Raw genomic sequence first — 69,135 nt, forward strand, 5'->3', positions numbered from 1 at the left:
TTGATTCTAAGACAGAAAGATGAGAGAGAGAGAGAGAGAGAGAGAGAGAGAGAATGAGAATTTTTGGAGCAGGAAGGGTTGTGTTGGGAGCTGGTGGAACAAACCTGTAAGTCAGACAAATAGAAATGGGCAGGAAGAAAATATCCCAGTTTACACTTAGAGCTGAAAGGGACCTATCTTAGAGGTCGCCTAATCCAAACTTCTCACATTACAGACAAGGGAAGTGAAGTCCAGAGTAACTTGCTGCAAGGTAGTCAGTGGCAGTCAGCCTTCAAAATCTCTGAAGATTTTGAAAAAAAAAAATTCAAAAAGGCCTCTGACTCCAGGTTCAGCCTCTTTCCACTGCACCAAAGAGGAATCATCTTTGCGTCACAGCTGACCCAGGAGGGGTAAAGAATGCCAAGCCTTGGCTCTAAAGCATTATATCTTCCTCCAGAACCAGGACTTCTACCAGGGAGCCAAACTCTAGTACAATTCTAGCAGCTAGGTAGATTCTAATGATTCTTTCTCTCTTTCTCTCTTTCTCTCTTTCTCTCTCTCGCTCTCTCTCTGTCTCTGTCTCTGTCTCTCTCTCTCTCTCTCTCTCTCTCTCTCTCTCTCTCTCTCCCTCTAACTCTCCCTCTCCTTTTCTCTCTCTCTTTCTCTCTCTCTCTCTCCCCCCCTCCCTCCTTCCTTCCTCCCCCACCCCAATACCACATTCATTACCACCAATACCACCCAAAAAGGCTAGGACCAAAAGACCAGGTCACCTGGTAATGAATGCCTAAAGCAAGGGCTTCTAACAGTCCCATCAGTGGGCATTGACATGTGCAAGCAGTCTGATGAAGCCTTATGGACCCTTTCTCTGAATCATGTTTTTAAGTCCAGAAAATATATAGACTTGCAAAAGGAAATTCATTATACTGAAATAGTTCTCGATCCTGTTTCTGTTCCCTTCCCAGGCCCCAGGTTAAGAACCCATGGTCCTAAAAGGCTCAAGGCCCTGGTGGATTTGCACCACTTCCAGGAGGAAACCCTGAAAAGCAGGCTACTCTCCCCTCGGGCCACAGGCACTGGTTCCCATCCTCTGGAGTCCCTCCAGCTAGGCCCTGAGCCGGCCAGAGAGAGAGAGAGGGAAGCAGTGTTTAGATGAGCTGATCTAACACCAGCTCCTTTGCTGGTCCCTCTCCCTAGGCTGGGGGACAGGGAGGGGGAGGAGGGTGATTCCATCTCGATGCTGCAAACAAGTTAATGGAGATTTTAATGAAAACGCCAAGATAATGAAAATGCTGAGGCTTAGACCAGCTGCAGACACCCTGCCAGCACTGTCTGTGCCACAGAAGACCGAGCTCCTCCTCCTCCTCTGTCTCCCTTTCCAGGCTTTGGGGAGGTGAGGGTGGAAGGTTCATGGATGACTAGTCAAGGGAGTCTCCTATGCTTACAAGGGGTCAGAGACCCTCTGGGTCACGAAAGCCAACTACTTTGCCCGCAGAGGTCATTGCATCCCTCTAGCATGATTTGTTCAGATGGTCCATGACCATTTCATCTTCTAGACCTCCCCGCAGGAATCTACTATGCCCAGCACCACTCCAACGCCCAGTGTGGGGTCCTTGAATCCTGAAGGCTAAGCCTTTCCAAGGATAAAAACAGTTTGATCTAATGGGAAAATCCTGGGGCTTAGCAGCCAGGAAATCATAGGATTATAGAGCTAGAAGGAACTTGGAAAGCCAATGAGTCCAAGCCTCTCATTTTGCATCTGAGGAAACTGAGTCACAGAAGCATTAAGTGATTTGCCAAGAGTCTCACTCAATATCTGAGGTGAGATTTGAACTCAGGTCTTACTAACTACAAGTCCATTCCCCAATCCACAATGCCAGCTACCTCTTGGTTCTAATTACAACTTGCTCTATGAGGCGGGACAGCTCATTTAACTCCCCTGGACCTGTTTCTTCACCCAATTGTGTGGGAACGTCTGCCCCACATTATAGAATTACTGTAAAAAAAATGAACTTTTCACTCATCATGAAAATGTTTTGAAGAGATTAAATTGTTATAGAGTGCAATAGAAAGTATGTCCTGAGAAGCTCACTGACCCTAAGAAGGCCATTTATCCTGCTTACCTCAGTTTCCTTAACTGTAAACCAGTGACAATAAAAGCCTAGCTGATAACTGCAAACATTAAAGCATTATATAAATTCCTGCTGTTATTCCCACCCCTCTCCGTGCAGCTTGACTTGTGGGTCTCCTCAGACTCACAAAGGAGGCTGCCCTCGTTCTTCAGGGGGCAGAGAGAGAACAGATTCCCATCCTCTGAATAATCTGTCAGAGTCTTGATGTCGTACTTCAGATCCCTTTGGCCTTCTTTTCTCCTTCTTTTCCTCATAGTCCTCAATTTTAGCTCCAATAGGCCTCTGCCAGGCCTCCCTCAATGCTCCCATCTGTCCGGAAACCTGATTCAGAAGACATATTTGGGCTAACACCCCATCGCTAGAAGAGCTCTTAGCCCATTCATAAAGGAGGAATCTGTAGCTTCTATTCCAAGTGAGAAAGTTCCTCTCTAATGAGCACGGGTGCGAGTCTCAGGAAGGCTTAACTGAGCCGGAGTCCCTTGCTGTGAAATGCAAGCCAGGTAAAATACTCCCATAACCACCATCACCCTCAGCCTCATCTCATTCGACTCCTTTTTGTCTACTAAATTCAAACTCTTCTTGTCCTGGATTCAAAATCTTCCACAATGTCCCTTTTCTGGCTATATCTCACGTGGCTTTTCTCTGTGAACTAAACAGTCAACAAATCGTGAAGGACTTCCTAGGCACCGACCCCAGGCAAACCGGACTCCTCCATGTTCCTTTAAAGCCGCCAGGCTCTCCCACCTTTGCTTAGGCTTTCCCTGTGTCCGGAAAGCCTTCCTTCCCCACCTTTGGTGCCCACAGGTAAGGCTAAACCCACATGCCATCTCCTCCATTGTCTTCAGAGATTCTCCCCTGGAACAAAATTCCTCCACTCTCCATGACTTTATCTTACAGTTACCTAATGCACTTATGTAACATTCTGTATTCTCATTATGTTTGTGTTTGTCTCCCCCAACTGCCTCCGCATGCTGGGCTATCATCCTGGCTTTCCCCTAAAATCTCCCAACCAGCCCTGGGAGAACTGAGCTCGGGCAGGTGAGCTTTCCTTTCCACAACTTTGTCTCCAGCTAGACCTCGGCACCACTTGGCCGCCATATGCATGGGGCCACTCACCTTCCTGCTGCCCTGTATATCCGACTGTCTTCCCTTAACTTGAGGGCAAGGACCGCCATGCTTGTTTGTATCTGTACCCCCAGCCCTTGCCCTGTGCCTGGCGTATAATAAATGCTTAATAAATGTTCTATTTACTTATGGTGAGTAGGGCTTTAATAAATGTTTGTGGAATGCATAAATGAATGAATTAATGAAGGTACTGATGTCTAATGAAGGCCAAAAGATGGGCTCACTGAAAATCAGTGGTTCCTCTGTTCACTCTAGAAATATATTTAGAACCTCAATTAATCCACTTGCTAATTGTACTCTTCCCAGCCACTCTAGATCAGAACACCTCAGATCAGTCGCCTGGACTCCTCCCTAGCAGGAGCTGCAAGGAAATGACAGATGGAGGCAGTTATTTGCTAACAAAGTCCAGTGCTATCTGGAATGCCCCAGGCTCCCTGACAATTGAAACTCCAATTAGTGCAGAAAAGGCTAAAGTTGAAACAATTTGGCTCCCTGAAGGATGCCTGGGCTCAGACTAATGAGAATGGAAACACTCACTGAGAGGGAAATCCCTGCCCAAGGCCCACTCCACCTGAGGGAGGAGGGTCAATTGTCAGGGGTCCCCAAAGGAGAGGATGTGGCCCTGGAACAGTATGGAAGCCTGGGGTCCCTCTGAGGTGGGGGGTGCTTAGGAGCCACAAGGCCTCTTCTGAGCTGCTATGATTTTAAAGAGGCTAAGAGGAGACTAAGAGAACTTTCTGGTTTATTATAGATGATGGAGTTGGCAGAGGAGAGGCCCTCTTTGCCCACTGTGATCTTGGGGAGGTCATTTTCCTCTACGGTTCTCAGTTTCCATATCTATAGAGTGGGGTTGGACTAGATGATCCCCAAGGTCCCTTCCATCTGCTCTAAACCCAGGTCCTGAGGTTCAATAGAAAACTAAAGGCACAGGCCACCTGCAGCTGCCCTGGGAAGTCATTGGAGGAACTCCATGGCCCCTGCAGGGATGCCACAGCCCGAGGAGCCAATGGGTCAGCAGAGAAGGGGGTATCAGAGTTGGAAGAGTGACAGCCACCCTGCAGGGTCCCCAAGGGAGGCTACTCTAGTTACTAGGCTGGGGGAGCAGACTGTTTGCTGAACAGATTTGTGAGAGGAAGGGAGGAGATAATTGCCCTAATGAATGTGCAGGAGACAATGGCGGCTCCAGAGGGAGGATTATAAAATCATTATGGTTTAATATGATGATTGATCATCTCTGTCGGGCTAGCATCATCCTGGAATAGCGATAAACAGTAGGGATGAAGGGTGGACAGGCCAGATGCCAGGCAAGGCCCCAGCTCTCTCCAGAAGGAATCAAAGCTCATTTACCTGTGCTTTTGCATTTCATCTGCATGCCACACATGTAGATTTCACAACAGGGGAACCCCTAAACCCGAAGTTTTCCAGTGACCCTCCCCTAGTTCTTGACCCTTCTCCCTTCTCTCTTCTTTCTCCCTTTTTCTCTAAGATCACCAGCAATTCTCACCCAGCACCCCACAACTGACCCTCCCTCTTGCCCATTGCTTTCTCTCCTTCCAGTCAGTCCCCTTGGGGTCACTGTAGACTGGCCCAGCCTAGAAATAATGGTTGTTTGGCCTCCACAGGGTGGCTGCTGGTCTCCATCATGCCATGAGTGGGAGATGGATCCAATGATCCCATCAGTGGGCATTGGCAGGCACTCGGCTCAGGTAGAAGGCACGGGAAACCTCTCGGTAGGCGTTCCGGAGCAGAACGTAGGGGAAGCAGGACTCCAGCATGTCCAGGGTAAGGAAAGAGGACTCTTCCACCACCTGAAAGACAACCAGGGAAGAGAAGGGAGGCTGAAGATCGGGAAGCAGAGGCTGAACCACCGCCCAAACAGGGAGCTATCCAGGGGATTCTCACAGGGCGTGAAATTAGTCCTCACTGTTCTGTACAACCTCTCCTCTGGCCAAGCTCCATTTTACTAATGTTCATAAAGGGTGGTTCCCAGAATCCCCACAATGTGGCCTGATTAGCACCTCCTTCCTTCTGGATAGCTCTGACCATGTAACCATTTTAAACCCTTCACAATCTGTCTTCCACCTATCTTTGCACTCGTTTGATCACTCATCATTCTCTCTGTTTTCTAGGTAAACAGGCCTACTTAGTATTCCTTGTTTACCACCCTTTATCCCTTACATCCCTAGCTCTGCGATTGTGCACAAGATTCTCCCCCATTCCCATGAAGAGAGGAGATAGAGAGCCAGCCTCAAAGCCAGGAAGATCTGAGTTCAAGTCCTGCTTCTGACAGACCCTGGGTAAGTCACTTAACGTCTAATGGTTGTAGGCAGTTCTCTAAGAGTGCAGAGAAAGTACCAACCTGCATTAGCAAAGGACGTTTCCTCACCTGGGCATTCTCTACCATGAACTCATTGATCCAGTCTCTATCCTCCTCTTACGGATACATCTCCATGAACTCTTTCTTCCTCACCCTAGTAGAGTATAAGCTTCTTGAGGGCAGGAACTATTTGTCTTTGTGTCCCAGTATCTAACAGAGTGCCCAGCACATTAGCAGAAGCTTAAATATTTGTTTGATAAAATTAATTGAAGGGTCACTTGAAGACAGAGAGAGAGGAACTAGGTTCCTGATTCTAGGTTTGGTGCTACCTAGATAATGTAGTTTCTCTCCATTCTTTCTAAGGTATTCCTTACCATCCTCTATCTAGGCTAGATGAGGAGGCCAGAAGATGAGAAAGAACCAAACAACCTAAACAATACTGCAAGTCCTCAGTCTATGGGTCCCCAAAACCTCTGACCACCAGTGGAAGCTGGACTGGTAGTAGATAAGAGTCTTACAAGAAGTACAATGCTTTGCAAAAATGAGAAAGCAGTATCTGGTGAGGGCTGGGAGAGATCAGAAAAAGTAGGGGAGGAAATGAGACAGAAACCAAGAGAAGAGAAATGGGAATTGAGAGAGAGACAGAGAGAAAGAGAGAGAGAGAGAGAGAGAGAGAGAGACAGAGAGAGAGAGAGAGAGAGAGACAGAGAGAGAGAGAGAGAGAGACAGACAGACAGACAGACAGACAGACAGACAGAGACAGAGACAGAGACAGAGACACAGAGAGAGAGAGAGACAGAGAGAGAGACAGAGAGACAGAGAGAGAGACAGAGAAACAGAGACAGAGACAGAAAGACAGAGAATGAGAGAGAAACAGAGAAAGAGGGAGAGAAAGAGGATTGGGGAATGAGATAAAGAGAGAGACAAAGGGAAATCAAAAACAAGGAAAGGAAAATTAAACGGAGATAGAAAGAGACAGTAAATGAAGAACCAATCCTTGACACACATCCTACCAGCCCCATCTCCTCCCTCTTTCAATATGGAGTTTGGGGAGCCATGAAGATCCTGCATAAAAGAAAGGGGCATGATTAATTAGTCTAATTAAAATCTGGCATGCTGAGATAGGCCCCACAACTAAGTTGAGTAGAACCATAGATCAAGAAGCCCAAGGAGGTTTGAATGGATGCAAGTGAAGTAAGCCTGGTAGGAAGGAATGGAATTGGCAGTGGTGATCCAGAGATGTCTCCTCTCTCAAAAACTCAGGGGCTCGTATGTAACCTTTGTGTGTGTGTCATGAACTCCTTTGGCAATCTGGTGAAGCCCAAATATACCTTCTCACAATACTTTTTAATATATAAATAAAGGAAATGCTAAATTTCGATGAGAGGCTGGTAAAATGAAAAGTGTAATTTTTTCCCAACCAATTTGTAGCCACTCTGAAATCTATCCAAGGATCCTTGGGAGTCTGTGGGCCCTAGGTTTAGGATCTCTGCTCTCTTCATTCAGTCTCTGGGTTGTATAAAGTGATCACATCCCTATTAGCCTCCTCATTACTAACAGAGGGAGGGAGAAAGGGAATAAGCATTTAAATAGCATCTACTATGTACTAGACCCTGTGCTAGGTGCTATTATCATCCCCATTTTACAGTTAAGGAAAATTAAACAAATAAAAATTAAGTAACTTGCCACCCAAGCTGACCCTATACCCAGCTAGTGAATGTCTGAAGCTGGATTTGAACTCAGGTCTTCTTGACTCCAGGATGAGGCACTGTACCACCTAGCTGAACCCAGGCCACTATGAACCTTAGTAGGAATTTTGAAAGAAGAGATCCCTCTCTTTCCATTAGTCAGGAGCCGTCTTGTTCTCTAGTACCAGCACCATCACATGGTCCTACAACTCTGTTGGACCCATATGTGTTGGGGGGAGAGGAGGGGGGAGAGAGCCATGGTGGGAGAACAGGGTCTTCTCAGCTATCTAAAAAACATTAAGGGGGGCGTGCAGCTGGGTGGCTTAGTGGATTGAGAGTCAGACCCAGAGACGGGAGGTCCTGGGTTCAAATCTGGCCTCAAACATTTCCCAGCTGTGTGACCCTGGGCAAGTCACTTGACCCCCATTGCCCACCCTTACCACTCTTCCACCTAGGAGCCAATACACAGAAGTTAAGGGTTTAAAAAAATTAAAATAAAAAAAATAAAAAATATTAATAGGGAGAGAAATTCCATGATGGCCATTTGTGTGTGTGTGTGTTTAAAGTTCTTTCCAATCTGAAAATTCACTGATTCCTACAAGAACACCCTGCTACCACCACAGATAGGGGCAAGTAGTAGAAAAATGGGCTGAATTTCTACCTCAATAGAGTTATTAAAGACAAAGATAGAGGTCAGGTCAGCATCTTCCTAGAAACCTCCAATCTATCTGGGATAGAAGGAGGGGACTGACCTTCCTGGAGGCACCAAGAATCTCCCAAGGGTCCTGGCCAGCCTCACGCTTTGACTTCTCTTATTATTTCTGTTCGTTACCATAGAAGAACTCATTTCCACAAGGGTTTACTATTAACAAAATTCTTGACCCATGAGTGGGCTCCCAATCCTGGCCACTTGTTAACTGTGTGACCAAGCTCCTTAGTTACTCTTGCCCTCAGTTTCTCATCTTAAAATGAAGGAGTCAGACCAAATGACTTTTCAGCTCAAAACCTATGATCCATTGAACAATACTTTGATGTAGGCAACAAAACGTATTGTTGTTCCCAACAAATGCAGGCACTCTGGAGAAGTGCAGACACAGAGGGTGGGAGCAAGGAGAGAGAGCCAGTCCTCTGCCCCATCTTTCCAGCCCATTGCCCTCCATCTGAGATCTATTCCTGGAGCAAGACGGGCAGCAGAGGTCAGGGGAACTGCCCAGATTCAACATCTGAGACTGAGGGCCTCAGGGAAAGGGAAATTGTCCAAGGTTTAAGACAAGCTGAGTTGCTTCCTCTGTCCAAGAACTGGGCCTCCTGCTTCTCTGATCATTTACAACTTTAGAGTTGAAATATTTGCATTTAAATCGATTTGCTTCAGCCCAGCCCACCAGCACCAGCACTTTTTCAATATCCAATTCTCTTGTTCTTTTTCCAAACTCCTTTGCCCAGACAAGTCAGACTTTCCTCACTTCTCCATTTGGGAAAGACACAGTGGTTGTGAAAGAGGAAGGACCTTCTGCTTTCCCTGGGTCCGAACAGAAGTGGTGACCAAATTCCTAAGAGGATGAGCAATCCTGTGGGGTCTCTTGACCCCATCCCAACTCCAAATACAACCAAATGCTCTCCTTTTATCTCCAGCACTCTACCTTCCAACCCACTATCAATCAATCAACAAACATTCCTGCATGAACGAGGGCTTCTTGGGGGCCCTTGGTCAAACCCTGCCCAGGAGAAATAGTGTCTGGATCCCTGACTGGAGCCCAGTGAACAGGGGCATTAAGACTTTACAGCTGGTCTTCCCAGACTCTCAACTTCTGGTGAACTCAGGTTACAGAGAGCTCCCAGGAATCAGACTAGTGGAATATATTCAACTGGAAGAGGGACCATGGGAAGAACAAGACTTAAATGAGAGGCTGCCCAAAACCCAGAGACTCCCCTATTCTCCAGCTGCCTTGTTAGGGTCTGGAAATGAGTGAGGGAGCAATGAGAAGTGTAACTTGGTAACTATCTGGCCCCTGGCCAGATCCTTATAACTATGCTTCATCTGCATTCCTAGCACTGTTATTGAGAGGAAGGACACAAGGAAATGGTTAGAAGAAAATAGTTCTAATGCTTAAAAACTTTTACAGGAAGGGAAATAAAGTAGAGAGCCTGAGGATGTTTCCTCTACCAGCAGTTTTGTTGTTCGCTCATTTTTCAGTCATCTCTGACTCTTTGTGACCCCTTTTGTTGGGGTTTTCTTGGCAAAGACCCTGCAGTAGTTTCCCATTTCATTCTCCAGCTTATTTTATAGATGAAGAAACTGAGGCAAACAGAGTAAATGACTTGCCCGGGGTCAAATAGCTAGGAAGCACGAAAGGCTGGATTTTGAATTCAGGTTTTCTTAACTCCAAGCCCCATTCTATCCACTTTGTCACCTACTTGCCCCATTCTACCTGTAGAGCACAGAGTAAAAAATCAAGCAGGAGTACTGTTGTGATCCAGGGTTGGGGTGGGAGATCACTGAAATGATGGAGAGGATCTCCTATCCCTCCCAGCAGGAAAATTTCCCCAAACTTCTCTAGCCGATTATTGCCTAAACATTGGACTTTACATTCCTAGAAGGCAGGAATGGGTCTGTGGAGTTTCCTTTGTACTATATATTAGCCTAGCCAAACAACAGACAGACAAACAAATCCTCTGGGGTTAGTAAATTTGGGACAAGGACCCAAAGTCCTTCAGCTAGGAACCATGTTATTTATTATCTGTGTGATTTGGGCCAAGTCATCTAACTAACCTCTCCAAAACCTGTTTTCTATTTCTACAACATGGGGATTGGCAACTAGGTGGCACACTGGATAGAGTGCCAGGCTTGAAGTCAGTGAGACTCATCTTCCTGCATTCACATCGAGTTTCAGATACTTACTAGCTGGGTGACCTTGGACAAGTCACCTACTCCTGTTTGCCTTAGCTTCCTCATCTATAAAATGATCTGGAGAAGGACACGGCAAACCACTCCAATATCTTTGCCAAGAAAACCCCAAATAGAGTCACAAAGAGTCAAAAATGGCTGAGAAATTACTGAATAACAAAATAAATGAGTTGACTAAGGTGATAACTAGAAAATTATGAATGATACTCCTACCCATCTGCCCCATGTCAACCAAATACTCACCAAGCGCATGAGCAAAGAAATCGATTCACGGTTTTTGGACTTCAGTTTATCCACCTCCTGCCCCAGCTGGAGGAGACAGACAGAGGCCACCTGGGAAGGACAGAGAGTTGAGGATGAGGTGAGAGGTATTCAGAGGCAGTGGCAAGAACACAGAAACTCAGAGCTTCGAATCCTGGTGTGTCCTTGGCCAATCAACACAATCTCTCAGTTATGGTTTTCTCACCCAAAGTGAGGGTCTGTCTTCTATTACCTACCTCATGGTAAGTATTTAATTGGATCAAATGCATAAAAGCACTTTATAACGTACTATTGACGGGAGGAGAGAACAGGTCCAGGAATCTAGGAGGATTTTAGGAATTTCCTAAAGGCTCATGATGGAGAGATAGATTAGATGCCTCCCAGCCTGGAGAGACACACTCTGTTGAAAGAGTCTGAGTCTTGGGTCTTCCTGGCCAATTTAGCTTCAGCTACCAGTGTAAGTACCCTCTAAGGGGAGCTACGGACTAGGAAAGGAACCCAGGAAGATGATTATGTTTTGGTTAATGGCTAACAGCCCCATATGCACCCTCTTCTACGGCTCCGTCCTCTAGACTGAGCTCAGTCCTCTCTGCTGCCAAGCCAACCCTGAGGAGGGAGAGAGAGAGATGCGCCCAATCCTCCTGGTCTCGTTATTCTCTTCCTCTGCTATCTCTGCTCACATCCAGGCCCCAGAAGATGGAGAGAACTGTGATGGCCTGAATTCCAAGCCAAGGGTTGTGGCGGCCTGGATTTGCCTAACTAAGAGGGTGAAGCAAGACAGGCGGAGAACACCCCAGGGAAAGACATGAATGTAAATAACAATAATAGCTCGCTGCTCACAGCCCTGGGTAGCAACAGATATTATTATCTCCACTTTACAGCTGAGGGAACTAGGATCTGCCAGATTAAAGGGCCTGCCCATGACTTAAAAAATGATGACTGAATTCTTCTGAAGGATGATGAAGACCTTCCTGCCCTACCTGGTGACCTCTCTCAAATCCCTAGGAGTCCGGGGCAATCGTGTCTCTCACCCCCGGCCTCGCTTTACACAGAGAGATGTTTCTGGATGTCATTTCACCTCTCTTGGCCTTAATTTCCTTATCTGCCAAATGGGAAAAATAATACTTGCCTTTGTTCCAGGACTATCATAAGGAAAGTGCCTTCTAAACTTTAAAGCACTACATGATAAACTAATAATAACAACAACATACAAACACTCTACGATTTGCAAAACTTTTTTCCATAGATTACCTCATTTGAGCCTACCAACAATGACCCCGTGAGAGGTGCTATCATTATCCCTGTTTTATAGATGAGAAAACTGAGGCTGGCAGAGATGAAGTTACTTACTCAGGGTCATATAGCCACCAAGTGTCTGAGGCAGACCTGGGGCTCCAGTCATAAACTTTCTGACCACTAACGAGCATTATTGCCCTATGGATGATTTCTGTTTCCCATTTCCTCGACAGAATGCAAGCTCCTTAAAGGCAAGGACTGTGCCATTTTAAATCTATTTATCTCTATGAATCCTGAATGAAGTGGTCTAGTCCCTGATGTTCCTCACCCAACACGCTTCAGCAGGAAATATTCCCTAGCCCTAGAAGACTGGTGTGATCCCAGGGACTTTCCCCACAACGTAACAGACTTTCTGGGCTCTGAAGCTCAGAAAAGCTGACTCAAAGTACTGAGTATCACATCAATGGAAGTATTCAAGCTGAAGATGAATGGCCGCCCCTCAGGAATGCTATAAAAGGGATTCCTGGCTTGGGAAGAATGCAAAACCAGATAACCTCTGAGGTCATTTCCAACACTCAGATTCTGTGGATCCAGGTGGATTGTAAACAGAGCCGCTCTGTGTTATATCAAAGGCAAAGGAGGGATGTGACTTGGCTCCTTCTAAGGAAGAACATTCTGATCATTAAAGCTGTTAAATAATCAAACAAGCTGCTATGCGAGGTAGTGAGCTGCCCAGAGTTGTAGGTATTTGAGTAGACGCTAGATGAGGATCTGTAAGAAATATTAGTGAGGGGAGGGAATTTCCTGCATGAATGATTGGATTCTAGGGTCCCTTCCAAATCTCAATATTCCATGACTCTAAATCAAATCAGTTCCAGGGGCAGCATGAAGTAGTAGGGAAAATATGAGGCTTAGTGTCTGACATTTCCTAGCTGTGTGAGTCTAGGGCAAATCCGTTTCCACTCTTTCAGCATCACTTTCCACATCTGATAAATGGGTTTGATAAGAATACTCCAACTGCTTCCTTTTGTTGTGAAAAAACAAACCACAAAACCAGAGCTATTACTCTTCTTGCACACCCAGATATGCTGTCCCCTGTCATCCCCCAAAAGAGCTGTTGGGGAAAAGCATGCTGGGATTGGAAGCCTGGGAGGTCCAGCTCCCACCCTCTCGCCACTCCTCAGACTTACTCACCACCAGAAACTCCTTGAGGTGAGTCTCAATGTTCTTGTTGTGAATGGTAAAGAGAGCGGCAGACACCTGGATGATGGCTTTGGTCAGACAGTGGATATTGTTGTTGTAGCCTGAGTGGTTGAGGAGGGAGAAAGCAAAGGGCCAGAGGACACAGTCAGACAGCCACCGAGACCCCTTTTCTCTCTTGCCCTGCTGGCCCTCCCCAAGGGTTCATCCCAGTCCTACCAGGGGCTGAGAGGAGCCAGAGTGGACACGGATGAGAGAGATTTGGTCACGTTGGAGGAGAGCTTCCTTCTGGTTTATTTCCAGTTCTCCCCACCCGGACCTCTCCCTTCCTCTCTTACCATCTTTCTCGATGCTGTAGAAAGAAGAGGGGTCTGTAGCTAGGAGAGGGATGGAAACCGCCAGGAAGATCAGGAGCAGGCAGGCCGCTTTGTACTCCTCCTCGGGAGATGAGGTGTCTACAAGAAGCATCGGGGGCGAGAAGAAATCAGTCACTGGTTCTCAAGGCAAGAGCTAAGTTTTGGATCTCGGTTCTGTTCCTCACTGAGGGTGAGTCCAGGATCATCGAATCACTCCCCTCCGACCCCAACCAAGCACAAACCACATTTTTACCCGCTTTCAGGTTGGCAATGGCGGCCACCAAGGTTGGGTCGATGTCACAGCACACGCCTGCGGCAGAGGCCAGCTCAAAGACACTCATAGTCACCTACCGAAGAGGAAACAAGAGGGATGTCCTGGGGGGTGCCCAGAGAGAGGATGGGCTGCGTCCAGAAAAAAAGCCCCTGCAATTCTAGATCTTCTTCCCTTCCCAAAGGAATGAAAGCAAATGCCTTCAAGACCCTTCGCAGCTCTTACACAGCTCTTCTCTCTGGTCAAAATGGGCATCGCTTCACTGCCCAGCCCTCGCTACCCCCCTGGACGGTGCTGTTCCTGCATCTTTGTTCTGCTTTCCACCTGTATTTATCTCGATTTCTGCCAGCCTTGGGTAAAACCGTCCTTAACTGCCCCTTCCCAGGAATCATCTCTCCCACCTCTGAACACCTATAATGTTTATTGGCTTTTGTTCTTATGGAACTTATTATTTACTTTATCTTGCTTTGTCAGGCATTACTTACTTGTTGTTTTTTGTCGGGGTTTTTTTAGGTAAGGCTTCCTTACCAACTTCAGAAAGCTAGGTGAAGCACTGAGCCTGGAGTCAGAAAGACCTGAGTTCAAATCCAGCCACAAACACCAGCTACATGATCCCGGACTAGTCATTTAACCTCAGTCTGCCTCAGTTTCCTCAATTGTAAAATTAGGATAATAATAGCACCTTCCTCCAAATATTTTTGTGAGGGGAAAATGAGATAATATCTGTAAAGAGCAGAGGGCTGGCACATAGGAGGTAATTAATAAATATTTGTTCCTTTTGTTCCTTTTTCTTTCCTCCCTTCTCCAGCTAAATTATATACATCTTTGTTTCTGGAAGAGTAATAAGCTGCAGTGACCACAAAATTCAGAATTTCAGATCTTGAGTAAGGGATAGAGCGGCTACAGGCTTATAATATGCACTTAATACTTATAGAATCATTGGATCTTAGAAATGGAAACAACCTTACAGGTTATGGCAATAGTATGGCAGAGTGGAGTGCTAGGTTTGGAGTCAAAGGATCTGAGTTTGAATCTAGACTCTGCTATTTACTATGCAGTCTTCAACAAATCACTTAACTTCTCTGTGCCTCACTCTTTTCATTAAAAGAATTTCTTTTATCTTCTTCAGATCTTCTAAGATCTTCTGTCATCTTGTCTAATCTCCATTCAATACATTAATCCCTTCCATTTCTATGACAGAGTCATGAAGCCTTGACATGAAGACTTCCAGAGATGGGGAGCTCATTACTTTTGTTTTTGTTTTTGTTTTTATTTTAACCCTTGTACTTCGGTGTATTGTCTCATAGGTGGAAGATTGGTAAGGGTGGGCAATGGGGGTCAAGTGACTTGCCCAGGGTCACACAGCTGGGAAGTGGCTGAGGCCGGGTTTGAACCTAGGACCTCCCGTCTCTAGGCCTGACTCTCACTCCACTGAGCTACCCAGCTGCCCCCCGAGCTCATTACTTTTGGATGCAGCCCAGTCTTCTCTTGAATAGGTCTAACATTGGAAAGTTCTTCCATACATGTAACTCAAATCTTCCTCTTTCTCCAGAGGACATAAGGAGAACTATTGGGAGGAACAGTGAATAAGTTCACTCCAGAGTCCCTCTGTCCCCAGAATCTCTATCAAGGGCTCGAGACACATTTTACAATATTTCCAATATGAACATTTAGGAAAGGCAGCACTTGATTTCCCATCTGTTTTTCTAGAGAAATCATGTTAGGAGTCTTCCCACCTCTCCAAAAGCAATGCCAGTCCCCCAACGGCAGAAGCCAGAGCCTCTAATAGAGGCATCCATCTTTTCTCCAAGCTCCAGCCACTCATTTCCATGGGAAGCCTTGCCCAGCCCTGAGAGCTGCCTGGGAGATGTCAGCTTGACAAGTTCCTGACAGGCCGGTACGGCCCAACCTGGCCATCAGCAGCTGCCAAAAAATCAAGGCTCCCCTGATAGGAAGCTGCCCTTCACTGCAAAGTCAGACAGCAACTGGGATGAGAGGGCCTTGGGGAGGTCTTCTCATCCAGCCCCCACTTCCAGATATCCTATATCTTCTGAGGCAGAAAACAGGTTTCTTTTTTCTTAAATACTTTCAAGAAGAGATTCCTTATCCCAAATGAGATTTTTAGAGGGAAGGTCGGCCATCTAGGCGAGGAGTTTGGTGAAAGGGGGGGCTGGGAGAAACCCCCTGAATGCATATTTTTGGAATTTTTCTCCTCTTGGAAAATTTTTTTTCAATCGATACCAGAGAGATTTTGAACTAATTTTATTTTCTACTGGATAAATATATATACAATATATGTGTGCATGTATATACACATATGTTATTTGCCCGTGTGTATACCCGTATGTATGTATACATGTGTATATACAACTTAATTTTAAATTACAAGATAATACAACACACCAAAAGAAACAGATGATAATTACTGATTATCTCTAGAAGACCCTTACTCTAGGGCACATCTGTAGGCCAAGAACTGGTGGGGTCCATGAGGAGCTCCAATGTCTTCTCACATTAGTACGTTGGTAAATGAGCTCATCAGAATACATATTCTTGAGGAGATGACGTTTAGAACAGGGAGACAGGGAGAAGAAGGGCTAGAGAAACAAGGCAGCAGGGATGCTTAACAGGGCCAATGAGGAAGGAGAAAAGATTCGAGCAAAGTGCCCCAGTGAAAATAATATCTCTAGGTCGGAGATAAACTGATTATCAGCACAAAACCTCAGATGTGTGCCATCCAATGGATGTTGATCTCTGGTCTAGTCCAACACCCTCATTAGAAAGGAGAAAATCAGGGACAGCTATGTGACTCAGTGGAGCCAGGCCTAGAGATAAGGTCCAGGGTTCAAACCTGGATTCAAACAGTAGCCCCAGACACTTCCTAGCTGTGTGACCCTGGGCAAGTTACTTAACATCAATTCTCTAGCCTTTCCCTCTTTTCTACCGTGGAACTGATACTTAGTATTGATTCTAAGAGAGAAGATGGGAAAAAGAAAGAAAGAAAGGAAGAAAGGAAGAAAGGAAGAAAGGAAGAAAGGAAGAAAGGAAGAAAGGAAGAAAGAAAGAAAGAAAGAAAGAAAGAAAGAAAGAAAGAAAGAAAGAAAGAAAGAAAGAAAGAAAGAAAGAAAGAGGAAAGGAGGGAGGAGAAGAAGAAGAGAGAAAGAAAGAAAGAAGGAAAGAAAGAAAAATAGAAAAGGGAGAAAGAACAAAAGAAAGAGAGAAAGAGAGGGAGAAAAAAAAGAAAGTAAAAAGAAAGAGAGAGAGAAAGAGAGAAAAGGAGAAAGGAGGAGAGAAAGAAAGAGAGAGAGAGAGAGAGAGAGAGAGAGAGAGAGAGAGAGAGAGAGAGAGAGAGAAAGGGAGAAAGACTCCCAGTCAGAAAACTCACCCAACATCTAATTTCAATTCTTTCTATTGCCATATAATCCTATTGTTTCTTGCCTTCTTGAAGGGAACCCCAAAAAGCTTATTTATTCCCTTCCATTTAACCACCATACTATAATTCTCAAAATATTGGAGGATTATAATGATGTGAAAGCCAAGAAATCTCAAACTACGTCCTGTTGACTCAACAGAGTCTCTCAAGGAGGGTGGAATGTTCTGCCTCCCCAGTGTCTATGGCCCTTGCTTCCAGAAGACCCACTCCCTATGCTTCCTACCCTGAGCATACTAACCTATCCCAAGCATCTCAAAGTACTTAATAGAGGATACCAGTTGAGACCTGATAACCAACTCAGCACAGAAGTTATAGATGCATAGGGTTTGTCATATATATAGATGTATAGGGGTTGAGGACATAAGTGGTTATCCAATCTATTTCCTATCTATAGCAGTGAAGAGAGACAGATTGGAGGGAAGGCTGGGTGAAGGGGACAGGAAAAGAGTCCCACCATCAAAAGTTTGCTATTTCATTCCAAACTGTTCTTTAGACAGGTTAGCCACCTGATGGTATCTCCCCACTGCTATGCAGAAGAGAAAATCAGAAGCTGATAATAGAAGTTTATTTTAAAGTCTTAGAAACAGACTAGGGAGGAGCCAGGGAATGAGGGAACTTCTAAGGGCTGGTGGGATGCCCAGGAACAGAAAGAGTAATTCTCTCTCATTGACAAAAACTCCTGGACCCTTGATTCAAAAATAATCAGAACTTATTTCTACTACATTCAATGTCTCCTTTGCATTGTGCTCATTTCAGAGGGAAAGGCAAAAGTCAGCTCTGTCCCCAGCTTCCCACCATGTCTCCACAGCCCCTTTTCTCTCCCTAAAATATCATTCTAGAGCCCTCTTTTCCTCTGAACCCAGAGATTTACACCCAACCCCAAAGTCACCTCCATACCTTTATATCTGTATCTGGGGTGACAAAATCCTTCAGACACTCAATAGGGCCCATGAGGAATGGGCAGTGGGAAGAGAAGACCTAGAGTAAGAGAAAGAAAACAATGACTGAGCTCCTACTGTCCTAGCTAGTGACTACAGAAAGGAACGCAGACAGACGATCCCACCAACTTGCTCAAAGGGAGTATCTTTAGCCCCAGGACTATGCCCACAGGCTAAAAAAATGGGTACCAGTTTTCCGTTGGTTAAGAATAAATTATTAAAATAACCATGACAATATTATTCATTTAGTGTCAGAGTCCTCTAGTCAGCCTTCCTCTGATGCAGCCTATGGATTTAATAATTAGCTTCTAAAACCCAGCTACATTCAGAGGTTCGTCCACCAAAGGCTGGCCACCAGAGGGCAAATTTTTGGCTACATCAACTCCTGAAATAGCTCCTGAAGCCTCAAAGAGGTTAGATCTACATGGATTAGAGAGTATCCCCCTTGGGATGAAATCATAGGTTCTTAAAACACTGGAGTGATGTCAAAATACAAGAAAATTGTCTCCACTTCTACCCATCAACCCTCTTGCTAGGGGCCTTTCCTCTGAATTATCTGTGATTTATTGGTTGATCTCCCTTCCCACCTTTACCTCTCGCCTCTGTCCCCTCCTCCCCACACTCACCTCTCGGAGGCCCTCCTGGGCCATGGCCCTAAAGCTGAGGATGACCCCAATTATGGTCATTCGTTTCAGCACATTCTCAGCTCCTAGGAAGGAAGGAAGGAAGGAAGGAAGGAAGGAAGGAAGGAAGGAAGGAAGGAAGAAAGGAAGACAGAGAGAATGAGGACTTGGAAAAGGATTCCCCTGCCAGAAGGGTGGGAATCTAGCCCCTCTGGGAACCCACTCTTCACATTGCTAAAGAAGTAGACAGCTGCCCCATTCATTGCCTGGCAGCACAACCCCACCTGAAGGTTCCCTAATAGATGTCCTGGCCCTGGAGGCAAGCAGGGAGAAAAGCAGGGATGCTGGGACTCTTTAGGGAGGTGGAAGGAACCTACCAGTCAGCTGGGGCAGCAGAGAGGCCATGAGCTCAGGCTTGCTGAAGTTGGATCTAATCTGAACCAGCACATCCATGTTTTCCACCACCAGCTTCTACAGCCCCAGGAGAAAGACACCCATGAACCAAGAACTTGGGGACAGTTGAGGGAGAAGCTCACCTTCCATGTTCTCCTACCCAGCCAAGGGTCCTCCTCCCAGGCATTTGGGCTGCCTCCTTCCAGCCCCCCAAATACCTTCAGCTCCACAATCTGGGAAGTCACGTGCCACATCAGGTTCTCACTGAGAAACTTCATGCCATAGGGACCCAGGAGCTCAGCCAAAGCTCGCATCTCTGGGCAGAGGGAAGTCAAAGTTAGAATACCTCTAGGGAGGCCAAGGCAATGAGGTTCTGGTCCAAAAGCCTACAGGAGAAATTCACCCTAGGCCCAGAGTCACCCCAGACTCAGCAGTCAAGGTATGGGGATAACTCTACGGTTGGGGGTAAAGCAGAATGCAACCACAAGTTTTTCTAGCCTCAACTAAGAGGTAGCTGGGTTTTAAGATAGGATAAAGGGAGCGGTCCTCCTACTTCTTAAGGATCATTGAGTGGTTTCAAAACTTTAGTGTCAAATTAAAACAGAAACAGGCCACTTAAGACCATACATAAGGATCCCTGCTGGCAACACATTCATTTAGAAAACTCCATATTAAAATGATCAGTATTCCATTGTATTATTATTTATTTTGTTCGACATTGGCCGATTTTAATTCCCCTTTTTAATCTGGTCCAGCAGTTGTTGTTGGGCCCTAATTTGATAACTTTGCTTTAAAGTATATATATTACAGAATGAATTCCTAGTTAGCTCCATGAGCAGGGACAGAAGAAAGGAGAAGGACAATATGGATCACGTAATTTGATATTTGGAAATTTGTTATTTAAAAAAATTTTAAATATAAAGTATATATATATTGAGCAACTAGGTGGCTGAATGGTTTGAGAGCAAGGTGTAGAGTCAGGAGGACCTGGGTTCAAATATGACCTCAAATACTTCCTAGTTATGCGAGACCCTGGGCGAGTCACTTATCCCCAATTGCCTAACCTTTACCCTTCTGTCCTAGAGCATTCCTAGGACAGAAAATAAGGATTTAAAACAAATAAAGTATATAAATCAATTCAAAAGCACTTATTTAAGCACCTACTATGTGCCTGCCACTGTGGTAAGCCCTGGAAATACAAAGACAACCCCACCATCTCCTTCTCTCAGGTGCTGACTTTAGAGCCAATAAAAATATAGCCAATTGTCTATATTTTTATTTAAAAGTCAATGTAGGGCAATAAGAAATCATTGTCATTAAATATCACTTTCGGATTTGCAAAGCACTTTACATCTGTTAATATATACAGATATTCATGGATACCGAAGAGTGGATAGGAAACTGGAGAAAGTCCTGGGTGCAAGTTCCCCCTGATAGGCACTGGCTATGTGACCCTGGGCAAGTTCCTTAAACTCTCAAATGTCCCCAGCTAACTTCCTTAAGACTCTTTTTTCAAGGAGTGGCTTTTTTTTTTTCAGTGTGGGGCCAATATCATGGTCCCTAAGGTCTGTGTGGTTCCCTCCTCTTTGTCTTTAAGGAGCTGAGCTTAGATGAAAAGTTTTAAGAACATTCACAATTGCTCTAAGCCCCCCAGTTAGGAAAATGCCCAACATTTAGGCAAAGGTTTGATGCCCTGCCTTAGTTTACACTTAAAGCTATCTCTTGTTGACACCTGGTTTCTTTCTGATTGAGACAAGACCCAGGACGTTGGAAATATCTGGGTAACAAAGCAGAAGAGTCTATTAGAGAGAAAACATGAGGAAGGGAAGTAGAGGAAAGAACAGATTGGAAGGGGGGCAGTCAGGTAGCACAGTGGATAGAGCACCAAGCCTGGAATCAGGAGGACCTCAGTTCAAATCTAGTTTCGGATACTTCCTAACTGTGTGACCCTGAGTAAGTCACTTAACCCCAATTGCCTAGCCCTTGTCCTTCTGACTTAGAGTCATTATTTTAAAAAGTCAAGGTTTAAAACAAAAACAAAAGGCTACAATTTCATCAGCGGATAAACCTCCATGTACCAATATATATTAGCACCTGCTCTTCGACTTATAGATTAACTTTTATTTGGTAAAAATACAGATGGGGAAACTAAAACACAAAGAGTTCCAGTGACTTGTCTCTTCCCTCCCCTCCCTTTTCCCAGCCTAGACCCTAGCACTGATTCTTGAAAATGAGCCCAAACCCTGTAAAGGGAGGGAGAGGGGGGCAAAGAAGGCCAGAATGCAGAGCTCTCAGACCCGGCCTTTGGCCTGTGCTCAGATGTGAGGATTCCTCTAGGACAGGGGCTCTCAAGCCACATCTGGCTGGCCAGTCTGGGCAGAGCCCCAGGATGTGCCCCAGGGGGCCCTTCAGCCCCCAGCCCCATCCTCCAGCACCTTCTGCCTCCATCCTCCTCCTTCCCCAGGCGTTTATGGCTCTTACCACCAAAAAGGTTGCCAACTGTTGCTCTAGGAGGTCAGGGTTAAGGAGAGGAATGCCGGGACGTCCTAAGGTTCCGGAGCGCTGTGCTGGGGAACCGTTGACCCAGGTGGAGGAAGGAGCACATAGCATAAGGCTCCACCATATTTTCCAAAGAAATAAAACAATTCTTTTTAACAAACAAAAATCCAGCCACGATGCGCCCAGAGGCAGCACTTGGACTCCCTTAGTCCAAAGCCAGCCATGGATCCACTAATGCAGCTGCCTTTGGGCTAAATAATCATTAGAAGACTTGTAAGGGCTCTTCCCTCCTTTTCCAGATAAAGACGGGGCAGCCTAGAGGTTAAGTGGTTTGCTTCAAGTCTCTTGGCAAGCCTCCACGTTCCTAGGAGCCTGAGAAAGTGGATCAAGCTCAGGAGTCTTGAAATCCAAAGACCTGGGTTCAAGAACCAGATGCTCCACAAACTCTGGGACCTTAACCCCTGGGGATTTCAGTCCCTTCATCTGGAAAACAGGAACAATAATAGCACTTATCTCTCAGGATTATTGTGAGGATCAAAAGAGATGATTGTAAAAGAACTTAGCACAGGAGCAACTAGGTAGCACAGTGGGTAGGGGAGGCCTGGAAACAGGAGGTTCTGGGTTCAAATCTGACCTCAGACACATCCTAGCTTTGTGATCATGGCAAGTCATTTAAGCCCAATTACCTAGCGCTTACCCTTCTGTTTTAGAGTTAATACTAAGACAGAAGGTGAGGGTTAAAAAAAAATACTATAGCACAGTGTCAGCATATAAAAAATGCTATATAATGGCTATTATTATTATCTACTTCAAAGGGTTGTCTTAATCTTTTTTGTTCACCATTAAATCATGCCAAGGTACTTTTTGTGCCAAATATCCCCAACTCTCTCTTTATTTAGGTTCTAGCTTTCTGGGGCAGCCACTTTGTATATTTCTTCCTCGATTTCCCTTCAATTCTCCTATGACCCAAAAACAAAGCTTCCTTCCATTTCTAAGAACATCCCACTATTCCCTCTTCTTTTCCCTATACAGAAGCAAACACTCCTTGCCGAACCTCCAGGTTCTCCAGTGGTCCCGGATTTCTCTTTCAATCAACACTCCCTCTTTCTTGATGTTTCCTCATCATCATGAGGCTTCTTTGACATTCTCTGGCTCTCTTTTTCTGCCTCTTTTCCTCTTCTGCCTTCTTCAAAGGTATTCCACAGGTTCCATTCTGAGCCATCTTCTCCCTCTCTCATCAATTCATTTGGTGATCTCCATATTCATGACTTCAATGATCACCTCTTTGCAGATGATTCCCAAATCTCTATCTGGCACCTGAACCTGGATGACCTACTAGAACTCCCATCTTTCCTAAAGAACTGGCTTCTGGGGCAGCTGGGTAGCTCAGTGGATTGAGAGCCAGGCCTAGAGACGGGAGGTGCTAAGTTCAAATCTGGCCTCAGATACTTCCCAGCTGTGTGACTCTGGGCAAGTCACTTGACCCCCATTGCCCACCCTTACCACTCTTCCACCTATGAGACAATACACAGAAGTTAAGGGTTTAAAAACAAACAAAAAATAAAGAAAGAACTGGCTTCTAAAGTCTCCAGACTACTCCATTTCTATTAATGGTATTCTATTGGCCAAGTCACCTAGTATTAAGATCTAAGAGGTATCTTTGTTCCTTCCTTCTCCTTCATTCCTCACAACTAGGCACCAAGTCCTGCCATATCCTACCTCAGTAATATGGCTCACATCAAACCATTCCAAAGAACTATTGCCGCCCTTAGAGTTCAGAGCCTTATTGCAATTTTCTGGACTGCTGTAAAAACCTGTAGTCTTCCCCTACTCTAATCCAGCTTGCCAGAGTAACCTTTCTAAAGCATGGCTCTAATTATATCATCCCACTATTTAAACTTTTTCCTTTTTTAAAGCCTTTACCTTCTGTCTTAGAATCAATACTAAGTACCAGTTTTTAATCAGTAAGAACTTGGCAATTGGGGGTTTAACCTGGCTAGGGTCACCTGGTTAGGAAGATTTGAACCCAAGTCCTCCAAGCTCCAGCCCTGGCTCTCTATCCACTGAACCACCCAGCTGACCCTATTCAAAAATTGTCAATGCCTCCTTATCGTCTAATGACTAAAGCCCAGATTCCCCAGTCTTAACATCCAACCTATCTTTCCAGACAGATTTCACATGATTCTCCTTAAAGTATTCTATGCTGAACCCTGAGCATCTCCTCCCCCCAGTGCTTCCCACCCTGGACAGTCCCACTGGACCTTCACCTGTCGGTCAATGAGTCCCTCCTTCCTTGATCGTCCCAGTGGACAGTCCATATGCAGAAATCCCACCGCACTCTTAGCTCACTTTTATGCAGATTTAGTGCAAGTATGTGTGAGTGTCCCCCACTACTTGGTGACCTCCTTGACACCAGGGGTGCTGTCTTCTTTATCTTTGTGGAACTCCACGTAGTCCCTGGGACAATGTCTTACACTTAGCTTAGCAGATGCCTAATATCTGTCTGCGCAGTGAATGCCGACTCTCTAGCCTGGGTTATTCTCGAGGCAGCTTCCTCTCTCTCCATCCTCAGGACGAGAGGCATCGCTCCCTCACCATGGCCACCCTGGGGAGCCTAGGCTAGGAGCAGGGGAAGGCAGTGGGGCAGGAGGGATTGCTTGCTGCCTTACTCCTTGTCAGTGATGCTGGATGCTACCTACAGCTTGTGAGTGAGGCTGGAGACGGGACCCAGGAAGGGGAGTGCTGGAGAAATCGCCCGATAAAGCAAAGGCAGTCAGGAATGAATGTAACTGAAGGACACATCGGCTCTTCTTCAAGATCTCCCAGGAAGGGGGAAAGAGGCCCCCAACATGGCGGCAGGGAAGGGAAAGTCATACGATCATCCCACACCTGCCACTACCTCCAAGAAGGTTGCTTAGGGTTAAAATTTGAAAGAAGGCAAGTAGGATGGTTTGCGTGTCATTTCAGGCTAAGAAACCAGGGAATCGGATGGCTTATCATCTGGCACCTGTTCTTTCAGCTATTGTGATGGCTTCAGAACTTCCAAAAAGGAGAATGGCATCTGACTCTATCTTCCATCCCTCTTGCCCTCTCTCTATCTTCTGCCCTCTCTCCTCTCCTTCTCTCTTGTCTCCCCTCTGCCTCCCTCTCACCTTCTCCCTCTCTCTCCCTCCTCAAACATATCCTGAGCATATATCCATTAAGCCCCTGGATAAGGACCTAAAATCTCCCTGGAGAAGAAGATGCCATGAGCCTCCATCCTCATTCAGTTCCCAGTCCCATGGTTTAACAAAGTTTGCTAGAGAGCCAGCTAGGTGGCTCAGTGGATAGTGAGCAAGAGGTCCTGGGTTTGGATATGGCCTCTTCCTAGACATTTCCTAGCTGTGTGACCCTGGATAAGTCACTTAGCCCCAATCACCTAGCCCTTACTGTTCTTCTGCCTTGGAACCAATACTTGATTCTAAAAGAGAAGATAAAGGTTGTTGTTTTTTAACCAAAGCTTGTTAGAAGAAACATTGGATTAGGAATCAGAAGATGACCCAAGTCCACATCCCAACTCTGCTGTGTGACCATGGAGCCAGTCCCAAACTCCCAGCCTCATTTTCCCATCTATAAGAAGAGGATTAAACACTTAAAAAGAACTACATCATAAGCTTGTTTTGCAGAAAATATCTTGTATTCCTTAAAGCATAACATAAATGTAAGCTATCCTCAATTTTCTTTTAAAGCCCTTACCTCCTGCCTTAGAATCAATTCTAAGATAGAAGAGCAGCAAGAGCCTAGGCATTTGAGGTTATGTGACTTATCCACGATCACACACACAGCTAGGAAGAGTCTGGGGACAGAGTTGAACCCCAGTCCTCCTGACTCCAGGCTTGGCACTCTTCTATTCTTAACTTCTTAAAAACTGAGCTATGACTTCAAATCTCTCTACCTACACAGGTCAGCACCGTCTCTACAACTTATCATCAGAGAGAGTTGTCTTGGACTGTCAGAGGCCAGAGACGGAACCTGAAACCACTGAGGCGAGCACTCTATCCACAAGACAGTTTTGCCTCTCATTCATCAGCTGTAGCTATTAATTGACTCTCAATCACTGTTAACAGGAGAAAGACCATCTTGAGCTCCAAATTCCATCCCTTCTGTTTGACTTTTGGTCCATCCCCTCATGCTCTGGTTTCCATTTAAACAAAGTCATGATTAGTAGTTGGTCTTGCAGAATAAAGCTATTCTGGGACTTGAACCTGCTGCTCCCTTCATTTCTTCTCCATTTGAGTTCTTTTCATCTTATCGTCCTACTTCTCCCCGTGGCCATCCCTGGGCTGCCCACCTTTTGGAGCCCCTCTTCACAGTCTTCTTATCCTTCTGAGATTAGAGCTGCTGAAGAGGGGTCCTTCTAAAATGGATCCCAATAATACACATATAACCCAGATCAAAGTGCCTGCCAGCACCAGGAGCAGGGAAGAAGGGGATAAGTTCGATCATGTAACTTGGGAAAACTTGTGCGGAAATTTGTTATTACATGGAATTGGTAAAGATGAAAATGAAAAAAGAAATAAAATGGATCCCAAGAAAGGGAGAATATGTAGAATGAGGAATAAGAGAGTGTCTAGACTGGGAATGAGGAGGCCGAAAGAGAAAGAAGATCATGCTAGCGGAAAAGGAGCACCAGTATGAAGGCAGAAGCCCTGGGCTAGAATCCCAGCTGTTGCTACATGCTACCCAGGTATCCACGAGCAAGTCTCTTCCTTTCTCTGGACCGCAGGCGCCTCATCTTCCAAAGGCCCCGGGGGGTTGGACCAAACGGCCTCTACATTTTCTTCCAACCCAAGTCTATGTATGATCCAAAGCTGGACCCAACTCCGGGAGTGGGTCCTGTCCTCCACCAGCATTCAAGCTTACCAGAAACATCAGAGAACTCTTCTGCGCTGAAGATCTGCTCTCCCTCCCTGGGCATACTGATGAAGGCCTGCATGGCTGGGGAAAGAACGATGCTGCCATTGCTGGCTTGTCTCAGGAGGCTCTCCAGATACCTGTAAGTACAGCCAAGGAAGTGAAGGGAACACGGGGAGATGGAGGAGGGAGGTCACAGTCCAACTCAATCCACCCTGCCTACACACTCTGCTACTGGGGGAAAAAACTCAGCTGGAGCCCAGGGAGAGGGGGGGGAAGGAGGTCAGAGTTCCTCTAAGCCAGAGTAGACAGTACAACATTCTAATTAACAACTCAAGCTGCTGACTCAAAAAATAATTGTCTCTAATTTGCAAGCCACTTTGTCTCCCTTGCATGATAATTATCTGGTGCCCAAACGCACTGGACTTTCCTAGCTTTCGTTCCCTTCCTCACACTGTAACCCCCTTCTCCACCCAACACCCAGAACTTGCTCCATTGAGTTTTGTTGGTTCTCTTGAGATGAGAGAACAGGATAGAAGGACTCCATTCTTGAACTGAACTGCATCAATTAGAATATGAACAGCAAAACCAAGGAAAGAAGGGAACAAGCATTTCTTAAGGACCTACTATACCCTAGGCACTGTGCTAATGTTTGACAAATATTATCTTATTTGATCCTCCCAGACCTGGGAAATAGGTGCTATTATTGTCCTTGTCTTATAGTTGAAAAAATGGAGGCAGATGGAGGTCAAGTGATTAACCCAGGTTCATGCAGATAGTGTCCAAAGCTAGATTTGAACTCGGGTCTTCCTGACTCCAGGACCTACAGCATACTAATCATTGCACTATCTAGCTACCAAGAAGTACAAAATGCTAATCCATACATACTTATCTAGAGCTAGAAAAAAAAGCTCTAGGACTTCTACAACTTATCTCCAAATCTCCCCCTCCCTATAGGAAGCAACCTGGTAGAATGAAAAGAGCCCTGGATACAGAATCACAAGACATGGGGTTCAAATCCTGACTCTGCCACTTAATGTGTCTGTGACCTGAGGACAATTCCATCTTCTGTAAAATGAAGGATTCGGCAGCATGCTCCTTCATATCCCTTGCAAACGACATTTATCCCCCCTTCTTCTGAGGAAGAAGGGGGGATAAATGTCGTTATGGCCAGGTCAAATAGAAGAAGCCTTGCTGGATTATTCACCCTCCTGGCCTTACCTCCCTACCCCATGCCTGGGACAGGAACCCCCCATTCACCCCAGGCTCTGTCTGCAGACTCCCCACACACAACCAGCCCACTATGGGGGGCTTTTGAATGTTGCCTGTCTCTAGAGGATGCTAGATCAAGAGCGCCACCCAGTGGTCTCGTCTATGCAATTCCATCCAAATCTCTGGGGTAAATGAGCAGAAGTTAAGACCCCCAAAAAGAAGACCCTCATGGATGGTGGATACCCTTCTAGGAGCTCATTGCCAAGCCTGAGAAAGAGAGGACGCATGGTTGGAGAAAAGGCGATGGTAACCACGAAGGAAGAGGAAAGAATAAGAATGGACTAAATGGGATCTGGATTTGAAGTCAGAGGATGTGGATTCAAATCCTTACTCTGTTACTGGCTGTGTGACTTTGAGCAAATCATTCAACCTCTCTGGGTTTCTGAACTCCTCAGTTCCCCCATTTGCAAAAAGAAGGAGTTGAAGTAGGTGACCTCTCAGGTCCTTTCCAGCTCTAAATCTAGGGTCCCAAAGTTAGATAAGAGTAGGGTATGAGAGAGGCAGAGACAGAGACAGAAAGACAGAACAGTGGCTTAAAGAGAAAGAATGGAAAGTCAGAAGAAGATGGAATCTTCTTACCAGTTGGTATAGAGGGTAGTAATGGTTTGCTCCCCAGAGGAGTCCAATGGTTGTGTCTGTTGCAGAAGGGCATTTCGGATAACTCGAGAAGCATCTGTGCCCAGGAACTGGCTCAAGGACTGGATGAAACCAATGTAGGCCTTGACCCCTGCCAGTACTTCAGAGGGCCGTGCGATATCCTGAGTGGCGGCATTGTAGCCAGCCAGCCACACTATAGCTCTGTAGGAAAATGAGCCGAGTAGCAAAAATTCTGAGCTTCTTGTTTCCTACCCGATCCCCGAGGGGCTACTACACTACTTCCCCTTCTTGGGGTACTCCTGTTTTCCTTAGTCTCCAAGGAAGGATTAGTCACACCTACTATAAGGGGTATTGAGATGCTGGGCGGTGGGGGAGAGAGAATAATGGAACCTCCAAATATTCACAGAAGTCATGAGGCATCCATATATGGGACTGGAAAGTCATGGTAACCCCTGGCTAGCACCTACATATAACTCTTGGATAGAAAGGGCTGACCATACACTGAGGAGAGAACTAATACTCTTATGTGATGTATTTTTTTACACAAAGGCAAGGTCCCTTCCCCAACTGCTATTCCAACGGTAGCTTATTAATGCCTAAAATTTTATAACTACAGATTTATTTCTTTAACTTGGGATTTTTTTCCAACATAGATCACTGGAGTCAAGCAAATCCCAAGTCTACTTATCTATCTAGTCCCTGTGTGACCTTAGACTTAACCTCTTCAGGTATCAATTTCCTCATCTCCAAATTAAAGAGGTTGGGCTTAATAATTATCCTGACCCAAATTCTATGAAAATGAAAAAATCCCCCTTCCTGTAAAGCTGCCCTATATTAAACTTTTATTAGTCCTTTATACCCTGGTATGAACAAGCTTATCACAATTCTTCCTGAAAAAAGGTTTTGATAGGGACATAGAGAAGAAAACATCAGGGCTTATTCCCTTGAGAGTCTGGGCGGGAGGTGATTACCATCCAGGAAATTAAAAAAAAAAAAAAACAGAGGAAAAAGAAGGCTCAAATTTCATATACTTTAGTTTTCTCTAAGGCCAAATCTGTAGAAAGAGCCCTATCCATCCTAGAGTCTATGGGGACTAGGTTTGGGATAGGGAGAGGATTAGAGATCCTTTGGGGAAAGTGTTGAGTCATTCACATAGATATTGGGATTGGGGAAAGCTATTAGCTCTCTATTACATATATGAATTACCCAGAGATAATAAAAAAATTATCTTTATTACCCAACTGTTTTCCTCCTAACCGTAACCAACCTCCTTTCCCAGGCTAGCCCAGGGAAAATATACTATTAATCATAGCTTCTTTACAACCCACTTAAGAAGAGAAATTGTGACATCCACTACCACTACCACAAAAACAAATATGTATGTAACATGTCCCCAAACCAAAGAGAGATAGTTTATTATTATTATTTTAGATTACCCAGGATAATTTTATTAGATTGCTTTTCTCCATCAACATGGAGACCTAAAGATTATATGCTCCATTCTAAAAGGAAGGGTCCTCTCTACTTTCTGGGGATGAGGAGAGCATGATACCTACTTGTTGAGCCGTGCTTCCAGATGGCTGCTGAGATACTCAGAAGGAAAAATGGTGTGCTCAAACACAGAGAAACTGTGCACATGATTCATGGTTAGAGCCAGCTCTGTCAAGGTCAAGTGTAGCTTGTCCATGCTGAGAGAAATTGGTTAATAGAAAAGATCAAGGTGGACAAGATCAGAGTTCCAGAGCTTTAGATCCCATCTTCTCCCACTACTTACCCAGTTCCCTCTCAGCTCATGGAGAGGATTTAAGGGACCCCAATACATCCTCTAGAGCAGTGGTTCCCAAACTTTTTTGGCCTACCGCCCCCTTTCCAGAAAAAAATATTACTTAGCCCCCTGGAAATTAATTTTTTTTAAATTTTAATAGCATTTAATAGACCGCTCCCCTGGATCGCTGCAGCACCCACCAGGGGGCGGTATCACCCACTTTGGGAATCACTGCTCTAGAAGGTTTGAGACTCTGTTTATGCCATTACTCTCTCTCCAGGCCCCATTATGAAATTACATGGCTCTGAATTTGCTAGTTTATAACATGAGGGGGTTGGACTAGAAGGCTTCTAAAAGGTCCTTGTAAAACCTTCTGATCCCATATACAGATCCACGCCATTCTAGTGGAAATGGATAAAAGACAAAAGACAGATTCAGGTGCTTTCAATCAAACAACTTTGGTGTCATCCTTGATTTCTCACTCTTATCCCTCCCACATAGCCAATCAGTTACTAAATCTTGCTATTTCTTTATCCACAATATTTCTCTGACATATATAGTTTTCCTTCTCTCCAGTTACATAACCACCACCCTAACCCATCACTCTTCTGTGGACTATTGCTATGGCTTTCTAATTAGTCTCTCTGCCCCAAGTATCTTCCCACTCCAATCCATTCTTCCCAAAACTGCCAAAGTAGCACAGGTCTGATATGCATGCCCCTACTCAGTGAACTCCAGTGGCTCACTATCACCTTGAGGATCAGACATGAAGGACTCTTTTTGGCATTTAAGGCTCTTCACAAAGTTCCATATGGCGAGTGCAGAACCAAGAGAACACTGTCCACAGTAACAGCAATATTATACAATGATCAGCTTCTCTAATCAAGATAATCCCAAAAGACCCTGCATGAAAAATGCTCTCCATCTCCAGAAAGAGAATGGATGAGCTCCTAGTGCAGACTGAGGCAAACTCTTTTCACTGTCCTTTTCTTGGAGGCTATTTTTTGTGTGTTTTCTTTTGCAATAAGAGTAACATGGAAATATATTTTGCGTAACTTCACATGGGGATAATCAATATTATACTGCTTGCCTTCTCAAGGAGTGGGGGAAGAGTGGGAGGGAGAGAACTTGGGACTCGAAATTTTTAAAAATAAATGACAAAAAAATGTTAAATGTAATTGGGAAAGATTTAATGAAATAATTTTTTTAAAAATATTTAGCCTTTCCCTTCTAATTTAGAGTCAATAATAAATATTGACTCCATGGCAGAAGAACAGTAAGAGCTACTCAACTGGGGTAAAGTGACTTGCCCCGGATCACACAATGAGGAAGTGTGTGAGGTCAAATTTGAACCCAGAACCTCCCATATCTAGGCCAGGCTCTCTATCCACTGAAACACCTTATGTGCCCCAAAATAAATATCTTTTAAATTTTTTTTAAATAAAGGTACTCACAGGCTGGTCCCTTCCTATCTTTCCAGGCTTCTTATATACTATTCCTCTCCACAGATTCTACAGTTGTCATGTTGGTCTCCTTGCTATCCCTCTCACACAATACTCCCCATCTTCCATCTCCACTCTACCCTTCATGCCTGGAATGTGCCCCTTCTTTGCCTCTATTTTTTAGAATCACAAGCTTCTTTCAAGACTCAATTCAAGAGCTACCTTCTGTAGAAAGCTTTTCCTGATTTCTGGAGCAGCCAATGCTTAAGCCTTAAAGGCATCTTAATTTCCATCTCATCTCTCAGACTATATCTTTGCTTGTACCTGTACGGTACTGCCCCCCCTCCAACAGAGTATAAGCTCCTTGAGGGCAGAACCTGTTTCTCTTTCTATGTCTGACACTTAGAACCAACCCTGGCACAAAGAAAGGCTCAATAAATGTTAGTTGGTTGATTTATGCCTCACACCAACTTCCTCCCATCTTCCTTCTTGATCATATCAACCTCCCCCTCACCTGCTTCCTCAACCCTTCCCCAGTTTCCAGTTAGCCCCCAACCCCAGACAGCTCTCACGTTGTAACCACACTTCGGTTCTTTCGATGACTCTCAGCCCCAGGCTTGTCCCTCTCAGGTTCCCCCTTTTTAGGGGTCTGCTTATGTTTCATGGTCTTCTTGTTCTTGGCTTTGCTGATGGTGGTGGCACAGTGCTTAGGCAGCAGCTTTCAATACAAACAGGTAGATGGAGGTGGGATAAGTTTCTCAGCCTTCTATTCTGTCCATTTGTTTAACCCCACAACTCTTCCTCTAGGCAGTTTCTATATTCCCCCTCCCCAATTCTCTCTTTTCTCTCCCTTCCTCCCTAAAGGGGACCTATTGGGATGGATTCCATTTAATTTTTCATTCTGGAGGGGCTTCCAGGAAGAGAGAAAAATAAAATCCCAGGAGAACCTAGCTCCTTAATATCCTCCTTAAAAAAATAGCAGAAATAGAAATGCCAAAAAGAAACTACAACCAGAAAACCAAAAAACAAAGAAATGAAAGCACAAAAACAAAAATCTATACAAAGGAATTACTATGGAAGAATAGAGAAAGAAGTTATAAACTGACAGAAGGACTAGTAACAAAACTCAGATTTCCTTGAGCCACAGTAAGATGCATAATGGATATACTGAAAGAACTGAAGGAGGGAATTAAATTAGAAGGGGAAAATCATGAGATGATAAGGAAATTTTGCAGTTTATAAACAGACATGCATTGTGTGATAATGGACCAGGGAGAGGGGAACAGGGGAGTGGGAAAGAAAAAAATAATTACTTTACTCATATTCCAAAATGGAAGAAACAACAGAGAAAGCAGAAAAAAAGAAAAAAATTACACAACTATAAAAAGACGTATGACTCATTGAAGGACCGCTGGACCTAGAGTCAGAAAGATCTGAATCCAAATTCAGCCTCAAACACTTACTAGCTTTGTGGCTGAGTGCAAGTCATTTAAAACCTCTCTTTCAGTTTCCTAGCTTTAAAATGAAGATAACAATAGTGCCTCCTTCTCAGGTTTGTAAGAATCAAATGAATTTTTACATGAAAGGAATTCTGTGAACCTTAGAGTACTATGTAAATGCTAGTTATTATTATAATTATAGTCAAGAGTAACTAATCTGAAAGACAGAGCAGAGAGAAAATTTGATAATGGTTTTCCAAAAATGTATGAGAAAAATAATATGACTACCATATTTCAGATAGTCATATGGAAAATTACAAATTAAAAAAATTTTAAGATTTAAAAAATCAAGATATAAGAAAAATTGGGGAAAGAAATGAGAGTGATATAGGAAAAATCATTTTTAAAAGAGTTAACAACTTGGTAAAGGAAGCTCCAAAACTATCAAAGAAATTAATAGCTTAAAAAACAGAATAGGCCAATTGATAAAAGAAGCACAAAAATCCAATAAAGAAAAGAATTTTTTAAACATCAGAATTGGTCAAATGGGGAAAGATATAAAAAATACACAGAAGAAAAGAACTTCTTAAAAGACAGAATTAGCCATATGAGGAAAGAAGATACAAAAATTCACTAAAGAAAATAATGTCTTTAAAAATTAAAATTAGGCAAGTGGGTCCATGGAACATCAAGAAACAACCAAATTAAGTCAAAAGAATGAAAAAATGGAAGAAAATGTGAAATAGTTCATTGGAAAAATAACTGACTTGAAAAATAGATCGAAGAGAGGTAATGTAAGAATTATTGGACTACCTGAAAGTCATGATCAAAAAAAGAGTTTAGGCATCATCTTTCAAGAAATTATAAAGGAAAACTATCCTGATATTCTAGAACCTGAGGGTAAAATAGAAATAGAAAGAATTCACTGATCATCTCCTGAAAGAAATCCCAAAAGAATAACTCCCAGGAATATTATAGCCAAATTCCAGCACTTCCAGGTCAAGAAGAAAATATTGCAAGCAGCCAGAAAGAAATAATTCAGATATCAAGGGGCCACAGTCAGGATAATAGAAGATTTAGCAGCTTCCGTATTAAAGGATCAGAGGGCCTGGAATATAATATTCCGGTGGACAAAGGAGCTAGGACTTCAACTAAGAATCACTTATCCAACAAAACTGAGCATAATCCTTCAGAGGAAAAAAATAGATATTCAGTGAAATAGAGTACTTTCAAATATTACTGATGAAAAAATCAGAGCTGAATGGAAAATATGACTTTCAAATACAAGAATCAAGAGAAGCATAAAAAAGTAACAGGAAAGAGAATTCAAAAGAGAATTTAATAAAGTTTAACTGTATACTTACTTCTATGGAAATATGATTCCTATAACTCCTAAGAACTTTATCATTATTAGGGCAGTATATATAGACTGAGGGTAAGAGTGTGAGTTGAATATGATGGGAAGATATTTAAAAAATTAAATTAAATCAAGGTATTAGAAAGAAGAATGCACTGGGAGGAGGGGGCGGGAGAAAATAGAATGGGGTAAATTACTGCACATAAAAGAGTCATGAAAGAGACTTTAGAGTGGAGGGGAAAATGAGGGAGGTGGGCAGGGGAGCAACTGAACCTTATCCTCATTGGAATTGACTCAGTGAGAGAAGAACATACACAGTCAATTAGGTATAGAAATCTCTTACCCTATACAAAAGTAGGAGGGGGAAAAGATAAGAGAATTGACTGGGGGAAAGGTTGATAGAAAAAAATGGCAAATTGGAGGAGGTGGTGGTCAGAAATTAAACAGGAGAAAATAGGATGGAGAGTGATGTATAGTAATTATAATGGTGCAAAATAAGTTGGGTATATACAAGTAAAAGTTATTTCCTAGTTGATAAATGGTCAAAGGATAGGAACAGACAGTTCTCAGACAAAGTAATTAAAGCCCTCTACAGTCATGCAAAAAAATGCTCTAAATCACTATTGATTAGAGAAATGCAAATTGAAACAATTCTGAGGTACCACTCCACAGCTTTCAGATTGGCTAGTATGACAGAAAGGGAAAATGACAAAATTTGGAGGAGATATGGGAAAACTGAGCCGATAATGCATTCTTAGGGGAACTGTGAACTAATTCAACCATTCTTGAGAGCAATTTGAACCTATGCCCAAAGGGCTATGAAACAGTATATACCCTTTGATCCAGCAATACCATTCCTAAGTTTGTATCCTAAAGAGATTAAAAAAAAAAAAAACAAAAAGAGGAAGGAGCTATATGTACAAAAATAGTTAAAGCAGCCCTTTTTATGGGGGCAACAAACTGGAAAATGAGGAGATACCCATCAGTTGGGGAATGGCTGAGTAAGTTATATAGTATGTGACCGAAATGGAATGCTATTGCGACATAAAAAATGATGACCAGAAAAACCTGGAAAGAATTAAACCAACCAAAGCAAAATGACATAAGCAGAAGCAGGAGAACATTGTACACAAGTGACAGGAATATTGTGCAATGAACAACTGTGAATACCTTCACTATTCTCAGCAATCCAAAACAAGCCCAAAGGACTCATGTTAAAAAAATCTCAGCTGCTTCCAGAAAAGGTACCGATGGAGCCTGAATCCAGACCAAAGCAAACTTTTTTTAATGTCTTTGTTAATTTTTTTGTTTGAGTTTCCTTCCACAAAAAGATTAATATGATAAAATGTTTTATATGGTTGTACACATACGATCTATATGAGAATGCTTACCATCTTGGGTGGGGTAGAGGAAGGGAGAGAATTCAAGACTCAAAATTATTTCTTTAAATGTTGAAGACTGTTTTTACATGCAATTGGGAAAAAATAAATTTTAAAATAAAAAAGAATCAATTTGTCAACAGCCCCATTTCCAGGTAGAGCGAGGTTCTGTAAGAGGGGAGGTTCTAGATTGAGATTTCATAGGCTCAGTTTCAAGAATGGGCTCAATAGGATAAGATCAACTCTAGAACTGTGGACTCTGGAATCAAGTACAATGAGTAAATTGTATGTACTAGACCAGACCACCAGAAGGTTGATAACATATTCATCAAGAAAGTGGGTGCTCAGACACAGAGAAGCTCAATTAGACCCATTCCAGGATCTCCTAATAGAAAGTTCTTACCAGTGTCTAGACAACAACTCGCTCATTTTATCCCCTCATGTTGTACCATGAAAGTGAAACATAACTGGCTATTATAAAAGACTATCATCTGATCACCTTCTCTTCTTCTAAATCCATTTTTTGTCCCTTAAACACCAACCCTACATGTATCTCCAGTCTTCACTGGAAGATCTCCCAGTCAGGTACTATTAAACATAAAAAGAAGGGAATGCAACTAATGCCCTTCCCCTAAAGTGATGATATAATTCAATAGTCCCAAATCTGGTTTGTCCTTTGGAGGAGGTGCCTCAGGAATTGCTCATTCAAAGCAACCATTGTCTGTTTCAGAAAATCAAATTTATCCTCCAAGTACAACAATTTGCCACTAATAGGGACAGCCCGGGAATGTACCACAGGCTCTCTAGATAGGAGTTTTATGTCTTCAGAGCCAAGGCGGTATGCTTGGAGTAAAGTGTATAAGGGGACAGCTTTGAAGGCAAAAGCACCCATTTGTGTGGATAAGTTATGGTACTTTTGTTCAAATTAGCCCCATTGGGTTAGGACCTCAGCTCCCACACCATCAAGCACATGTATAGTAAATAGTCAAGAACTATTACTTGTATCATCTCTTCCTTAGATTGTCCGTAGTGTGTATTATCTCTCCCATTCACACTTCCCCTACAGTAGGGACTGTTCTCCTCCTTGAATGATGGCAAGAGCTGTGGAATGGGATGGAATTCCAGTTCTGATGCTTACTGATTGTGTGACCCTAGTCCAGTCACTGTATTTCTCTTAGCTTCATCTTTCATCTTTCAAATGGGAATTATAATATTCTTACTACCTCCCCTCACAGAGTTTGTTTTGTTTTTGTAAGGAAAGATACCTAAAAGAATGACATCAATATAAGGGTGATACCCTTAGGCCAGGGGTTTGGAACAGTCTCTAAAGGACAGCTCTGTGACCCTCCCACGGGGGAGAGAGCCATGACGTGGCTGCCTTAGAGAACACCTCTGAGCCTCTGACCCCATGACAGCGTATGTGAGTGGAGAGGCTTCAGAGAGAGATGGAGAACAGTTTTATGGCGAGAGGGCAGCAGATAACATTTCAGTGGCTTTGGGGAGTGCCTGGAGCCATAGGCATGTGGGGAAAACTAGCCCCACAAATAGATCCCTCAATTCCTAGAGACTCTTAAGAGTGGGCTTCTCTGCTGAGGGCATTCTCCCCTTGGTTGATTGAGTGGAAGGGGCGCTTTTCTCTTATGTAGTCTACCATTTACCCTCATCTGTATATCAACTCCAGTTTCTGATTTATGGAGTTTGGGTTTTTTTTTTAATAAATTTGTTTACTTGATGCCTGGTATCTTTTGTGTAACAAGTGTTTGGTGGGAGGGAGCTAAGCTGTCCAAGAGTGAGCTCTTACCCTCCTAGTGGGGGTGGGAATGATTCCCACCTGGAGCAACCAGAGAAAGTGGCTGTTGTTATGAACCTCTAAAATGGTTTTGTAGACCTAATCTGCAAATATCTCATGTGTAGAGACATATTCTAGCCCCAAACCCCTCCGGGAGATAGATGGGAAAGTGGAGGAGTGAGTGCCCAACCAAAGACCTCCTCCTACTCCACCCAAGGGTGAAAACTGCAGTCTCCCTTGGAGATATGGAGTGGGTCATTCCAGATCTTATCTCTCTAAATATATCCCTGCAACGTGGGCTGCCCTGGGTCCCTGTAGCCTGGTACCATCTGTTGCAGTACTCTGGTACCTGGTCTTCTTCCTATGTTGCCTAGGCCATATGTGTGGCACAGGTACACGGCATTCAGAGGCATCCCGTGCCAGAGCTGGGCTTCAGCACCATTAGCTAAGTTCTTGTTGTTATTCCTTCTTCTACATCTCCTCCTAATGTCCTCGGCTCCCAGTAAGCAGTCAAACGACACGGATCTGTCTGTGCGTACGCACACACATAACTCTTCAGAGATTGTGCCCACATGCCCGAAGCAGCCACAAAGCTAAGGGACCGGCGAATCTCAGCCACGGAGCATGAGGAAGCCAGCAGGTCAGCCGCAGAGCAGGTTCCTCATTTCTAAAAACCTCTGCAATTCCTGTTCAGCCATCCATGACCAGTGCGGCATGAGTCAGTCAAGAGTGGAAGGGAGGGAGGCAGGGAGGGAAAAAGGAGGAAGAAATCAACAGTGAGAAAGGGCAGCCAGGGCACAAAGACCAGGAGGCAAAAAGATGGCCAAAGGAGGATGCTGAGAACGAAGGGGAGAGAGGGCAGAATCAGTGTGTGCGTGGCCCAAGAGATAAGCAAAAATGAGTGAGAGATAATAGCTGCAAGGCACAGGTGTGGAAGGAGCCCTACCTAGGCGGGGTGTTGGGAATCCTGGGATTTCGTCCCAACTCCATTAAGCAACTTGCTTTTGATGCTGAGCAAACCAAATAACTGGGAGCCTCAGTTTCTTCAGCTCTGAAATAAAAGGGCTTAACCAAATGACTTTTATGATGTTGTTCTAAATCTCTGATTCTAAGAAACCAGGCTGCAGGGCCCAATTCAGAGGCTGAGACGATATAAATTTACTATAAAATCCTGCCATAAACAGTAGACTCACCCAAGCTCTGCTTCTATCCAAGGGAAAGATGTTGGAAAGAGGTGCAGCATTTAAGGGAGAAGTCAAGGTTCAGTTAATGATGGGAGGTGGATGGAGGCAAGGGAAAGGACCTGGCTCACACACCTACCTGCTCACTCAGATTCCGCTGCTCAGCACAGATATCCAGGACACAATTGCTGGTTTGCTTAGCCAGATCTTCCAGGAAGGAATTGCAATGGTGAAGGGCATGATTTTTCAGATGGGGATACTGAAGAAAGGGATAGAAAAAGAAAGTATCACCAAGGAAGCTTCTCAATCCCCACAAGGCTACATGGACCCAGTCCCCTCCCCTCTGAGCATAATTTAAGCTACTCTCTTCTTTTTTCAGAAAGGGAAACAGAGGCACAAAGGAAAAATATATATTATATATACATATATATACATACATATATAGACCTATCATATTACTAGAATAAATCAGTTCAGGACCCAGGTGCCCTGACATGTAATCGCTGACTTTGACCCTTCTTGGAACTAAAATGACTCCAGGAAAGCAGCTTTCTAGGATGAGGAGGGGAGGTTATAAAATCATAGATAGCATCACTGATGGAATAACCAAGGGCCAAAGGACTTGCCCAAAGTCACCTAGTTTTTTATGATAGAAATAGAATTGAAACCCATGTCCTCTGACCCCAGACCCTGGGCTCTTTCAATTGTACCAAAAGCTAGCATAGTAAAGGGTCTAAGGACCCACCTCCTCTGGACACATCTCATGGGTGCAATTGGCAAAATGAGCACAAATCAGGGGGAAGGCAATGGCGTAGCGAAGCATGGTGGGTTCCTCCAGAGTCAAAGCAAACATCTTCTCAAAGGTGCGGAGATGAAAGCTGGAAAGGAAAGGAAAGGAGCTTATACTTGGCATTATCCAGTGCCCTCAACCTGGGAAAGAGAACCCAGAAACACTGACCTTCAGTATTCGTAGTGTACTACAAAGAGCACTGAATTTAGAAGCTTGGGTTTAAGACCCAGCTCTGCTTACTAGCTATATGAACCTGGCCAAGTCCCTTCACTTGTCAGATCCCTCAGTTTCCTCATCTACATAAGGAGGATACAAATGCCTAGATTTCCTGCCACATTGGACTGTTGCACAGATCAAATGAGCTCAAGAATGTAAAATCACTTTCCATACCATATTTACATACAATAACAACACAATGCACTCATATTTTTATTATTGTGTGTAATAGTTAATTGTGTTAGTATTTTGCCCTCTTTCCAAACTCTGAAGTTCCTAAAAGGCAGTGATTTCATCTGATTTAAGCTTTTCCTTTCAGCACAATGTTCTGGTCAGTCATCCCTACCTATCACTAGTGACTTCTTGTTTTATTCATTTGCTTCCCCTTGTACAACCTTCTCCACCCTATGTCTGAACTCTAGTAGAAACCATTCTCCCAACTTGAAAAGCCTCAGATGGGTGACTTCCCCTTCCTGTCACCTTTCTAAACCCCTGTTGGGCATTCTCCCCTTTAAGAGACCTTCCCTGATGAATCCTGCAAACTCCGATCTCCCCTAGACTCAGGACCTTGCTTCTTCATTATTATAGCCTTGGTCCTTCGACACCAGCAGGTCACCTGAGAATGCTCCTCAGTCTTTTCTCCTCCAACCATAATGTAAATTCCTCCTGAGCAGAAATCTTTTCAATCCTCCAGAGGCTTCATTGTTCCCCAGTGCTCTCTCCACAACAATGAGGGCTTGAAGCAGTGCCTGGCATTTAGGAGGCATTTAAAAAATGCTATTTGACTGAATGCTGCCTGGGTCTCAGAGATGGTTAGCCCATCTCTCCATCTGCCAGACATCCTACTCGCCAACCTCCTCAGGCATTCCCATCGATTTCTTTTGAATTGCCCATAAGGTATCCATGTCATTTTGTTAAAGAGAGACCATCAGAAATGGAAAGAACCAGGAAAGGGTCCAGAAGATGGTGAGGAAGATGATTTTAAAAGGAGGAGAGTAGAAAAGAAGGATGAATTAATTATTCCTGATCTCCTTGGACCCTCCCCCAATGAGCCCATCCTCAGGAGCAAACTTCTCCCTAAAATTCCATATTTGAAGCTCTCGGAGGCACTTATATTGGGTTATTGTTTTTAATTGTTACCTGTGTCTTATCCCCTCCTAATGTGTAAGCTCCCTTTGGACAGTAGCCATGTCTTGTCTAAACTGTGGTTTTCTTCCAGCACCCAGCACCATGATCTGTGTACAAAGGGTGCTTTAAAAATGTGTGACCGAGCAAATGAATGAATGGATTCCAATGCCCTAAGAACTATTCTCCAGTAAATGGTGACCGCTGAGAAGAGAATAAGCAGCAGAAATTGAAATGAAAGGTATCAGAACTAACAGAAATGCTGATGGATTCTGAAACGGGTGAGCAAGAAAGGTTAACACATCCATGTCCTAAGAGATCCTATCAAGAAAAGGGTTGTCTTTGTGCACCTAGGAGGGAGAGAATGTGCTAGATTGAATAACTTCCCTTTTTTCTTTTAGGCGATGAGAACACTGAATTTCCTTGTTTTTCCCATGTTTGGAAAGAAATTAGATAATCAACAGTTACATAAGGATGTGGGCAGAGCAACCAAAAGTCCACCCTGTAACGAGGAGGCTTTCTGGTACAACAAAAGAAGCGACAATAATGGTTCAGCAAGGCCTAATAATGGTAATAACGGCTTTGATTATACCTGGATTTTAATCCTTCCTCAAATATTTACTGGCTGTGTGGCCCCAATGGGCAGCCACATAATCATAATAATTAACAACTCACTTTTACATAGGATTTGAAGTTTACAAAGCCCTTTGCCTACATGCATTTTCTCGTTTGAGCCTTAAAACAACCTTGTAAACTAGCTCTTATTATTACCTCCATCTACAGATGAGGACAAAAAGGCTCCAGAAAGTGAATGTTACTTAAGCTCTGGTCACCCAACAAGTAAATAGTTGGGGTGGAATCTCAGACTCTGTCTCTCTTGACTATGAGTGTAAGGGGTCCTTCCCCTTTGCCATACTGAGCACCCAAAAAAGAGAAAAAATATTCTTATATTTCTGAGACCAGTATGAGTCCTACTAGCAAGACTAAGCAAAGGACCCAAGGGCTGGATTTATCATGCTGGCCCAGAACCTACCAAAAGATGGAGAGGTCCGAGGTCTCCACCAGTATCTCCTCCACTGAGTCCAGCATTCGAGAGTGGAAGACAATGAGGTTCATGACCTTGGCTAAGTCAGGGTTCTCATACAGGTGCAGGGGGGCCTTATTCACACTGGTATATGCCTGTCATGGAGAGAGGAAAAGAGAAAATAGTAGACATGACCCTCAGGACTAGAAATCTAGGTGCACCCAGTCTAGACAGAGGTTGTAGCCTAAGCCCTCTTTCTTCTCTTCTTCCTCTATACACTCTTGGAAACTGCATCAGTTCCCGTGAGTTTAACTAACATGCTGATGACTCTTGGATTGTGTGTGTGTGTGTGTGTGTGTGTGTGTGTGTGTGTGTGTGTGTGTGTTTATGCAATTTAAGGTATTAAAGCTTAAAACTGTACTAAGAATTTCACATTTAGATTCTTCCTAGTTGTGAGACCCTGAGCAAGTCACCTAACGTCCTTTGCCTAGCCTTTTCTATTCTTCTACCTTGGAACCAATATATAGTATTATTGATTCTAAGACAGAAGGTAAGAATTTTAATTTTTTAACCATACTAAGATTTTTAGAGCACTATGTATATAAAGATATTATTTCAGTTGTGTCCCAACTCTTCATGATCCCATTTGGAGTTTTCTTGGCAGAGATACTGGAGTAGTTTGCCATTTCCTTCTCCAGCTCATTTTATAGATGAGGAAACTGAGACAAAGAGGGTTAAGTGACTTGCCCAGGGTCATAGAGCTGGTAAGTGTCTGAGAACTAAGAGAGATGATTCTCCCTGACTCCAAGTCCAGCATTCTATCTACTGTGCCACCTAACTGTCCACATGTGTATATACATACATACATACATACATACATACATATTATATGTATAGATAAAGAAAATGTATCCAACCCCAATAGCAAGTATCAGTCCCACATCACCAACTGCCTGGTGGATCTCTCCAACTGGATATATTAAAGACAACTCAAAGTCAATATAACCAAAAATGAAGTGACTATCTTCCCCCCTAGGTTCCCTATTCTTCCAGAAGTCTCTTTCTCTTGAAGGTTTCCACTCCTTCTAGCCTCCCAGGTTTATAAACTCAGCATTATCCTGGACCACTCACTCTCTATCACCCCACATAGCCAATCACTTGCTAATCCTGCCATTTCCACCTTTACCAAATCTTTCACATCCAACCCCTTCTCTCCACTTACATGGCTACCACCTTAGCTCAGGCTGTCATTCCCCCTCACCTAGATAATTGCAAAAGCATCCTAACTGATCACCCTGCCTCGAGTCTCTCATCACTCTAATCTATCCTACACACAGCTGCCAAAATAGTTTTCTTTAAGCACAGATTTGATCTTGTGATTCCCCCCACTCAATCAACTCCAACAGCTTCCTATGGATGAGATGTAAACACCTTTGTTTCACTTTAAAGTCCTACAGAGCCTGGCCCCAATCTATCTTTCCAGCTTCACTGGATATTACACCCCCTCCCACATTCTGCAATCCCACCACACTAGTCTTCTCTCTGCTCCTTACAGGAACAATCCAACAGCCACTTCCTTGTCTTTGCACTGACTCCCCCACTTGCCTAGAATGTACTGCCTCCTCACCTCTGACTCATGCAGATAGCTCCTTTAAAGACCCAGATCAAGTACTACCTTCTATTTGAAGTCTTTCCTGATTGCCCCAAACTCCCAAACTGTCTTGTACTTAAATCTGTTTATCTACCTACCTATCTATCTTATCTATCCATTCATCTATCCATCTACCTATCTATCTATCCATCTATCCATCTACCTATCTATCCATCTATCCATCTATCTATCTATCCATCAATCCATCCATCTATCCATCTACCTATCTATCCATCTATCTATCTCTCTATCTACCCATTTATCCATCCATCCATCCATCTATCTATCTACCCATCTATCTACCTATATCTTTATATATAGATATACACACATATATTCATTTTCTATTTATGCTGTATATATTTATGTATGTACTTGTACCTCCCATTAGAATGCAAATTTCTTTGTAGGGAAGGTTTCGTTCTTATTACTTTCATCTTTAGTAGTATTTTTATTGATTCATTCATCAAAGTTCAGATGGTCCTGATAGCATGATTAGGAGAATGGGGAGAAACTATGGTAGGAGAAACTTCAGAAGGAGAAGAAGGGGCCACTAGAGGAAGCTTATGCTCATTACCTGTAGTCGGAACCAATCCAACCTCAGTCCAGAAAAATCAAACTTTTCTCCATTATCAACTGTGAAGAAAGAAAGATGCTTAAATAACATGCCAGTCACCAAGATTCCCTAGAAGGGTGAATTTTTGCCTAAGTCTAGCCTGTCCCATCTCCTTTATCTCAGTAGATTAAGATTCCCTGAGAAGGCAATTCCACTCCTTCCCCCATACCTTAATCTGCTGCCCTCACCTCCCTCCAGTCACCTTGTTTGAGGTTAAGAGAGGAGAGAGTGCTGACAAAGGAAGACATGATGATGGATTCCTCTTCTGGGCATACTGACAGGTTCTGGAAGAAAGAAGGGTCAGATGGGCACAGATATCCCACCACAGAAGCTTCACAAGGCACAACTAATACTGGTACAAAAAGAAGAATTTACAGTAGTGGGGAAGCAGAAGTTTTGAAGAACAGGGATGAAGGAGGGAACCTTTCAAAAGGATTCTTAAAGACAGAACCTTCTTGGGTCCTCCTTGATTCTTTCTGCTTCCTGTTTTGGTGCAGTCTCAGTTCTATTTAAAGCTCACCCCACCACCAAAAAAAAAATAGTCTGTGTCTTTCATCTCCCTTTTACACATGAGGAAAATGAATTAGGTCCCTTGTGTTCCTCTAACTGCCTCACATGGGACAATTCAGAACAGAGATCCCCCCGTGGTCAACCAGACATACCTGGATGGTGTCACTGAGCACAAGAGCATCGAACTTGGCAAGGTACTGGAGGTGATATCGCTGGATGACTTTGGTATGCTTCTGGATCAGACTTCTCACCTCCTCCAGCAAGAAAAGCAGCTCTGCAATATACCTAGAGATGGATAGAGGATGGGGAAACAAGAGGAGGAGGGGGAGGAAGACCAAGACACAGAATTCAGACTTTCCAATGTCCTCCTATTCTCCTCTATAAAATGAAGGTCTAGATCTATGGAAAGGGTATTGACTCTGGAATCAGGGGACTTGGTTCAAATCCCAGGTCTGGAACAAATTCACTTAATGTCTCTCTGGGCTTCAGTTCCCTAAGGTGCCAAGGTTCTTGACAAGATCTCCAGGATCCTTTCCAGCTCTAATCCTATCATCTGCCCAGCTCCAACTTTATGGTCCTATCATCCATACTAAGCAATTTTTTAGAAAAAGAGTTAACCGAAGCTCTCCTTTCCCCCGACTCACGGGTCAGCATAGTCCTCTGGGGTTTTGGTCTTGGTGACATTTTCCGCATGACGAATCAACCAGTTGACCTCATCTCGGACAAAGGACAGAGCCAAGAAGGCCAAAAGAGCCTGGTAAGAGGCAGTCAGAGGCAGTGTAAGTTTTTCAATTGCAAAGTAATTCCTGAACCCTACATTCAACTCCCACTGTGGAGTGTACAGAAACAACTTCATACTACCACACTTGACTAGGGACAGTGTCCACAATTTTAGAGTAGTTTTAAGCTTTAACCATTTAACATTCTAACATGGTTTAGAGTACCATAAAAGTCATCTAAACCTGACCCCTCTACCTTTATCCCTGACCCTCCCCACTATTTCTACAGCTTGCCTTAGGGCCCAGGAGTCCTGGTTCGTCTGTTAACACAGCCTCCAGCTCCTTCACTGCAATCCTCAAGAACTGCCGGCGCTGCCAATGGAATTGGCCGCTGTGAAAAAGAAAAAAGGAGAGAGGGAAGAGCTCTTGCCTCTACCCAGGAAAAATTGGGAGAAGGAGGAATAAACCAGAGGTGGAGAAGATAAAAATCCCTTGTGTTATAAGATGCAAAACTCTTTTATTTACATTATCTTATTTGAAATGAATAATTAAATTACATAATATATAGAGAAAACACCTAATTAGCAAAATCCTAAAGTACTTTTTAATGTTAGGTATTAATAATAATAATTGTTTTATGAGGTAGACAGAGGAGATATTATTTTTCCTGTTTTATAAATGAGGAAAATAAAGTTATAAAATTTGCCTACACTAGTAAATGATAGTCAAAACTGAGCCATATAGCTAGCCCACCCCCCAAAAAAATTTTTAACTCTATTTGTTCAGGTTAAGAATATCAATGTGGGGGCAGTTATGTGGCTCAGTGGATTGAGAGCCAGGCCTAGAGATAGGAGGTCCTGGGTTCAAATTGACCTCAAACACTTCCTAGCTGGGTGACCCTGGACAAGTCACTTGACCCCCATTGCCCAACCTGTATGGCTCTTCTTCTGCGTTGGAACCAATACAGAGTATGGATTCTAAGAGGGAAGGGAAGGGTTTAAAAAAGAAAAACACCTTGAATCCAGATCACCTGACCATAAATCCAGCCTTTTCCACAGCGTTATGCTCACTCTCAGAGAAGGGGAGAATCTGTGGGTTAGCGAGTGCTAGCCACACATTGAACAGGTTAAGGAATGTGAGAAGGGAAATGGTGGGGGGCAGAGCAAGGAGAGCACAGGGATGCTCTGCACCCCACTGGGGACGCTCCTACCTGTTATTCACCACATATTCTTTGCTTTCCTTTATATCAGTCACTCGTTTGCCATACCTGGGTATCAAGAGAAGCACAACAGAGTTGGGGAACCACCGGGCCCGTCCTGTGTGATCCACCATAAACAATCCACTGAGGATCCCTCCTCTGCCTAACCTGCCGCAGTGGCACAGCCCAGCTTGGGACAGACCACAGCCATCCCTCACAACTGGCCCTTCCCCAGCCCCCAGTTTCAGAAGAGACTTTTCTCGGGGCAGCTGGGTGGATCAATGGATTGGGAGCCAAGCCTGGAGATGGGAGGTCCTGAGTTCAAATGTGGTCTCAGACACTTCCCAGCTGTGTGACCCTGGGCAAGTCACTTAACCCCTCCTTGCCTACCCTTACCACTCTTCTGCCTTGGAACCAATACACAGTACTGATTCTAAGATGGAAGGTGAAAGTTTACCACCACCCCCCAAAAAAAGGCTTTCTTTCCATGTCTGACTCTCTCCTAAGGATCTGCCTTATGAATACGTATGTCCCTCCTAATCTAGATTCATTTTCTTCTGATACAGAGAACCTGAGAAAGAGGGAGTCTAGGCTAGGCATGGAACAAATGTTAAAATTAGAAACTAGATAACCATCGTGAAAATTAGCTGAATTCTCTTTGTTTTCTGGGTCCAGAAGCAGGGCCTGTTACTAAGATACAGCAGACTTTTTTGCCATGGAACTATTCCAGAATGTTGCTAAAAACTGGATCCTTCAAAGTCATCCTGCTCTTCCACTAATTCTAACAGCCTCCTGTCAAACATTTTAGTGGGTTCCTGCTTGGCTTCCTCCTCCAAGAAGACCTCCCATATGAACATCCACCAATCTAGTATCATCATCCTTGAACCACGTTTCCCTTTTGATATTCTTTTGTTAATTAGTGAGGTTTTCGGATCTCCCTTAAAAACACTAACTTTGTTCACATACACACACATTTGCATCTTAGCATTAAAGAATCTTAGGTGACCCTGGGTGAGTCACTTGACCCCCATTGCCTAGCCCTTACTGCTCTTCTGCCTAGGAACCAATATACAAATTGATTCTAAGATGGAAGGTAAAGTATTGGGTTGTTGTTGGATTTTTTTATTAAAAAAAATTTTAATTGATCCCAAGACAGAAGAGGAGGGTTTTATTTTATTTTTAATTTTTTCCAAGCCCCTGAACCCAATGGTCTGCAGTCCTGGGCACTGACTGGCTGACGGACTCCACATTAGAAAGGGAGACCCCGAAGGATGCTTGAACAGCTCTTGGAATCCTCACCCTTTCAAACTGCCAAACAGGTCCTCGGTGACCTTATGCACCTGCAATACTTCCTCTCGGATGAGGGTGATGTACAGGGAGCCCTGCAGGCCCAGCTTCCACAGCTTCTGGCACTGGGGGTTGGCATTGAGGCATCCATGACAGAGGAGGAACCCTACTGCAGGTGGGGAAACAAGTTTGGAGGTTAGAGCCCCCGGGCTTCTCTGTGGGGCCTCAGAGTCGGCCCCCCGTCCCAAGCACTTACTGAGGATCCAACGTTCCATCACCTCTAAGGACAGGTACTCACAGGCCATCTGAGAGAAGAGACACACAGAGGCCCATTAGTCAGTCAACTGGCGAGCCCCTGGAAGAGAAGGGCAGCCCAGGAGAAACAGGAGGTGGCATACGGGCGAGGCCCCTCACACCTTCAGTGAGCCAAAGAGGGGACTGGAGGAACCAAAGTCCAGCTCAGTTTACCTGAGTGAACCAGGCCAAATGGGCAGATCGAACTGGGCGAAAGCAATTAAAACTGATATTGGGGAAACTGGAGGAATGAGCACAAAAAGAAAAGAGAAGGGAAATACGGACACAATAGATACGGGCACCTTGCCTTCTATAAGCTACATCAGTGTCTCAGGCACTTAAAAGAGGACCAGAACACTAGGAGGTAGAGCTCTGAAGCTTTCCCTTACTAACCCAAACCACTCCAATCTTTCTCTCTCTCAGTCTCTGTCTCTCTCTGTCTCTGTCTGTCTGTCTCTCTCTCTCTCTGTCTCTCTCTCTCCCTCCCTCCTTTTCCCTCCCTCCTTCTCTCTGTCTCTGTCTCTGTCTCTCTCTGTCTCTGTCTCTATCTCTCTCTCTGTCTCTCTCTCTCTGTCTGTCTGTCTCTCTCTCTCTCTCCCTCCTTCTCCCTCCCTCCCTCCCCTCTCTCCGTCTCTCTCCTCTGACCTCCTTTCGTGTTCAGTGTCCACATCACTCTTCTGGTATTTATTTTACGCTGTTTTGTAACAGGGGTTATTTTCATTATATCACATTTCCCAGTTCTCTGGGAGTAGAGATTATCTTTTTCATCTTTGTTTCTCTTCTCCCTCCCTATTCAGCCTACTGACCCAAAATAAGAATTTACCTACAATTGTTCATAGAGACTTACATGCTTAAAGTTTGGATTTTATTTTATGATGGGGAGTTTTTGAAGATGTCTAAGCAGGGATGTAGCATGATCAGAATTGTGCTTTAGGAAGCTTTATTTTCACAGTAACATAAAGAATATATTAGGGGCAGCTGAGTGGCACAGTGGCTAGAGAGACAGGCCTAAAGGCAGGAGGTCCTAGATGCAAAGTTGGACCTCAAACACTTCCTAGCTGTGTGACCCTGGGCAAGTCACTTAACCTTGACTGCTTAGCCTTTACTGCTCTTCTGCCTTGGAATCAATTCTAAGACAGAAGGTCAGGGCTTAAGGGGGGGAAAAAGAATAAATTGGAATGAGGAGACACCTGCAGTAAAGAAGCTATTGGCATTAGGTCTAGGAAGAGCCATAACCATAGATTTGGAAGTTGTCCATAAAGGAGATAACTGAAATTGTGAGAGTAGATGAATGGGGGAAGGAGAGATAATCAAGAACAAGGATAAGTGCTTTGGGGAATGCCTAAGAGAAGGGGAACCTTCAAGGGCACAGTGCCTTGTGCTGCCAAGTAGATGTTTGAAAAATATTGGATGATTAATTGGAAGCCTTCATTGAATCCCCTTAATTGGATTTGCCCTCCACTTACTCATTCAATAAACATTTATTGTACGCTGACAATGTATAAAACAGACACAAATTCCTGCACCTACCCCATCCTCCAAACCAATCCACAGACACCACCAGGACAGAAATTAGGACTCGTTCCTTTTCCTTTCAGGTAATTCAAAGACAATGTGCAATTCTCCCATCCTGGGCCTCAAAGAACCAGCCTTGCCCAGAATTCCCCCTAGCTATCACTGCAGCCTCCCAAGGTAGGGGACTGACCGTGTCTGAGCTGGCAGGGTTGATCATGGTTGGGGGGGCACTAATGAGGCTCAGCAGCTGGGCACTCCGCCACTGCTCAGCCCCCTGGTTCCTTCGAGTAAAGAGGAAGTGCAGGGAGAGGAGGGCTCCACTCACAGCCTGTGGAGAGAGACCAAGAGAAGCCCAGAGTGAACATCCACACAGGAGGTGAAGGGACTGTGTCCAACGCTTTTTCCTGCCCCAGAGACTTGCCTTTGTGTGGGGGCCAAACTCCTCTATCAGCTTCTTCAGGGGATGGTCATATTCCAAAACCATTTGGCCCAGACGAGCGAAGCTGGGGTCACTGGGGAAAGAGTTGGAGCGTGTTATAGGCTTTCTTTTACCCACCTGGCTCATCCACGAGAGATCCCCAGAGAGTGGGAGTCCTGGAGGGCCTGCTCTTAGTGTCTGGGAGGGCTTTCTTAAATTAGGTTGGAATAGATTTACTTCATCTGTCTATAATATAAACTTTTCCAGTAGAATTGCCCATTGGCTACAGGAGCAGGGTGGGAGAAGGAAAAGGAAAGAACATGAATCGTGTAACCACGGGAAAATTCTCTTCATTAATCAATTAAATAAAATTTAAAAAAATAAAAAGCAAAATAAATGAAGTGTTTTAATAGTTATGACTTTTTCTGAAATGCAGGTTAAGTCAGATGCGTTAGACTGTATTCCAGATAACGTTCAAGGAAAGAAATGGATAAGAGGGTCATAGGATCATAGATCTAGGGCTGGAAGGTCATTAAGTTCCACCCCATCCTGTGACAGTCAGAGAAACCAAAGTCCAGAAAGGAGAAGTCACTCGCCCAAGGAAGTAGGCAGCAGAGGCAGGATTTGAATCTTGGTTCTCTGACTCTAAATCCAGTCTTCTCTCCACTGAGACATGCCACTTCCTTAACCACTTTATTTAGAATCAGAGTTCAAGAGCTGGTAGAGACCTCAGGAAGCTGAGGTCAAGGGATGATTAATGACCTGTCTGAGTAAGTATCAGAGCTGGGATTGGAACCCAGATTATCAGAAAAATTCTGAAATGTTTCCACTGCTGCCATCCTTAGACTTACACACATACAATCCAATATATGTACATAGGCAGGAATCCCATTTCACCTCCTCTCCAAGAGACGTATTGAGCCCGGGGACTACATAGGCACACAAACATCCCAGGGTCATTCATGCACACTTTGGATGAAGAGAACAAAAAAAGACACATGTGGAAGCCCATAAACTCTTCTCTCTTACTAACATGCTAAACTACACCAGCCCAGTTTTGAGAATATGGTGGGCCCTCAACTCAGAGAATGCCCAAGTTGAAAGGGATCTTGGGATGACCCCTACTTGAAGCATGAACCCCCTTAGAGTATTCATGACTCATTGGAATACTCCAGACACGAGGGACTCAGCTGATGGAATAAAAAGTCAAGCAGTGGTCATGGCCCCCAACATGGACGCACGCCAGTGTCCTAAGGGGATGGACATCCATGCAAACAGCAACACGTTAGTATACACGCATACATGACATGGGCTTTGACTGTTCCCCCATCCTACATGGGAAAGTGGAAAAGAGAACAGCATTTGGCACCCCAAATACCAGGATTTGCCTACTCACTGTGCCACTGACTTACCAACATGGCTCTAAGCAAGTGGCTTAATCTCCCCAGCCTCAGTTTCCCTATCTATAAAACAAGGGAGTTGGTTGAAATGTTAAAAACACTTGATCTGCTGGCCTCATGTGGTCCACATCACTCCAAGTATAGTCTGAACCAGATGAAAATATAATCGGGAAATTTGATTTTATAATGTAATTGGTAAAAAATAAAAATAATAAAATATAATATAATCAGGGAGGGGCAGGTAGGTAGCATAATGGATAGAGAGCCAGGCCTGGAGTCAAGAGGACTTGGGTTCAAATATGGCATCAGACACATCCTAGCTGTGTGGTCCTGGGCAAGTGGTTTAACCCCAATTACCTAGCCCTCACCACTCTTCTGCCTTAGCCCTAAGACAGAAAGTAAGGGTTTAAAAATAACAAGAATAATATAATTAAGGAAAAATTTGAAATATTGTTATTATTAATTACATATAATTATTATATTGTTTATTTTTATATCATATACAATATATAAATAATATAATATATTGAAGAATACTTACTTTTATTTAGATATTATTTTATCTATACTATATAATTAATTATAAATAATATAGTAGATTGAAGAATATTTAACAATAAATTAAAATGCAGGAAAACAGATACTACTGATATGTGGTTTTCTGAGTCAACGTGCAGTTTAGTGGTCCCCATTTCTATTTGAATTTGACTTTTAAAGTATCCCCCAGCTTTAAGTCTATGATCCTAAAATCCCTGAGTCCTCAAGTACTGAAGTCATACTCATATTGTCAAGTCTAAATATATATAGGGACCTGGAGAGGCTGCACTTAATATACAAATCCCTTTAGGCTTTGTTTGGAATGCATTAGAGCAAATATCATTTCTCACAGCGTTACTCTCTTGATTTTATTCCCACTCACCTTAAGCCAAGTAAGACTGCATTCCCTTTGCAATTCCCTCCAGCGAGCCCAGGACAATCCAGAAAGGCAGGGTGGAAGGCACAAGCCAGAACAGTATTAAAAATGTCCCCCTCACAATGCAAAGGGAAAAGTTGATATTTAAGAGTTCCCTCCATGTTTGTTTGCACCTGGCTCACAGGAAGCTTGACTTGTTTTCACTTCCAGGAGTTACGTCTCCCTATCTGAGAGCCTGAGAGGCCAAGAAACAATAATCAACCCCCTACTTCAAAGTCCCCAGCACAGAGCTCTTGGAACAGTGGTTTCCCTTGACTCACCTGTGCCCCTGTGTCATCTCAAAGGCACAGTTATACATGCCAATGAGTACCCTCCGGTCCTCGATCCTTGACAACAGCAAAATCACTGAGGTGTAGGTCACAATCAGATCCAAGTAGCTCCGGGTAAAGTCAAAGTTGAGGTTCTACAAGAGAAGAAAAGAGGGCTGCGGATCAGACAGTCTATTGGACCTTCCCACTCCCCACCTCCTCGCAGGCACTAGTGAGTTGATGAATTTAAGTGATGAGAGCTCCAGGGTGGAATCAACCCATATGAACTCCGAGAAGGTAGAAAGAAAGCCGAGACCATGAGCAATAGGAAAGGAGAGGGGTGGAGATGGGGAGATGGAGAATAGAGCAAGGACTAAAAGGAGGCATGGGATAGAGAATAACAAGGAATAAGGAAACATTCAAAGAGCAACAGGATTTCTGTACTTGTTTACATTAAATAAATTCCATCCAAATCATTCATAGCATCATAAAATTAAAGACGGAAGGACTCTCGAAAGCCAGTTAGTCCAACTCTCTCATTTTATAAATGAGGCAATTGAGGTTGGGGGAGATTCAATGACTTACCCAAAGTCATGTAGGTAGTGTCAAAGATAGAATTGGAACCCAGGTCCTCTGTCTCCAGAACCAGTGCTTTGCCCCCATACTAAGCTGCCTCTCTCAATGACCATTGAGTGGTTTCAGTTAATCCCCAGGTCCCTTTTCCTACTCCTTCTTGTCTCCCCCTAACCCTCATGCTGGTGCCCCTTCTCATGGCCATCTCATGGATAAAGGAGAAGAGAAGGAGGATGCAGGAAACCTTACAATGTCAAAATGGCACTGGCAGGCATCAATGGTGTTGAGAAGCTCATATACATGATCCTGAGGAGAGAAATGGAAACAGGAGGATATGTAAAATGGAGATATATTGAGGTAAAGAGTCCTTTGACTCCAGAGATCCAAGGAGGAGATGACAAAAGTAAAAAAGAGAAGGTGGCAGTCAAGTATAACTTTGACGTGTCCAACCTTGAGGCAAGGAGCACAACACAATAGGTAGTTATGGCTGGCTCTAGCGAACATTTCTTACTAAAAAAAAATAGTAGACAGCCTCCCCCCAGAGGGGCTCAAACTGAAGTCCATGAATTTTTTTGTTTCAATATTTTAATAACTGGTATTTCAGCGCCATTAGTTTGCCTTGAGATCCAACATCTTTTATTTTTTAAATTTAAAAACATTCTTCTGAGGAGGCGTCCATGGGCTTCATCAAATTAGCAGAAGGACTCTTGAAACAAGAAAGGTTAAGGACCCCTTGCCCTACCATGATGTCTCCCTGAAGAGGAGTTGTGAAATAAAGCTACTGTGGACATGTTTATACATACTCAATATTCGCTTAGGGTGGAGGGGGAGAACGTGACCTGTTAGAGGGCTGGTTGGGCTTCGTAGTCTAACATTAGCATTTCCAAGATGTGACCACAACTTTTAAACACATCTCGGTGCTAGACATTGTCCCCTCGTTGCAAGTAAAATTAAGGTGAATTGGGGCAGCTGGGTAGCTCAGTGGAGTGAGAGTCAGACCTAGAGACACGAGGTCCTAGGTTCAAACCCGGCCTCAGCCACTTCCCAGCTGTGTGACCCTGGGCAAGTCACTTGACCCCCATTGCCCACCCTTACCACTCTTCCACCTATGAGACAATACACTGAAGTACAAGGGTTTAAAAAAAAAATTAAGGTGAATTCTCAAACTCCTGTTTTTGGACACCACTGATGTAACTCTCTAGTGAGTTTATCATGTAGGGTTTATTTTATAGCAATTTAGACTAGCAGCCTGGAAGTTCCATGAAGGCAGGGAGCAGATCTTATCTAAGCTTTCTAATCTCCCCAGGGCCCTTCACTGGTCTGTCTATTCATTATAAATAGAGGTTTGATAAATGGCAGTTCCATTATATCATATTAGAAAAGATGACACAAGGTCTGGGAGTCAATTTCCATGTTGGCAATCCATTAGAAATTTTCTGGGTACCACAATGGGTTAATGCTAAGAACTAGCTGTCTTTCCCCCCCCCAAAAAAAAAAGTTACACCTATCAGCCCACATACCATTAAACAAATGCCAGATTAACTTTGGAGAAAGTCCAATTCTTGCCAATTCTTGAACCAAGACTTCTCTAAAGTAAATCTCTTTTAAGATATTTATCTAAGAACCTCAGTCCCAGAATAAAAATGTAGAGTTAGATGAAACAATTGCAATTCCCTCATCCTTACCATATCCCTCTTCATTAGAGTTCCTTCTCTCTGTTAATTATTTCCCATTTGCTCTGTATATAACTTGCTTTGTATATATTTGTTGTCTATTGTCTCTACCATTAGACTGTGAGCTCCTTAAGGGCAGGGACCATCTTTGCTTCATCTTCTATCTCCAGGTTTAGCAGAGCCAAAGTAAGGGCTTAATAAATGTTCATTGATTGATCCAACCATTTCATTTTAAAAATAAGGAAACCGAGGCTCACAGTGGTCAAGGTACTAGGCCAAGATGAAGCCATACAGATGAAATTAAGTGAATTGACAAAATCATATTATTATATGACTGATACAATGCTTCAACATAGCAATCATGTACATTATGAGCTGAGGTTCAGGGATCCCTTCTTTCCTGTAAATACTCTTAATTCAGGTTTCTAGTGCAATATTACCAACTGTCTCTTTTCTGGTGCTGCCTCCTTCCCTAAGCTTTCTAGGTCCCTACTTCCCTTGTCATCCTGTCCTCTGGAAGTTCCTGTCTTATGTTCCTAGAGAAGACAGGATCCCTCTTCCATTTTGCTTTTAAAATAAGCCTCCTGCCATTCCCCAATTGATAAATGGGCAAGAGACATGAATAGGCAATTTTCAGGTAAAGAAATCAAAAGTATCAATAAGCACATGAGAAGGTGTTCTAAATCTCTAATAATTAGAGAAATGCAAATCAAAACAACTCTGAGGTATCACCTCACACCTAGCAGATTGGCTAAAATGAAAGAAGGGGAGAGTAATGAATGCTGGAGGGGATATGGCAAAATTGGGACATTAATGCATTGCTGGTGGAGTTGTGAAATGATCCAGCCATTCTAGCTGGCAATTTGGAATCATGCTCAAAGGGCTATAAAAGACTGCCTGCCCTTTGATCCAGCCATACCATTGTTGGGTTTGTACCCCAAAGAGATCATAAATAAACAGACTTGTACGAAAATATTTATAGCTGTGCTTTTTGTGGTGGCAAAAAACTGGAAAAGCAGGGTATGCCCTTCAATTGGGGAATGGCTGAACAAATTATGGTATCTGCTGGTGATGGAATACTATTGTGCTCAAAGGAATAATAAACTGGAGGAGTTCCAGGTGAACTGATGCAGAGTGGATGGAAGGTAAGGGTTTAACCTCCAGGAACTGATGCAGAGCGAAAGGAGCAGAGCCAGAAGAACATTGTACACAGAGACTGATATACTGTGGTAAAATCGAATGTTATGGACTTCTGTACCAGCAGCAATGCAATGACCCAGGACAATTCTGAGGGATTTATGGTAAAGATGCTACCACATTCAGAGGAAGAACTGCAGGAGAGGAAACATATAAGAAAAATAACTGTTTGAACACATGGGTTGAGGCGGACATGATTGGGGATGTAGACTTGAAACTACCACACCAATGCAACTATCGACAATTTGGAAATAGGTCTTGATCAAAGACACATGATAAAACCAGTGGAAATGCGCATCGGCCATGGGTGGGGGGAGTGCAGGGGGTGAAGGGGAAAGTAGGAGCATGAATCATGTAACCATGTTAAAAATGAATATTAATAAATGTTAAAAAATAAAATAAATAAAATAAAATAAAATAAGCCTCCTAATTCTACTACCAAGAGTTTCCATTGTTCAAATGAGGATGCGATTTAATCTCAAACACTTTAGCTGTGGTTCCCAAACTTTTTTGGCCTACTGCCCCCTTTCCAGAAAAAAATATTACTTAGCCCCCTGGAAATTTTTTTTAAGTAATTAGTAGGAAAGATAAATGCACCTGTGGCCATCACCACCTTCCCGGATAGCTGCAGCACCCACGGGGGGGGGGGGGGGTGGTAGCACCCACTTTGGGAATCACTGCTTTAGAGTAACAACCTTCAGGTAAAGGGAAAGAACCCCAAAGGGTACCCTGCTTAGACAGAATTAGAGGCTGCTCACCCGAAATTCCATGACATCCACAAATGATTGGTAATAGTTGGTGAGGAATCTGACAATCTCTGCTTTATCTTTGTGCACAGGTCCTAAGTGTTGCTGGGAAGAACACAGAAGAGAAGAATTAGGCTCAACCCACAGCAAAAAAGACTTGGGTTAGACATGAAGAACTTCCTAAAAGGGGGCAGCTGGGTAGCTCAGTGGATTGAGAGTTAGGCCTAGAAACAGAAGGTCCTAGGTTCAAATCCGGCCTCAGATACTTCCCAGCTGTGTGACCCTGGGCAAGTCACTTGACCCTCATTGCCTACCCTTACCACTCTTCTGCCTTGGAGCCAATACACAATATTGACTCCAAGATGGAAGGTAAGGGTTTTAAAAAAAAAAAAAAGAACTTCCTTAAAAAAAGTTAGAATATGTGACTAAAGGAAATATGTTCCTCTTTGGAGACCCCTGCATAGAGGAGAAAGACTGGAGTCAAAAAGAATTGACTTCAAATCCAGCTTCAGACAGTTGTTTGCTGTACTGACACTGGATGGATCAATTAATCTCTGTTTGCCTCAGTTTCCTCAACTGTAAAAAAGGAGCGACCTGCCTCCCAAGGTTGTTATGAAGATCGAATGAGGTCATATTTGTTAAGCACTTAGCACATTGCCTGGCACATACTAAGCACTCTGTAAATGCTAGCCTTTATTATCATTATCAACAACCTTGTGAGAGAACTAGTACAAGTATTCATATACCCATTTTATAGGATGAAGAAACTGAGATTCAGAGAGAGAACACCACTTGCCCGAGGCCAAATAGGGGCTAGTCAGTATCAAAGTGGAGATTTTACCCACTTCTTTCCGTTATGCCAAACTGTAAAAGAAAAAAGAGAGATTCATGAGAAAGGGGCCCAACAAAGTTAGATGACTGAGATGAGAAGGTGAATCTGATGAAACCACCAGCTGAGCTGAGAACAGCAATCAAATAACGATGTTAGCCTGATCTAGTTTTCTTTCTCTAAAATAAATTTTCTTCTATGGGAGTAGAAACACAGAAGAAAAACAGCTGCTTGATCAATCATGGTTCAATGAGGATATGATTGGGGATGTAGACTCTAAACGATTACTCTATTGCAAATATTAATAATATGGAAATAGTTCTTTTTTTATTTTATTTAATTAAGAGAATTTTCCATGGTTACATGATTCATGTTCCTTCCCTCCCCTCCTCCCAGCCCCCTTCCATAGCCAACAAGCAATTCCACTGGATTTTATGTAACCATGAAAAAATATTCTAAATTAATTAAATAAATTAAATTTAAAAAATAAAATAAAATAAATGTTCTTAACCAGGGTCCATGAACATTTTACAATCTATTTCTTAGTAACTATGTATATATATATATATATCAATATTTTGATTTTTTAATAATCCTATGACTTTATGTTATGCATTTAAAAACCCAATTCTGAAGTAGAATCCATAGTTTTCATCAGCAGGACTGCCCAAAGGGTTCGGACACACAAAAGTGGTCCAGAACCCCTGCTCTAAGAAAGTCAGCATATTCACCAGCCCTGGAAAGGGGACAGTTGAGGCTCCCAGTCTTATATTCTCAGACTGAATATTTAGAACTTACAAAGTAGTTATAACTATAAGACAAAGACCAAAGAAAACGGTCAGGCAATCAGTGGGATGATGGCTCATGATATCTCCCAACTCACGGGGTTGTGGTGAGGAACAAATGAGAGAATATGTCAAAAAAAGGGGGGGCTTCTATAGACGCCAGCTCGGGTTATTATTTTTACTTTCCCACCCCCTGCCAAATTTAGGGAAGGGGCCATTGGAGAATGAGGACCCAGTTCATCCTGGGCTGGAGTTTGAGTTGGAAAAAAGAGACCATGGCCAACATGGGGATTGGTTTTGTTGTACTTGACATGTTTGTTATGAGGGTTTTCTTTTTTTTTTTTTTCTTTTTTTCCAGGGTGGAGGATGGAGGAAGGGTAGGAAGATAAATGTTTGTTAGTCAAAAAAATTAATTTGAAAAGAAGAGAGAAAAGAGAAGAAGTGGAGAGGAGAAAGGTAGTCTTCTCACCGTACTGCTTCGAACATCTATGTTGGGGAATTTCTTGCTGATGTATTTCACAGATGATTCCATGGACTTTTCCAGGAGAAAAGGTGGCTTGGATTTAGGATCGGAACAAGTCTGGGTAAAAGAAAACGGAGGGTCTCCACATGCCCACTGACCAACTAGAAGCATCCCTCTGCCTCCCAATAGACTTTAGGAAGGAAGAGGTCTGAGAATAATTTCCTTAGGACTGGCATCAGAGAGCTAACTAAGCTGGCTGGCTGCAGAAGCATCAGAAAATGGGAGGTGCTCAGTGTCAAGGGCCTAGCCCAAAGAGGAAGCTAGACTAACCAAGCGAAGCCGGAAGGAACAAGTAAGGCAGGCAGCCTGCTTAGGAGGCCTATGGCCAAAAGGTGGATTTGGGAGAGATTCAGTGACACAATTTGATTTCTACAACATGAGCCCTTCCGTGGAAAGCCCTGTAGGAGACGTGGGTCAGAAACTCACTTATGAGCAATACATTTAACAAGAAAATACGTATAATTTTCCCCCATTCTTCTCCTCCCGGGCCCCCCACCCCCATCTCTTCTCCAGCATCCTGAGCCTCTCTCTTCACCATCACTCCCTTTTTGTTCCTTTTACTATCCATTTAACTCCTTGCTCAAATATCCCCTCCATGTTGGTGTGGGATATCCCAGCTTGGAGGGTAAATAATGGCTTTATCTATCTGAAAAGTATTACCATTCTCTTCCGAGGCAAGAGTTTCCATCTCTTCCCCCAGCCCTTCCATGAGGAGCCCAGGTCAAATATGGGGATGAGGATGAACCCAGAATTCTGGTTCAAATCCTGTCTCCGAGAGGCTCAGAACATGATTGCTGCTTCTCCCCTAGCAAAAAACTGATGGTATGAAACATGGAATCGCCCAGCAGCCTTCTGGTACAACCCGGCTCAGGGAAATCAGGTGATTTGCCCAAGGTGGCCTGAGTAGGAATTAAGGCAGAACATTGGCATAAACAATCTGATTCCAGAGATTGTACTTCTCCCAATAACCAGTGGTGAGACTCGGACTAAGAAAAGAGGAACTAGAGCAGGAACGCACCCATCTGGCCTCCCCTCACGCTAAAAGGCTTGACCTCCTCCAGTCCTTTAGCTGTGGCCAGAGGCCAGTGAATTGGGCAAAAAGTAAGGGTTAATCCAAGGGAATAAGCGCTAACCACTGAACTGAGGGTCTCAGGACAAAAGACTCCTAGGATCCTGGAGGCCACGTCCAATGGCGCCCACTTACCTTCTTGATATTATAAATGCGAATGAGAACTCCCCGTCCTCTGTCATTTAGAATGGTGAGCTTCTCGCTCAGCTTATGCTGGTAGCAGGAAGCCATCGACATGACGACCACCAAACTGGGGGGATTTCTCCCGCTGTAAGCCCCGATCACTAGAGTCACCCAAAGGTTCCAGGCGGGGAGAACTGGCCCGTTTGGCTAGTCTGTCTTCCTGTTGCCTCCTCTGTGATTGGCTCCAGGGGTAAAAAACTGTCAGAGCTTGCCAGCTCTGAGAACCTTCTCCTGCTTCCTTTTTGTAAATTCACCCCAGAGAGACTTCCCCTTTCTGGTCTTTCTGCATTTGTTTGGGGGTGTGGAGAACTCCAATTTCCCACAAAACAAAATACAAAAATTTGTGCGGCATTCGAAGCCTACAGTCTGGCCCCAGCTTTGGTTCCCAGTACTGCTCTGTGGGTATCCTCTATATCTGTCACTACTACAGTCAATCCCTTCAAATAAAATGCCCTCCCCACACACAGATGTCCGTCCATCGAAAAGCCACCCATTCTCTAAAGCCTGACTCAAATCTAACTAACCCAGGTACTCTCTCCTGGTTTTCCTCCTACTTATCAGATCATGACTGCTCAGGCTCCTTTACTGTCCAGGTTATGCCCACCAAATGTGGGTTTGCTGTCCAGGTTATACCCACTAAATGTGGATATCTTCCTAGGCCCTCTTCCTTTGATATTATTTCACTTAATAATCTCATCAGCTTCCATCTGCTCAATTAGTATCTCTATATATTAGTATCGCTAGATCTCCATATCCAATTCTTTTTTTTTAACCCTTACCTTTTGTCTTAAAATCAATACTAAGTATTAGCTCCAAGGTAGAAGAGTGGTAAAGGCTAAGTAATTGGGGTTAAGTGACTTGCCCAGGGTCACACAGCTAGGAAATGTCTGAGGTTAGATGTGAATCCAGGTCCTCCCAACCTCGCATTCTCTCCACTGAGCCACCTAGTTGCCCCTTAGATGTCTTTCCTACTTACTCCACCTCTTAGACTCCCTGGCCTCCTTCTAGAAGGAAGCTCAGATCCCATCTTTCCTGGTTGCCCTAATAGCTAGTGCCTTCTGAGATTACCTTCCCTTTACACTGCATGGATCTTATAGATACCCAGTTGATTGCATCTTGTCTACCTCACTGATATTTTAAGTCCTTGAGGAAAAAAACCACATTTGGCATTTCTTTGTGTAGTCAGTCAGTACACCATTCCTGACACATATTAAGGGCTTAATAAATGCTTGCTTGCACCCATTAAAAAATGAGAAATTGGGCAGCTGGGTAGCTCAGTGGAGTGAGAGTCAGGCCTAGAGACAGGAGGTCCTAGGTTCAAACCCGGCCTCAGCCACTTCCCAGCTGTGTGACCCTGGACAAGTCACTTGACCCCCATTGCCCACCCTTACCATTCTTCCACCTATGAGACAATACACCGAAGTACAAGGGTTTAAAAAAAATGAGAAATTAGTAGCAAAGGGAAGATATGTGTGCTTTTCCATCCCAGACAGTTTTGCTTAAGTTTTTTTTTAAGGGAAATTTCTATGTGTGCCATGGTGGGGTAGAGAGGAAGGATACTTAGTGGGCAGAAACTCTGAAGAACCAAAATATTTTAGTAGTTTTTTTAAAAGACGCCTGCTGAAGCTTTGCAGCACAGCGGATAGAGAGCCAAGGCTGAAAACAGGAGGACCTGGGTTCAAATTTGACCTCAGAAACTTCCTAGCTTCATGACCCTGAGCAAGTCACTTAACACCAATTGCCTAACCTTTGTTGCATTTCTGCCATGGAACTAATACTTATTATCAATTCTAAGAAGATAAAGATTTTTTTAATGCCTACTATGCTTTTTTTAAAGATATTACACGAAGAAATCTCTTTCATTCTCTGGTTTTCCTGGCAAGTTATATTTGTTTGTTGTTGTTTAGGAGGGGAAAGGAAGGGATGGAGCTTAGGTAAAACTAGGAAGTAGGCCAAATTTGTTTTCAGTTTTACCCTCCCTGGGCTCAGGGGATTAACTCACTCTTGGGGAAAACTCATTCACACTAGGTTGTTAGGAACTTAATGTGTTTTTCTTCCCAAGAGCATTTGGTCTTTAAAAGAGCAATCTGGGAAGAATGAATTACTAATGGAAAAAAATCAAATAATAGTAAAGGACACAGCCTTTTTTCAGTTGCGAGAAGATGGGGGAGGGCAGTGTGTAAGGAAGAGGGTCTTGAGGAGTTCTTTCTGGTTCATTCTTTTGTGATTTGGGAGGCCAGAGGATTGGGAAAGCCATAGGATCAGGTGGAATTCACATCATCAGAAAGATTGGAATCACCTGCTGTCCCCTAGGCAGGCCAATGGGGGAGGAACTGAGGCCAGCATATCCTGAATAGGTTTGGAGACACACCATTGGTTTTCTCCATAAAGGGGAGCTCTTAAATTAGGAATGGGCAGCAGCAATAAGATTGGCCTCTTTTGTTTAAGGTTAGTAAGGATTTCCTGGACAACCTTGGAATACTTCTCTCTCTCTCTGGCCTTATTTCTGCTCAGGTTGTTTCTTCATTATCCTGGCTCTCTTCTCTCCTCTTCTCCACCACCAGTTTTTTAACTAAACCAAGTCATAGCCACCCACCTTCCAGGACCAAGGTAGCCCTGCTTCCTCTAAGATCCTTCTCCTCCTCTTCATCAATCTCCCTCTCCTCTAATGTCCTGTAGGATTTAGCCTCCAATGTTTAACTACACATGTAAATGATAATGTTTCCTTCATGTGTTTCATCTCTCTAATTAGAGGTTAACCTTCTTAAGGGTAGTTACTGCGTCTTTATGCTCCTGTTTACCGTACAATATGATAAACACATATTAGGAGTTTTAATGATGTTTGTCTTCTGAATGATTTAAAGAAGAAAGCTTAATTCTAAAAGATTCTTAAACTGGGTTCTTCATTTATTAACAATTTTGATAACTATATTTCAGCATAATTGGTTTTCTTTGTAATCCTATGTATTTTGTCCATTTAACAACATGATTCTGAGAAAGGGGTTCTTCCACAGACTTCACTCAATTGCCAAAGGGGTTTCTCTTATGAGAGCTCTAAAGTCAAACTTCCAATCACTTCAGGGAGAAATCAAGGATTCTGTGATTAAGATGGAGCAGTTAAGGTAGAATTGAGGTCAAAATCATTTTTTACTCCTCTGAAGGGCAGGTAGACTTTCTCATTGTCTTTTCATCTGTCTGTCTCTTACTGTCTTCTAGAAGAATTTTTAATCGCTGAGTGACCTTCCCCCTTTTAATTCTTGACAATCAAGGAAGACTACTACGAGGAGGTAAGTCTCTCAACTAATTGGAGGGAGTAGATATGGCTGGCAAAAAGTTGTAATAATATTAGCTAGCATTTATATAGCACCTCAAGGCTTGGAAAGCACTTTTGAATATTAAATCTTTTGTTCACAAAGCTGTGAAGTCTGGGATACTCACCTTTAAGGAGCCCTCAAGTAGCATGTCCCAAATCCTTCAGTCTAATTAGAGAAATGGTTAACCAGCTGGGGAATTACCCAGGCTCTACAACTCACTCTTGAATCTAAGAAATTCCTTAATGACTACTACCTGGTTCAAAGGATAGATGGTTTTAAGAAAAAGAAAAGGCCACCCTTTTCTCCAAACCATACTTGCTATGATTTCTCAAATCATCTACAAGTCTTGGGAAGAGTTTGGTTCTTTGGTAAAAACTGGATTAGGAGTGAGGTGTCCTAGGCTGAAATCTCACCTCTTACCTGGATGACCTTGAGCTATCTCCCCTCACTGGGCCTCCTTTTCTTCACCTCCAAAATAACTCTCTGATCTTAATGACTTCTGTCACTGATAGCAAGATTTAATAGTGTTCTACAGTATTTAGTGAACCTGTCTCTCTCTGTTTTGTGAACATCCAACCAGTTCCTGGCTCTAATCTGATCATTAAAATGCAAGGGAAGCTTTGAACAGAGGCACTGGCTTGTGACAGTGTTTCCTAAGAGGCACCTGTGCCTAAATCCCTGGACTTAATCACTTAGATGGCAGATGTGCCTTGGGGCATTTGACAACCTATCTCTATGCCCTCTGCCAGCGCCCCAGGCATGATCCAAAGCTGATCTGGAGCAAACTCAACCTCCCTCCCTTCCCACCATTCATGCCTGATTTTCTTAATCTGTATTTTCAACAGTCCTGGCCTGCAGCTGTTGCCTGGGTAACTTGGGAGTCCTTGAAGTAAGAGTGGCAGCTAACATTTGGGCTCCCCAGACAGCACGTGCATTCCAGCCTCCAAGTGGCTGCTCTGAGTAACAGTTTCCTCTCCTAACTAATCGAGTTCCTTAGGGGCACAGATCAGTGATCTAAAGTTAGAAGAGTTCTCTGAACAGGAAAAGAGGTCCTTTTGAAGGCGAGGGGTAGCTGACCTCTGAGGAGATGGCTCTTCCAAGAAACTACCTTCTTTCTAGATCTTTCTCATTGACAAATGAATTTAAATAAGATGCTCTTTTTAACACCTTTGGGAACAGTTATTTTGGCTTTAATGAACATCTCTGGTGGGAGCTGAAGAAGGTATTAGGGCTTTAGGACACTCTCCCTCATTAGACTTGTAAATGCTTTGAGGGCAAAGATTATCTTTCTTTTTTTTAAACCCTTACTTTCCATCTTAGAACTAGATCTTGGTTCTAAGGCAGAAGAGCAATAAGGACCAGGCAACTGGGGTTAAATGACTTGCCCAGAGTCTCTCACAGCTAGGAAATGTCTGAGTTTGAACCTGTAACTACCTGACTCCTATCCAATGAGCCATCTAGCTGCCCCTTCAAGGACCATCTTTTGCCTCTTTTTTATATCTCTGGCCATCTGGCTGTTTTGGATTGATAGGGTATGGAAGAAATTTGAGTTTCTCAGGCCTAGCTTCTCCCAGCTTACCTAGGATGTAGCAGATGTGTAGCTTTCTAGAAGGCCTGAAAAAAAACTTGGAGAAAAGTATTGATAGTATAAGAGCTGCTTTATTGGTTGACAAAAAGACTAATGAAATAGAGATTCAGGGTTAGAGGATGAGTCAGATGGCAATGCAGTTATCCAGAATCTTATTGTGAATGAAACGGTGCCCCTATTACAGTATTCCTTAAGTTCAGAGACTAACTTTTTCCCTCTCCTACACTAGCATATTGTCGCACATCTATTAGGTACTTGATGAATGTTGGGATTGTCAAGTTCAGTTCTACAGTTCTTTGAGGAGGGAGGTGGGGGGAGGCCCTTACCTGCCCAGTATTTCACTCTGAGAGCAAAAATCTTAGGCTTCCCAGAAACCAATAAACACAAGTTGAACTGGTGGGAAGACCTACTTAGTGAGTAGAAGCATGTATCTTTAAGCTTCAGAGTCAGAATCCCTTTCCCTGGGGACTCTCAAAGCAGTGGCTCCAGGCAATTGAAGCTTTTCCTAGAAATAGAAGAGGAGGAAACCTGTCTCATCCACTTCTACTTGGAGAAAAAGACATTGTCGAGACCATTGGCCTTACGTGTTAGCTTCTTTCTTCTGTTTTGCCATTGTATGGTTTCTGCTGGCCAGCTATCATGGATGAAGACAGCAAATTACAGTGCCCTTATGACCCAAGCCATTTCATTTCGGAAAGTCGAATGCAGTATCACCTGGCACAATGCAAAAAAGTGAGTATTTCTAATCTTGCTCCTCAAGCCATAAAGTATGAGGAATAGGGGGGAAGCTGGGTAGCTCAGTAGATTGAGAGTCAGGCCTAGAGATGGGAGGTCCTAGGTTCAAAGCTGGCCTCAGACACTTCCCAGCTGTGTGACCCTGAGCAAGTCACTTGACCCCCATTGCCAAGCCCTTATCACTCTTCCACCTAGGAGCCAATACACAGAAGTTAAGGGTTAAAAAAACCCCATAAAGTATGAGGAATAGATGATGTAAAATAGGGAGAAGGGACAGTAAGAGCTTCTGTAATGCCTCTGTTAACAGCTGGGCTTTCTTTTCTTCAGAAAAACCCAAGGAAGGCCAGAGAAATGGCTATCTGCAAATATAATGCTCGTCATGTGGTCCCACGTGAAAAACTCGAAGAACACGAGGCCACCTGTACAGACAAAACCGGTAGGCAAGACAAGAGTAAGATTATAACGTCCTGGTAATAGATTATAGACAAGGAGGACATTCTCTTGGCTGGATAAAAAGGCCTCTCTTCCCTAAGTCCTGAGGCAACTAGGTGGCACAGTGGATAGAGTGCTGAGCCCAAAGTCAGGAAGATGCATCTTTCTGAGTTCAAATCCAGCCTCAGTGGCTTATTAGCTGTGTGACCCTGGGCAAGTCACTTAACCCTGTTTGCCTCAATTCCTTCTTTGTAAAATGAACTGGAGAAAGAAATGGCAAACCAAACCAGTACCTTTGCCAAGAAATCCCCAAACAGCATCACAAAGAATCAGACATAACTGAACAACAAAAACTTCCCTAGCACAGAGCTCAAAGTTAAATTGAGTACTGGGAACCACAATTCCCCTTTAAGGCTAGATTTGAATTCTAAGCTTTAAAAAATAAATAAAATAAAAAGTCTAACTTAACACAGACCAGGCAGGAAATTTAACCTTGCTAAGTGGTATCTAGTCTGTCTTAACTTTCAGATCCTTCTAATGCTTTGAAATGTCTTCCCTTAGATTTTTAATCAGAAAGAATTACAGGCAGCTGAAACACAGGCTGATTCCAAAGGCTGAAATGGGCCACAGGTAAGCAACCAGCTACTAGAGCAGGCTGAAATTGGTCTTCAGGTATGGTTCTTGACCCCCTGATTCTTGGTTTAAGTCAAATGGAAATGAAAGCCTTGGAGTGGAGAGAAAACAAGTTGATCAAATTAGAATCAAATTATAAATTCACTGGCCTTAACAGGGAAGAACTGTAAATCTGAGTCATTCTCCAGTCAGTTTCAGGTGCTTCTCCTATCTTTTGACCAGACCTAGGAAGCAAATCTGCTAGTAAAATCCTGTCTTTACAATTTTGAATTATGCACCAAAGGGTTATAAAACACTACATACCCTTTGACCCAGCAATACCACTACTATGCCTATATATACCAGAGTTTTTTTTTAAAAAAGAAAAGGATTTTCATGTACACAAATATTGATAGCAGCTCTTTTTATGGTGGCAAAGAATTGAAAATTGAAGGGATGCCCATGAACCAGGGAATGGCTGAACAATTTGTGGTTTATGATTGTGAGGAATACTATTGCACTATAAAAAATGAGTAAGAGGCTTTCAAAAAGGACTTCCATGAACTGATACAAAGTGAAGTGAGCAAACCGGGAGAACATTGTACATAGTAATAGCAATATTATACAATATTTCAACTGTGAATGACTTAGCTATTTGCAGCAAAACAATGAACCAAGACAACTCCCAAGGACTCATAATTTAAAAAAAAAATGCTTTCCACCTCCAGAGAAAGAACTGATAGAGTCTGAATGCAGACTCTTTATTGCTTTATTTTTTTTCCTTGGGATTTTATTTTTCGGTTTGTATTTTCTTTCATAGTATGACTGATATGGAAATATGTTTTGCATGACTACACATAATCTATATCAAATTGCTTGCCTTCTCAAGGAGGGGGAGCAAGTAATTTGGAAGTCACAATTTTTCAAAATGAATGTTAAAAATAGTTCTTACATGCATTGGGAAATATTAAACATAAAATATGTAAGAGCAAAAAAAAATAAAATTAAGAATAAAAAATCCTGCCTCTATAAGTTAACAGCAAGATAATTGCCATATGAATAGTCTATAGAACTTTTCAAATAATGCCTATCCACAAACTTTAGTTTCCTTCTTGGAAAATGTGTTCTAGACTACAGGATTTCTAAGGTCTTTCTTAGCTCTAAATCTAGAACCTTATGGTATAACTAGTAAAGGGCAGGAAGGGGCCTTTATCATTAGAGAATGTTATTAGAAACTCTCCCAAATATAACTTGGGAGAAAAGAATCCCCCAGCCCTAAATATTTTATTTTCTAGAACCAATTCTTCCCAAGGTGAACCTTTTTCTTCAGAAAATTTTCCCATAATGTCTTTCTTTCAAGAGGCAAGGAGATAGAATATATCAAGAAAGCAGTTTGAGTTTAGAGTTGGGCTCCTTTCCCTTTGAAGAACTATAAAGATGGCCTAGAGACAGGAAGCCCTCCAAACTGACCTCAGGCACATCCCCACTGTGTGATCCTGGACAAGTCGCTTTACCCCCATTGCCTATCCCTTACTGCTCTTCTCCTTGGAACCCAATACACAGTATTGATTTCTAGGGCAGAAGAATGTTTAAAAACAAGTATTGAAATTATTAGAACTTAAGTCTAAACTAAGAATTCTAGAAAATAATGGCCTAAGATAGTGACATCAGTTTGGCTTCTTTTCTAGCTTAATACATGGGTTTTGCCTAAAAGTATTTTAGCATTTAAAATACCCAAAAGCAAAACAATGTCATTTTTTAGTAACTTTATTTTTTCCCCAATTACAGTAAGAACAATTTTTTAACATTCATTTTCTCACATTTTGAATTCCAAATTATCCCTCTCCCTCCCTGAGGTTTCAGATGTTGGTGATTAGGTCAGGGTGGGTCTAATCAAAATGATGACAAATTACCTAATCCAGATCTTTTAAGAAGAATCTGCTTTTTGGTGTGCATGTGACTATAATCCTAGGGGAGAAGTTCAGCACTCAGCATCATGCCCAGCACATAGCAGGTGTTTAATAAATATTTATTGAATGATTGAGAAGTATCCATCTGACACTTTTATTTTTCTGTATCTATATAGGGGAAAGTTACCAGGTGAAGAACCAACAGAAAGAAGGCTTTATGTGTTTTTTAACATTGGTTTTTAACTTTGGACTGTCAAGTTTTAAAGCTAACTGTTTTTAAATGTCACTGTTGGCATCTTAAACTGTTTTTAACACTTAATAAATAAATGTTCTCATATACCTCACTTTCAGCAATAAGTCTTATATTCTACCATCAAATTAACCTCCCTTGACAAGCATTCTTACTACCCAAACCTTCAAGATCCTGTTTTATATTTAAGCCTGTCTCTTTAATATATATGTGTGTATGTGTGTGTATATATATATATATATATATATATATATATATACATATA

General features: G+C 43.2%; 1 protein-coding gene across 1 annotated transcript; it reads right to left on the minus strand.

Annotated features, from left to right (window-relative positions):
- Window positions 1-4,414: 4,414 nt before the first annotated feature.
- On the minus strand, window positions 4,415-60,083 carry NCKAP1L (NCK associated protein 1 like). Its single transcript, XM_044679774.1, has 31 exons — window positions 59,982-60,083; window positions 58,724-58,834; window positions 56,653-56,745; window positions 53,274-53,330; window positions 52,464-52,606; window positions 49,834-49,924; window positions 49,603-49,740; window positions 47,860-47,908; window positions 47,616-47,772; window positions 46,329-46,385; window positions 45,413-45,509; window positions 45,044-45,153; window positions 44,552-44,684; window positions 44,092-44,173; window positions 43,851-43,909; window positions 41,632-41,777; window positions 39,213-39,345; window positions 38,607-38,726; window positions 31,895-32,040; window positions 29,672-29,803; window positions 28,098-28,316; window positions 26,256-26,386; window positions 19,073-19,170; window positions 18,839-18,932; window positions 18,465-18,547; window positions 17,798-17,878; window positions 13,450-13,543; window positions 13,179-13,295; window positions 12,835-12,944; window positions 10,387-10,476; window positions 4,415-5,041 (listed from the first exon to the last, which is right to left on the minus strand). Exons 1-31 carry the CDS (start codon window positions 60,081-60,083, stop codon window positions 4,910-4,912), a joined length of 3,405 nt encoding a protein of 1,134 aa, XP_044535709.1. The 3' UTR covers window positions 4,415-4,909.
- Window positions 60,084-69,135: the final 9,052 nt, after the last annotated feature.

This window comes from Gracilinanus agilis, chromosome 5 (assembly GCF_016433145.1).
Source record: "Gracilinanus agilis isolate LMUSP501 chromosome 5, AgileGrace, whole genome shotgun sequence".
In the NCBI taxonomy this organism is placed as follows: Eukaryota; Metazoa; Chordata; class Mammalia; order Didelphimorphia; family Didelphidae; genus Gracilinanus; species Gracilinanus agilis.

Excerpts from the sequence above, each read along its gene's own strand:
- NCKAP1L (XM_044679774.1), bottom strand. The coding sequence starts at position 60,083 with ATGTCGATGGCTTCCTGCTACCAGCATAAGCTGAGCGAGAAGCTCACC. Across the intron at positions 46,386-47,615 it reads CTGTTTGGCAGTTTGAAAGG|GTATGGCAAACGAGTGACTG; the intron begins GTGAGGATTCCA and ends CTTGATACCCAG. Across the intron at positions 32,041-38,606 it reads AGCGGAATCTGAGTGAGCAG|CTGCTGCCTAAGCACTGTGC; the intron begins GTAGGTGTGTGA and ends TTGTATTGAAAG.